The sequence below is a fragment of the Carassius carassius genome, chromosome 46, assembly GCF_963082965.1.
Source record: "Carassius carassius chromosome 46, fCarCar2.1, whole genome shotgun sequence".
Lineage (NCBI taxonomy): Eukaryota > Metazoa > Chordata > Actinopteri > Cypriniformes > Cyprinidae > Carassius > Carassius carassius.
The window spans coordinates 25,422,951-25,474,107 of record NC_081800.1 but is presented as its reverse complement, the minus strand read 5'-3'; the positions used below and the strand labels follow the sequence as shown (position 1 = coordinate 25,474,107).

The following is a 51,157-nucleotide window of genomic DNA, read 5'->3' as shown; positions in this document are numbered from 1 at the left end:
TGCCGCACACATTTTTTTATTGCTAGAGGATATTTTCAACACTGAGGCAGCTGGTGAGTGGTGTTTCAGTCTCAACCAGGGGGGCCGGACTGGGGGTAAAACCAGTACTGATTACCAGGGCCCCAAAGGAAGAGAGGGCCATAGGCGGAGTTTGACATTCGAGCCAGGGGGGGCAAAAAAAAAAAATCATTGTAGCAGCTGGGACTTGCATGGCCTATCAATTGGGGAACTCAGCACTAGCACATATGGACAAAACAAACATGCTAAATAAACACATTTATTTTTAACCCAAGAAAAAACACTACAACAATACAATCATATTTGTAAACAGGTAGGCTACTTCGCATAAGCAGCCACTTGACTTCGCATCGCATCTTCGTTTGAACACAATTAATCAATGAAATGTGGACCACTTTTGCACTGTTAAAATATTATCTTCAACCAAAACGAAACGATTTTTAACATTTTTCTTTCCTTTTTTCAAAACACACTGTGGCAATGAGAGTGATTAAAAACAAGTTATTTCGGATTTTGTTGTAGCCTACTTCATGAAACATATAAAACATTTTAAGAGGGAAAAATGAACAGTCACACAATTCTCTACACATGACCACTTCTCTCCCTCTTCACTAATTTCTCTCAAACACTCCATAATCGCAGAGTAGTGACTTTTCACTGATTTCACGCATCTCCACTTGCATGCCCATCTCGTGTCACTGGGCTGAACTACTTCAGTTACTTTCCCGTTTCAGCCACCATAGTTTCAAGGGATGGGGGGACCCATTAGGACTGCCTATGCATAGGGCCCAGGATCTTGTGCAGCACTTGTGATGTTTATTTACTTTTTATTATTTTACAAGAAGATGTGATGTGAGAACATGCAGATATGTGTTTATATTGCGGTGTGTAGTCTGTTGAATTAACCTAGCGTGTTTGAGGGAGAAAAGTTTCACAGGCATCGAGGGGTCTGGTCTTTTTTATGTTGTTTGACTAAACTATTATTATATTACAGTATTTAGTTACAAGTGACAGAAAGAGAGCAGGGAACTGCAAGCCAGGAGACAGAGAGAAGTGTAGAGGCACGAGCGTTTTCTATAGTTTTTACTATAACCGCTGTTCTTAATTATTCTGTAGAACAGAGAAGAAAAAGATTTCAGGTTGGGTCAATTTAAGACATTTCAGTTTATAATCCCAGAGCTATTATTAGGGGGAAAGAAAATATATATTTTTTTAACTTTTAAACTTAAAATTGTCTTTTATTTTCTGTTTCTTTTTCAAAACTGCATCACAGCATTTGCTGCCGTATTAATACATAATCATCCAGATCGATACGCGAATCCGAAGAAATGCATCACAATATATTGCTGTATTGAACAGCGCTATTTAAAGCCTTGTGCCCCTTTTATACTTTAAGCACCTGCCCCTCCAAATGGTCTCTGTACGGCCCTGGACTATACCTATAACACCTATATTTAACCTCGTATTATGTATTGATTTATTAATGTAATTCTCTTGTGGCTCCCACATGTCAAGTCAAGTACTGTCTTTATTCTTTCGGAGCAGATACAGCACTCAAATCTCATAAAAGAAAGCTCTTATTAAAAAACAGTTGTGCATATCTGCTTTATACATTGTCATCTAATCAACAGTATTATGTCTTAGTCTTGGCTTTGATGGTGACTGACGATGCTTTTAGAAAAACCACAGCATCTAACACAGAGTCAGAACGAAGCAAGAGTAGATTCATTTCAACACTTTCATAATATTAAACTGAACTTAGACCACAACTACTGACACAGGCGTTAGTTGAATCTGTGTTAAAACAATCAGCTGAAATATAAACTACTCTTCTGTTTCATCATGTCCAGATCAACGGTCACAGACAATTAGAGAAATAGTTATTTAGCTTTGTGTTAGTTTTACAAACAATACAAACTCTCATCAGAAAATCATTCAATCTTGGAAGGACTGAGAATATCTTAATCTTATTGTGAAAACTGGTAACAAATATAACCTCCCTTTCAAGAACGGGCAATGAAAAGATAGTTGCAAATCATCTATTCTAACCCACTGAGATAGAGAAAGAGAGGTAAGACACTAGGAGAGAGAGAGAGAGAGAGAGAGAGACAATAGAAGGGACGAGGGAAAAGCTCAAGGCGAGAAAAGGGAAAGGAAGAAAAGAAATAACACAGAGGACAGAGAGCGAGCGATATTCCAACACACACGGTTCCACCAAAAACAGTCTCTTAATGACAAACATGCAATAATCAAGTGTAAAGAAATCTAATTAAAAAAAGTTTCAGTCAATTTGACCAATTACAAGCCCAAATACGCAAATGTATTCTTGAAAAAAAAGTCCAAAAACATACCCATCCTTCTATTAACCTCAGCTCTACCCACCTGAGAATATCAAGATGAAGAGGAAAAAGACTCTCATCTTCAATTCAGCACTCCGAAATCTCCAAGATTAATTTAAAACACTTAACATCCACTAACGTCGAGTCTTCAGGAACAGACGATCACTCGAAGAAGACGCAGAAAAGTGAAGATTCTTCTCCTCCGTCTCGATAAAGCAACTCGAGCTCCCTACGAGCTCCTCAACATGAGCACAGACTGCACGCGCAGGGTATTTATCCGCGTGCTTGCCTCCGCTGCTTTAACTCGACGATCGTGGATGGAAGAGAGGGAGAGGGGAGGAGTTTACCCGTGAACCTGCCCATCATTCATTCATGAGCCATTCATGAGTCATTCATGACATGGTCCAAAACGTTCTTCGGTTCCCGAGGGGGAATTTACGTGAATATTCATCAGTTCCCTTATCTTATACGTGCCTTTGAAACATAAGCGCATGCTGTCCACTCAAGTGGACATCTGAAGATCTCTTTGAAAAATTCGTAAAAAAATAAATAAAATAAAAATCAATTCTTGTTTTTCATGCCCTAAGAGCAATAAAAACACATAGGACCAGAGCCGCCTTAACCTAATGTTAGGCCCCGGGGCTGAGAGGTTTTGTAGGCCCCCCATCCCATCGATTTATAGACTCTCATTTTAAAAAAGTGTAATATCTAGGTAATCTACATCACAGAATGCATTAGTTTCTTTCAAGACCTACCACAGTGAGTTTTTTTATGTTTTTTTCAATTTTAACATTGTTATTAACATATCACTGAGCACATAAACACAAGACACTTTATTTAACAACCACACACAGCAACTAAATTTCAACTTTATGCAAATGAGAAGTGATTTTCGCGAGCGACAAACAATAGGAAATTAGCCTTTCAGTGGAGCTCAGTCAGCTCCCATCACCGTCTCGAGTGCAGTGCAGGCAAGACAGAAGAGTTTGAGGGCGATTTCACTGTTTTATATTATTTGACTGTAACTAACCACAAACATGGATATAAAAAATGATGCATGGAAAAGAAACTATCGACAGTCTCAGTGAGTTTATGCTGGATTTAGTGCGTAAATCATTTTGATTACAAATTAGACGCTTTGCAGTTGTTATATACAAGATTTTATTTTGGATGTGTTTACTGTGATTATATTGGCTGGGTTTATAAACGTTTATAAAATTGAAAGGATCATTGCTTGGTGTATTTGGAAACAAAGCTTGTCTAATGTAATCGCGTGCATCGCCGATGATTATACTGTCCGTGTGTTGAAAAAAAAACTTAGATTAAACACACTCGCAACAGACACACCCCAAAGCGGAGACGTTACAGCGATGCCGTGCGCACTGAGCGGACTTTTGCCGCTGTAGTGGACAGGGCACGCACTGAAAGGTGCGTTCAGACCGGACGCGAATAGCGCGTCAGGCGCGAGTGATTTCAATGTTAAGTCAATGCAAAGACGCGTCAAATTCACGCGGCGCGAATGAGGCGTAGAGCGGGGCGCGGGACCTCTAGACGCGCGTAAACGCGTCTTTGCATTGACTTTACATTGAAATCACTCGCGCCAGACGCTCTATTCGCGTTTCGTGTGAACGCACCATAACAATAACATTAGAGCGACAGCACTAGCAACGTCCACAAGCGACTAGCGACATACAGCGACAAAATCTGACAAGTTAAAACAATATGACCTTTTCAGCTTATCATGAACCTGAACATGGGAGGCCCCTGAACTTGGGAGGCCCCTGGGCTTCAGCCCAGGTAAGCCCGTGCATTAATGCGGCCTTGCATAGGACTGAGGTTATCATAATTCATGCATGAAAGGGTTAAATGACCTGTCTTTTTCAAATGAACACATTTTTCTTTATTGCATTTGGTTAACAGTCAAATTCAGAGCTTAACGGTTTAGAGAATCTGAGAAAGAACTACTAATAATAAACACTATAATAATGAATATATCTAAGCAAAAATCATTTAAAATCGTTTTCACATTTTACAAATATTACATACAATGAAACCCAAATGTTTTGTGTCAGCCAAACTCTGTTCTCCTTTCGCCTACTGAGATTAATATCCTCTGTGAGTATAATATTTCAATAATTTAACAACACTCTTTAATGTTGACAGTTTTCTGATGTGTATTAATAGTAACATTACATGCAGGTTAACAAATAACATGTTATCTTTGAAAGTAAGTGTTTTATTTTTACTATTTAAAATTATACTCAGAAAATGATATTGTGGATCACATAGATATTGCATGACATGTTACTATGACAAGTACAGAAGTAATTGCTTTATGAACTTGTATGAATGTATGCATGAAGAATGAAGCAATGCAAAATTAAGTGGGTGTCAGATATTTATTGTATCTCGATGAGAACAGCATCCATGTACAGTATATCCAGTTCATACAATGATCAGCTACTGTACAGTGACTTCAGCTCTCTCATCCAGTCTGAAACAGATAGTGACTTTACATGATGATCAATATATGTGGAAACATCACAAAAGCAAATCAAAGCCATATTATAACATTGTTGAGTAGAGACATATTCTTATCCAAATGTAAAATAATATTCTTGGAGTAGCTGCTGACTTATGTAGCTTAGGACTTTATTTATTAAACAGATAGACTACTGTATATTTGTTTCAAGCATTCCTGTGAACACACATAGTCACCAGTAGCCTAACTTAGCTAATCAAACTATTCAAACAGCAATTAATGCCCCACAAATTAAATGTATAAAAAGCTAAACACATAAAAAAAAATAAATAAACTATATTACCCAAGGTTAGCATAGGTCATTCGTTTATTGTTTTCCAGTGAGCCTGTAATCAAGCAAAACCAAGCAAAACAGCCTACAGACGATTTATCATATATTACACAAACTGAATTGTTTTGACACTGCTGAAATTCTTCAATGCTAAACCCTCTACTGCACGCATTATTATGCAATCATGGAAGAAAATGTTACAGTGTTTTTTTATATATAAAATAGACTCAAATTAACATATTTATATATTTTTATTTATTTATTTTTTTTCGTGGGGTACTTTTGAGTGCGTTGCCATACGGAAACATTGTGCGACAATGGAACAGCCTGATGTGTTTTCTCCCGAAATTACATGAAATTCATAGATGATTACAGACCTGTCTTTTAGAAATGAAATAGTTTTTATTATTTAAAATGTTTTCAAGAACTTTGTGTACAAAATATGAAACTCATTTTCAAAGTATTATTTCAACAATATTTACAAAACATCTGACGCAAACTCATAAGAACTGTTCAAGTGAAACTACTCTATGTGAAACGATTATTTCAACAATATTTACAAAACATCTGACGCAAACTCAAAAGAACTGTTCAAGTGAAACTACTCTATGTGAAACACCTTAAAGCAGTTGTTCTCTCCGTTAAGGCAGAGGTGCACCTTGCACTTAGAGCAAACCACTCTGACGATTCCCTTGCAGCCAGGACTCTTGCACCTTCCTTTTGGTGCACCCATCTCTGGCCAGTGATCAAAGCGGTCAAGACGGATGCTGCTTGGTGGAAAGGGGGCAGTGGGTCCTTTGTGCCGCTTCTCTTCTATACGGACCTCCAAACTCTGTGAGGGTCTACCTTTTCATTTGGTGGTGCCCTTGTTGACCTTTGTAAGGCAGAGTGCCACATTGACCTTGAAGTCCAGTAAGCTCAATTGTGTCTTCTGTGAAATTCCCATGGCATCAGAGTCCCTGCGGTAAAGCAACCATGCCTGCACCACTGTAAGATCAAAGAAGTGAAACACAATGCGGTGGTACCACTTCTTGGATCTGATCTTAGTACGGTACAGGGCAATGAGGGAATCCAATAAGTCAACACCACCCATGCACTTGTTGTACACGGTGACAATGTTGGGTCGCACAACTGTTACCATCTGCTTTGCTTTCTTGTCCCACCTCTGCACTGTGGTGGTGGGGTTTGCTGCAGCGAAGGTACTGAGGAGGATAACTGGACGATTGTCGAACCATTTCACGGCTTTCAACGTGACGCTTTTGTGTTTTGCCTCCATTTCCTCAAATGTTCCCCCACCTTTAGCCTTCATTTCTTTGTCTTCTGTGAAGACACAACCGGCAAGTCTGTTCTTTCTCACAGTTCCCACACTGTGGATTTTAAATTTCTCCAGGATGACTTGTAGGTCTACCCCACAAAACCAATTATCATAAAACAGTTTGTAAGACATGTTGGGAGGGATGAATATATGAGTAGAATACAACCATCCAACTATATCAGTGCATCCATACATTGTCATTCATACAAAGCTACTCTGCATTAGCATGGGCAAAATATTGTTCCATTACCGCACAATGTTGCCATATGGCAACATACCTATTTTATTGAATAAAAAGGTAATAGTAGTATCAAAACAATGTGACAATGATTGAAAAAAGATTAGAACTTACCCCAGATGCTTGATGTAATTTTTAAATTCTGAAGAAGTATGACAAATTGAGGAAAATCTTCACATATTCACGAGCACTTTTCAGCAACTGGAGTCATCAAAAGTGTGTGAAAAGAATGACAGTGCAAGGGTGTGTAGTGTCATGTGATGTCATCAAAGCATATCATTGGTTACCACCAGGTTCTACCATGAATTTAAGACCAATCAGAGCTCATGTTTATTTTCAAATTTCAAGAAATGTCCAAAAAAAGGGTATGTTGCCATATGGCAACACCGTGCAGTAGAGGGTTAAAGGGTTAGTTCACCCAAAAATTAAAATTATGTCATTAATGACTTACCCTCATGTCATTCCAAACAAGTGTTCATTCCTGCCTTAAATCCTATTTTTAAGCACATTTAAGAGCGTGTATTTGGTTTTATTTGTATGTCTTGTTTTTAGTTCTTTAAATGTTTGAGGTCTAAAGAATAACATTAAGCGTAAGGCCATTTTTTTATTTTGTAAGGAAGTCAAAGCCAACCTTATTTTGATACAAGAGACACTTTCTAACAAGGTCGATGAAAATTTCTGGAAGCAACAATGGGGAGACAATATTTTGTATTCACATGGAACTTCTCATTCTGCAGGTGTGATGATTTTATTTTTTAGGTTTGTAGGGAAAATTATTGATTATAAAAGTGATGAAGCAGGTCACTGGCGAATGGTTGTGATGGAAGTATTTGAATTTAAAATGATTTTGATTAATGAATATGGGTACAACAACAGGTCTCAATAGAAATATGATGTTAAAGTTAACTCAAGCTATCAGGGAATGGAGTGCAACTTATAGTACGGACAGCATAATAATAGGAGGTGACTTTAATATAGCACCTAATTCCTGGCTTGACAGAAAACCTCCCAAGGGGTTACAACCAGAATATAATGACACGTTTTAAAAATTTGTTTATCCAATAACCTGGTAGATTATTGGAGAGTGACACACCTTAAGACAGTGGTTTTCAAACCGGTCCTGCGAGCACCTAGCCTGGTTCTACCAGACTCTCGTACATTTCATTTGTACTGAAGGGAAATGAAATTGAGCGGAAGTACGTAGGAGGGCGGAGCCAGGCTAGCGAGCACCCCCAGCACTGCACGTTTTGTGAAAACTGGTTTGAAAACCACTGTGTTAAGGTGTGTCACTCTCCAAAATGTGATATTCAATCATCTCCTCTAACGGACCATTGTCTTATTGGGTTGTCACTCTCAATAGTCAAACAAAAACAAAAATCAAACAAATCAAATTTAACGATACCTTGTTGCTGAACAAAGATTTCTGTAGCCAGATTAGATTATGTCTTAAAAACTAATGACATGGATTTGTCAGATATAAGTAAATGGGAGTGGTTTAAACTTTGAGTAAAGTAACAAGCTTTTGAACCTGGAAAGAAAATTCCAGACAACCGTAAACGTAAACAAAAGGAAATAGTTGAAAAGATAAGTTTATTATGTGGAAAACCTAACACAACTTTAGAAGAGACACAAGGGTTACACATGCTTCAGAAACAATGAGATGTTATATACTTGGAGAAGGCAAAAAGCGCTTTTGTAAGATCAAAAGCCAAATGGATGGAGCAGGGGGAAAAAACTCATATTTTTATAGCCTTGAAAAACGGAGACAGACTAAAAAATGTATATATAACAAAATTAAACCAAAATGGAAATATTATTCAAGACACACATAAAATAACAGAGGAAGTGTCAACTCTATAGCAACTTATATTAAAAAAAAAAATCTGATTGACGATTGTGATGCCTTTCTGAAAAGTGTAAACGAAAATGTAATAAAACTAACAGATGAAGACAAATTTTTACTAGAAAGAGATGTAACCTTAACAGAAATTGAAACAGCTTTAAAACAAATGAAAAACGGTAAATCACCGGGCACTGATGGTTTATCTATCGAATTTTTAAAGACTTTTTGGACAGATAATAAAAAACAATTATTTAACGCATATCTTGATTGCATAAAAAATGGTCAGTTATCCCCTACAATGAAAACTGGTCTGATAACCTTGTTGCCCAAACCCAATAAAGACTTATTACTATTAGATAATTGGAGACCTATAACTCTACTTTGCAATGATTATAAATTACTAGCTTTGGTATATGCTAATTCATAACAATGTGAGACTAATTATGGACATGTTAAATTACCAGAGCCTTATTAACACAGAAAGCCTAATATTGTTTATTGATTTTTTCAAGGCATTTGATTCTATTAAACATGACTTTTTACTGAAATCGCTCCAAATTTTTGGGTTTGGCAACAACTTTTATAAGGTAATCAGAATGTTTTATGACCAAATATAGTTATATTTCACTTCAATCTCTCGTGTATTAACATTTACATTTTACATTTATTCATTTAGCTGATGCTTTTATCCAAAGCGACTTACAATTGCTATATATGTCAGAGGTCGCACGCCTCTGGAGCAACTAGGGGTTAAGTGTCTTGCTCAGGGACACATTGGTGTCACACAGTGGATTCAAACCCGGGTCTCTCACACCAAAGGCATGTGTCTTATCCACTGCGCCAACACCACCCCTTATTAAGACATGGGTGCCCAATTTCACAAAAATATTCATTCTCTGTATGCAGCTTTTGGCCTATTTTGTAGTAAATAATAAAGACCTTGAAGGGATAAAAGTTTGTGACACCGAATTGAAAATAAGCCAATTTGCTTACGATAGAGTGATATTTCTAAAGGACAAATCAATTCTTCAGAAGGTTTTAAATGCGATTTCTGTTTTTTTCAAGGGCATCAGGCCTTTGCCTTAATCTAAAAAAAATTAAATATTAAATTAAATAAATAAAATGTTAATATTACCCTTGTATAATTGCACTGAAACAGACTTGGAGATGACTCCAGTTAAGAATGATGTTAAATATTTGGGCATTCATCCATCTAAAAACTTGGCAATAAGAGAATCCAAAAATATCACAGAGAAATTTGAAGAAATAAAAAGAAACCTAAATCATTGGTTTACAAGAGACTTAACTATTTTAGGATGTAACCAATCGTCAAAATCAAAAATTAATTAAAAAAATAAAATTAATTTACCCAAGTTATTCTCTCTATATTAGTTCACAAAACATGAGAAAAGCAAATACTATAATTTACCAATTCATCTGGCGTAATAAAACGCACTACATAAAAAAAATCCCAACTTGCAAAGGACTATAGTAAAGGGGGGTTAAAAACAATTGATTTTGAATCTGTGGTTGGAGTTTTTAGAGTTAACTGGGTAAAAGCCTTTTTAGATAAACCTGACTCTCTATGGTATCATATTACCAAAAATATTTTTGATAAAGTGGGAGGCTTAGAGTTTCTTTTAAAGTGCGATTTCGAGGTATCAAAATTGCTAGTAAAACTGTCTGAATAGCATAAACAAGTTCTTCATTACTGGAAGATGGTATTTACTCATAATTTTAGACCACATGGCTCCACCTTGTGGAGTAACAGAGTGATAACAATAAGTACAAGTACGATCTATTTTCACCACTGACGGACAAACTTTAAGTAAATATACTATAATTGTCAGATAGAAACAAAATACTAACCACTTTAAATATATTATATAGTTTACGTTCCTTCACACACAAACACAATTCACAGCGCTGTAAGTGAAAGCAAAGGCAGAACAGAGGGCGGAGCCCAGACCGGAGACCTTCGCTGCGTCCGAAATCGCATACTGCGTACTACATTTGAATTTGAACGTACTACTCGACCGTTAGAAAAGTACGTTCTATATAGTATGAATGTGGGTAGTATGAATGGAATTCGGACGTACTACATCCGCCATGTTGACATTGTCACGTGACATATGTCGTCACAACAGCGCGTAAATTTAAAGAGCCCAATCTACTGAGCGAACATGATATAAAATCGGTGATGTTTTTCGTTATTCTTACCGCTTTCGTCTGCGTTTTTACGTCGTTTGAATTAACAATTCAGATCATGCCTTCGTTGACAGCTTGTAAATCCTTTACTAAATATAAATTTAGCTTTTAATTTTCTACCTCAGAATAACAGCAGCTACATCTGTGAACAGAATGACAGCCTGATTTTATGTAAGGATATAAAGTAATTTATTGTAATAAATAAATACAAATAAAATTACACAAAAGAAACAAAAATTAATTAATAAACTTGAAAGAATGCTTAGACAAATACACACACACACATATATATACACATAAATACATTATAGAAATATACACAGAAACACACACACACATATATACACACATGACAATATATACATAAATACATACATAATATATACATTATAGACAATATACACACACATATATATATATATATATATATATATATATATATATATATATATATATATATATATATATAGATAGATAGATAGATATATCAGCAAAAATGTGTAACCTATTGAAATTTTATTCTAAAAAACAAAAACTACATATTTACAGACTGTGAACAGCATCATACAGGCTGCTGTCAATGGCCTTTGACATCCAAGAGCTGCATAACATTGTGCACAGAATGAGCAGGTCAGTCATGGGGATTTTGAAGAGGCTGATTGCCTTCTCCACCACAGATGGCAGGCAGTGGAAGCAGCTTTTCTTCTGGTAGCTGGCACAATAGATGGCTGTCACATACAAACTGAACCTCCAGCAAGTGAAGCCCAATGTTATTTCAACAGGAAGCGGTTTCATTCTGTTCAGCTGCAGGTCACCACCAGGGGAAGTACCTTGATATGTTTGTTGAGTGTCCCGGGTCTGTGTATGATGCCAGGGTGCTGCAGAACAGCTCTATTTACACTGGAGGCCTGTATCCACCTGCAGGAAAACACATCCTGGGAGATGGTGTGTGTCCTTGTGTGAGTGTTCATCTGCCTCATCACTCCATACAGAGAGCCGGAACAGAATCCTGCACAGCTTTGATTCAACACCAATGATGCTCGTGCACAGAACATTGTTGAGAGAGCCTTCAGGATGATGAAGACAAGCTGTGCTCCATCTTCTTCTTCTTCAAGGCCCTGGAAGTGAGTCCTGTCTTTGAGCAGATGTTGTTGCATGCTGTGTAGTGCTCCACAACCTCCGTCTTCTGAATGAGGACATTGCGGATCCACAAATTGTAGAGGATCATGACGATGATACACTGGAACCCCAAAACACAGAAGCCAGCACAGGAGAGCATGTGTGGGACAATCTGAGCAGAGCTGTGTCACACCAGACGACCGTGTGCAGCTCTTCAAGAGCAGAATTACCTGTAGGACAATTGAACAGGTTAAGACTCTGCAAATCACTTGCTATTGTATCAGCTTCTGTAAGTTATGAAGGTAATTTTAAGACTGTCAAATCGAGATATACATATATTAGTTATTTAAGAAATATACATACATATATATATATATATATATATATATATATATACGATAAAATCACATAAATATGTATAAATACACATGTAAATAGTTAAATTTAAACGTGTGTGTATTTATATATACACATAAATATATTACACTCATAACTGGGAATTAATATAACAGTTATTTGAAAATCTAGCAACATATCACATAACATATCATACCAACATATTTACAAGTTTAATTTAACAATTGTATTACTGTATCCCTGGGGTAAATTTTAGATTTCCACTGTTTTTCACTCATTTTTGATACCCAAATGTAAAGTCCTCATCTTGTGCACATACAGTTACTGAACTGAAGCTGCTGAAGTTTATTTTCCTGACATTATTATAGAAACGTCTTAAGAAATTCCCTTTTGGTGTTGCTTTAAGCTCTATTATACTACTTTATGAAAATGTTAATGTGGTTTTGTCTGAAGCTTTGTGCTCTTATCCATGTAGAAATGAAAAATAAATAAATAAATAAATAAATAGAGAGAATAATTTTAAATGTGACCTGGTGTATGGGTATTTCTCTAAAGTGTGGCACCCATTCTCAAGACAACATTCTTCAGATGTTAAGATGTTGCTTGTTTAAAAACAACTGGAAACTGTAGCAAAATCAGTGTGCATGCACACAACTGCTACAAAAGATATTTGCTATTAAGCACTTTGCAACTGACAAAATAGCAACTGGAAATACCTGGAAATTCATATTATAATAAAAAAACAGCATAAATCATTGATGATCCTAACATAAATACATGTAAAGAGTGTGTGTAGTTAAGATTAATTCTATGCTTTCCAGTGAGTAGGGTTTCATCAGTCTCTGTAACATCAGAACAGGATTTACACATTACTGATGATTTATGATCAAACTGAGGCACCTATTAAGTTAAGTTAAGGTATCCAACAATTTTTATCAACACTAGTAAAATGTAAATTAACTCGTTAAATTTTTTTAACTTTATCTCATTAAATTACTTAACGAGCCGTCTGTAGAAAGCAGCATTAACAAGCTGAGGCACAGCCTCTGATCGATAATGATTATTAAACATGTTTTTAAACTCAATTTACAAAATAGTCTCATCAGTTTACAATGTGTAAAACTTTAACAAGTCAGTCGTTTACTTGGATTATGTTAAACAAGTAACGTTACACTTTAACCACAATGAACAGCGTTTATCCATAAGGTACTTACACTTCAAAACAGCGGCGTCACGATTTTCCGTTATTTTCGAATATGAGTATGACGAGTCCTCTCCCGTGGCCTCATGGGATAGAGTAGTGCCCATCCTATGCATACTACGGAATTCGGGCGGAAGTAGTAGGCCATCCGGGTACATTTCGCCTACTGTTTTTCGAATACTAAGAATTCGGACATACTACTGGCTTCGCATACTGTTTTTCGCCTACTATATAGTATGGAAGTATGCGATTTCGGACGCGACCCTTGACTTTCAGTCGTCGAATTTTTTAAAATCTACGTCATATTTGTATTATTAACCTACCTCATGTTCATATTGGTGTAAATATTTATTCCGTATGTTGAAGTGAAGCGAACAGATTAAATATTCTCGGATGGTAAACTGCAGCCGTTACGAAACGTCGAGGATAGTGGTGACGTCGATTCGTGGGCGGGACTCATGGCATCAGCAAGGCTGTTCCTGATTGGTTCCCAAGCGCATTTTGGGACTCATGGCAACAGCACGAGCAAGGCTGTTCCTGATTGGTTCCCAAGCGCATTTTTTAATCAGTCACGTCATTTGTCTGAAAACGATACGTGGTTAGTGTTGCCAAGTCCCAAATTAGACTGCTTTAACACGGTTGCTGCGGTTTGAAGCGACCACAATAACGTGATATTTAGTCCACGGAATGCGAAATGTATCCGGGGAAAACCTGCCAGAAAAAACGTGTATTTTACAGCTTTTTAAAGGAAACCCCTCCTCAAAACCCGATCTTTCTAGTACTGAGTTGCAACTGTGCGAGTTTTGTTGTGAAAATCTGGCAACAGTGCAATGTCCGCGGCAGCAGTGGACAGCGCATGCGTGCATTTTGTTGTTTTTCCTGTTAAAAGTTACACAGGCTTTTTTATTTATTTATTTATTCAATGGATTAACGGCCTTAATATTCGATTTCAACATGCTGTCATTGTTTTTCTTAAATCAAAAATGTCACATGAATACCATGATGAGATTAAAACAATCAACCAAGTACACAATTAAAGAAAATCACATTAAAACCATCTGCAGTAGCGTCCTCAAATCTACGGAAGCCTTAAAGGGATACTCCACCTCAAAATGAAAATTTTGTCATTAATCACTTATCCCCATGTCGTTCCACAACAGTAAACGCTTTGTTCGTCTTCAGAACACAATTTAAGATATTTTGGATGAAGACCAGGAGGCCTGTGACTGTCCCGTTGACTGACAAGGTCCAGGAAAGTATATAGAACAGTCTGGATGGAGTATAGTCCATCTTCCTTCAGTGGTTCAACCTTAATGTTATGAAGCGACGAGAATACCTTCTGTACGTGAAGAAATCAAATTGAACGAAAACAGAGTCCATATATAATTAGGGTGTAGGGGGCGAGTTCAGATACACAGCCAGTTTGACCAACTAGCAGTTTCCAAGGTATAATCAGTCTTACTTTTCCAATAGAATAAACAAAAGTTACAAGCAGTCTTGAAGAAAAAAAATTATATGACTAACTTTTTAAGACTAGTCTGATGTTTATGAAACCGGCCCCTGAGATTCTTTCGACAACAAAATGCAATCATATTCAATGAGCTTCTCTACTTATGAAGGTTGTTTCATTATAATTGTTAGTATCCACCCTGCAAAATCCCTGGCATTTCTAAGATACGGGATAAATTGAATTGATTTGATACATTACCCATAAAGTTATCTTTAAATACTGGACAATTCTTTATTTTAAGTGACGGGCCTATACAAGATATTCAATGTTTGACAGAAGACCAGAGAAATGTGTATCAGTTTTTTTTCACATTAGAAAATTAAGTCTACAAAGTTTATTGAGAGCACAATAAAACAACAACAAAAATTATCATTAAAACTTACATTTGCCTACGTTAGGCCTAATCTGGAACTTGCAACATAATGTATTTAAATTACTTTTTTCTTTTTCACAATGCCTTTGACCCATTGTTCACTACTTCACTTTTTCAGAAGTCAGTTTTTCAAAACTCTTCACACAGTGAGCTCAGCATCAGTCTATGTGAGATAAACTGATTATTTTAGACTGTCATTGAATGCATTCAGTGACTTCATGTGTCAAAGTTTACAGACAGGGCCCAGGTCTCTCAACACACTACAGACAGTCATTGGTCTCCATCTAGTGGTGAAATATAGAATCTACAGCAAGAGTGAATTAATCTTTCTCTATAGTTCTAAAATATTAGCTCGAAAATATTAGTTCTTAACAATAAACAATAATATTTGGGAATGTGCAAATCAATTTCTCAAATGTGTGCAAACTGTGTTTTAGCTTTCAATGTGACTTTAGTAAATTAAAAGCATACAGTCATGAATTCAAACATGGTATAAAGAGAATGTGAACAAGTTAATAAACTGAAAAATTCTTTAGCTGCAAGCAAGCTTAACTGATTTCATGATGTGAACCTGTCACATGTTCTCTGTCTCTATGAACTGTTGTTTAGTCCTGTTACCTGTTTCTTCTGTAGTCTCTGTTGTAGCTGGACCTGCCTTGACCGAAGCAGAATAACCCTGCGCTGGATCCATTCTTTGGTCGAGTTTTCTGTAATGTTGGATGAACTTAGCGACGAGGGAGGAGAGTAAGATCAAAATCTAACTTTTATCAAATATGCAATAATTTAAAAAACAAGAAAGAGGAACCAAACAATCTCAAGAGCAGAACTGAGGACACTGACAACATCCACAAAATACAAGACTTGACTAAAATCACAGGAAACATATGAACAGAGTAATAACGAGACACACCTACACAATCTGAGTAATGAGAGGAGGCAGAATAACTACAGAAAGAGCACAGAAGAGACAGGAAGCAGGAAACTAGGTTAAACAAAGATGCAAAGAGACAGGGGACATGAAACACAGACAGTATATCTTCACTGAGAACACACAACCTCAAGATACCTGTAAATATTCATCAGCATGTGGGTTTTCATTGTGATTTTCATCAATGTTAAAGGTAAGATATAATCTCATAATCTTTTTTTTTTTTTGCCATTTGATGTTAATTAATTTTTCTCTGGTCGGATAACCTAATGAAACTGGTTCAGTAGATACTAGTCAGTGTACTGTGCTAGTACTCTTCTATTCTTAAAATATGCAACTAGTAATGTTAAAGTAAACGTGTTTAATAAAACTTTAATAATGAACCATCACCGTTCGACAGTCTCGTAGAGTCAATCTAGAAATGCTCTCGCTCTTAACCTTGAGTTTTAGTGTGAAAAGGCAGGTTTATATACTTTGTTCAGTATCTTTGATGCAGTAAATATCATAATAGTAAACGGATGTTGTGAGTACGTTACTATGTTTCTAATCTTTTTATATCCAAATGTAGTTTGAAGTAATTAGTAAGTAATTGAAAGTAATTGGTCAAGTCTTTGTCTCTGGAAAAACTCTGTAAGATCATCTCTGGTTGATGCATTATACACACATCATAAAACAAACAAAAATCTATGCATGCGTCACTTTAACAGAAAGGTTATGATCTGATAACTGGTAAGAGTTATGGACATTTTCTTTGTGGTTCAGAGCTGGGAGGAAGTCACACATATGCAAGTCCTTTAGGTTTCAAACCTGACAACAATCAAACTAAGACAAGTCGACACAATTAAATGTTAAATTCTGTGGAAAACTCATGCACACAAAGGACTAAACAGCTATTAATGAAAGTGACGTGACATTCGGCCAAGTATGGTGACCCATACTCAGAATTTGTGCTCTGCATTTAACCCATCCGAAGTGCACACACACAGAGCAGTGAACACACACACACACTGTGAACACACACCCGGAGCAGTGGGCAGCCATTTATGCTGCGGCGCCCGGGGAGCAGTTGGGGGTTCGGTGCCTTGCTCAAGGGCACCTAAGTCGTGGTATTGAGGGTGGTGAGAGAACTGTACATGCACTCCCCCCACCCACAATTCCTGCCGGCCCGAGACTCGAACCCACAACCCTTCGATTGTGAGTCCGATTCTCTAACCACCAGGCCACGACTTCCTTAAATGATGCACACTTTACTATTTTAACCACAAATCAGTGATCAGGAAATGAGCCTTTCACTTTGCTCTCTTTAAGTGTTTAAGGTGGGTGAGTGCCAGAAAAGGAAATACGTACAAGTGAAATGAAGGCATTAAATAAACAGAAGTGTGAGAGGTTTCACTTAACCTTCAGTTCAAACAATTACTGTATGCTTCATTCTCGAGCTCAGAAGAAAAGAAGGCAAGCATTACAAACACAGACACAAACATATTTAATGCATTTAATATTGTTTCAGCTCTAGTGAGCGCTGGATGGGATGAGGTGAAGACCGTGATGGAAGGAGATGTTCTCACTCTACACACAGGAGCTACTCAACTACATAAAAACACTGAGACTTTATGGTTTTATAAAAGTGACAGTCTTGCTACACGTATAGCACAGATGAATAAGAAGAATGGTTTTACAGATTATGAAAATAAACTTGCTGGAAGATTGCATCTGGATCAAGAGAGCGGATCATTGACCATCTGGAATATCAGATGCAGTGATTCTGGAGTTTATGAAGTATCGCTCACCAACGGGTTAAACATCTCTGAGAGGAAGATCAGAGTTGATGTGTATGGTACGTTACAGCTGCTGCCATACAAACAATAAATAATGCATTAATATTGTCCGCTGAATGACAAAAGATCATGGTATAAGAGAGATCATCCACAGTGTGCATTAGACCTCAAAATCATGCTTTAAACTTGTTTAATCCACATCTATACTCTCAGAAAAAAAGGTACAAAAGCTGTCTCTGGGGCAGTAGTACCTTTACAAAAGGTACACCTTTGTACCTAAAGAGTGCTTGTTAGAACCTTAAAGATACATATTAGTATTTAAATGTACATATTAGTATCTAAAAGGTACAAAAGTATGCCTTTTGAAAAGGTACTGCCCCAGTGACAGATTTTGTACCTTTTTTCTGAGAATGTGGTTGTGGATTATCTCTTACATTATATTCATAATTAATATTCAAATATCATAATGATGTAGATGAGATGTTATTTAATTAATAAAGATCTGTTTGATTGAATGGTTTCTGCAAAATGTGGCTATTAAACAAACTTTTTGTCTTGTCCTGAAGCACCTGTGTCTGTACCTGTGATTGTGCAGCGGTCCACAGGTGAGTCTTTGGAGTCACTTCACTTGTTGCTGTCTTGTCCTGTAGGGTTCTTCTAAACTTGAAGCTTGTTTTTGAGTCAGTAAAGCAACAAAATAAAGTCTGTCTGAACTTTAACACTGAAATGTAACATATACAAACCAAATCTCTATCAGGTTCTTTAAAACAGCCAGAAGAAACGGAGGATTTCTGCTCTGTGTTCTGCTCGGTGAAGAATGATCGAGACGTGTCTATCTCGTGGTATAAAGGGAGTGAAATAGTGAATCAGAACAGCAATCCTGATCTCAGCATCAATCTCAGTTTATCATTAGATCTTCATTATAATGATTCAGAGACCTACAGATGCACGGCTGTGAATCCAGTGAGCAATAAGAGCGTCCGTCTTCACAAGAAAGAGATCTGCTCACCACAGGAAGGTATGACACACAAACTATTTACCACAGAACTCTCTGCCTGTCGTAATTACCTCTGTACAGCGTTTTCACAAAGACATTAAATGGCACAGAAGATGTTTATGAACACGTCTCATCTCTTTCAGATTGTCTGGATAACTGTGGCGTCTCTGAGGCTCTGGTTCGTCTGGTTCTGTCTGGTCTGGTGGGAATCGCCGCTGTTTTATTTCTGGTTGAACATCTGAGGTTCTGCTCATCTCAGAGAAGAGCTGCTTCTTCTGTGTGATTGTGACTTGCACAAGAGTTTGCAGGGTGTTATCTATGACATCGGTTTGCAAAGTGCGTTCACACGTGTGACTGAAGCACCGGTTGGTTGCAGAATTCTTTATTTATTGCTGTGGAGATAAAAGTATCTGCTAAAATAATGTAAATTTACTAGAGTAAATGTGACCTGTATGCTTTGAAAGTAAATAAAATGCACTCAAACATTTATGCACATAGTAAAACGTAAGTATATTCGTTTGCAAGTGCATGCGACAATATCTATGAATGTATTGATTTTTCGTTTGTTTGACTGTTATTATTATTGTTAATAATGTATTAAAGTTTTCGTTTTGGCTGAACTTTAATATACTGTAAATGCATCAGCTGGTAGCGTTAACGTTATCACCAGCTTATAGCGTACGCACTGTGTAGGCTATACTCAACAATTTAGTGTATGAATTATATATATGTATATTTTGTCATTTATAATAGCCTCAACCCCCCTTCGATACATAATAAAAGTTGCAACAGTTCAGTGCATATGACTGCATAAAAATAAAAAAAACTTTCACACTCACATTTTTTTATCTCGGTTATTTAAGTGCATCATCCGGGTATGAAAGTGCTCTTCTCTTTTTGCAATTTTCAGTGTGAACGCACAACTCTTGCATTCTTTACATTACAAAACGTTATAGAAAAGTGCATAAGTACGTGATTTGTGACGCACCCTATCGTGTTAGACGTTAAAATTCTTCACTGTGTGCTTTAAATGCAATGGCTATTCAGATGGCATAAAACAAAAACTTGTCACTAAACAACATTTTCTCACACCGTATAACAACAATTACTATTTTTGCATTATTGTAAGGTGTAGGTTTAGAATTGGGATCGGTGTAGACGTCAATAAAACAAAATCTAATAGGTAGAAAATTAATTTATTGTCATTTCCGTTTATTTTTTATTTTTTTTTGCAGTATCCCTTCTAGCAGAGCTACAACCTTGGTCACGTGGTTTTTCCTCAGGTCAGGATGGACCAATCACAGTCGATTATTATTAGTTAATGAGCCCTTTAAAAATATTATTCATAGAGGACACTTCAATCAAATGAGTTTCATATTTATACAAAAAAAATCAATATGTTTTCCTGAGATTTAAATCTCTGGGCCACACAGCGCCCGCTGCTGGAGTAACAACTGAACGCGACGCGCGTCAAACGCTCTTCGGCTCGAGTGCACGCGCCGGTTTCAGACCGGCGTCTTTGATGACGTGTTGCCGTTGAAGATGGCGGAAGTTCACTCCTGATCTGAGCCGGAGTCGCTCGGTGAGGATTGTCTAATAAACTATCTGAAGACGGATTCGGTTTGGCTTCACGTCTCACATCTGACCCACCGATAGATTCGGGTAAGAGATGAACGGCTGATCGAGACCGCGCGCTGTAGTTGAACGCTTATCTCTGTGCATTGCGTTATAGCGACACTGAGGCGTGTTGACAGCTCGACCAATCTCTTTGATATTTCAAACTCATATAAATATAACAGTTTTGTCAGTGGGAATCGATCAACATGTGTTTAAAGATGTTTCTGAGCGTTTTCGTCTACTTTTTGACTATGAACACATGTGGCGTGTTAAAACGGTCATATTCGGCTTGAGTTTGTTGTTGGTTTTGTTTTCAGCTGATTTGATGATTTAAATATTTCCTAGCTAAACAGGTTTGTCCTGAAACTGCTTGAATGATCTCCATCAACATTTAGTCTGGTAAACTATCATTGAAAACAGAATATTAATACTATGATATATTGCTATTATACCATGGTATTAAAATAGACATGGTATTTCCAAGAATACTATGGTATTGAACACCTATGGTACATATTAAATAGCACAATCAAACGATTAATCGCGATTAATCGCATCTAGATTAAGTACTGTAAATACGTTTTTGTTTACATAATGTGTTTGTACTTTGTATATTTATTATGTATATATATATAAATACACACACATGCATGTATATAATCAAGAACATTTTTTGTATATAGATAAAATATGTGTATTCATATATAATATAAATTCTATATGGATATAAATGCACTTGTAAAATATATACATGTATGCTGCAAAGTACACATGCTTATATTATATAAACACAAACTTAGTATTTTTCATGTGATTAGCACTGATATAAAATTCACTTTTATAAGTTTAGGGAGACAAAAGTACCATAGTAATGGCCTATCGTGGTTACCTTGTGGTATTATTTAAATTATATTGGAATATCATGCAAATACGGCGGTGTTGAAAAAAATACAGAGTCATTACCAAACACCTTTTCAACTTCTGCTTCACTATACAATGGTTTCACTATGATGATATTTAATAAAGGCCTGAAAGCAGCTTACAGTGTTTTAAGGAGGTACATTGCATGAGTTTACAATACTAGCAATGACTTTAGTAACTGGTATTTTGGAGGAAACTATTACTATGCTAATAATTCAATACCACGACTTAGGTGCCCTTGAGCAAGGCATCGAACCCCCAACTGCTCCCCGGGCGCCGCAGCATAAATGGCTGCCCACTGCTCCGGGTGTGTGCTCACAGTGTGTGTGTGTGTGTTCACTGCTCTGTGTGTGTGCATTTCGGATGGGTTAAATGCAGAGCACAAATTCTGAGTATGGGTCACCATACTTGGCTGAATGTCACTTCACTTTTTCTAAATCTGTTTTGTGTTGATCCACTCTGGAACCGTTTTGCGTTGAAGATATAAGTCATATTATGTGTTAAAAAGTAACGTAATGCATTACTTTCCACAACTAAGTAACCCAGTTAGTTATTTTTTATGGCGCAATGCAATATTATAATAGTGAATAATAAATTTCTATGGACAACACACAAGTTAGCTGTATTCGAAGACAGAGACTTTATATATAGAAGTAATATTTGGCAATCTTACCTGATTAGTCAAGTAAATAGCCAACAGATTAATCGATTCGAACATAATCGTTAATAGTTTTGGTTATAAAATGCCATCACAATCAAATATTCCAGACAGCGACGTGATATTACCAATCACTGTACTTCAGCAGTACACTTTTGTAATGAGTTTTTAAAAGAAGTTATTGGATTATAAGCGTTGCTAGGGTGTTCTAAGTGGTTGCTAGGTGGTTAATATCTCTGATATACAGTGGCATGCGAAAGTTTGGGAACCCCTGTTAACAGTTAAACTGAGAATGTTCTTCAGAAAAATCATTAAGCTCCTGCAGATTCTTCAGTTTTCCAGCATCTTTAGCATATTCGAACCCTTTCCAGCAGTGACTATGATTTTGAGATACATCTTTTCACACTGAGGACAATCGAGGTACTCAAACACAACTATTAAAAAAAGGTTCCAACGTTCACTGATGTTCCAGAAGGAAACAAGATGCATTAAGAGCTGGGGGTGAAAACTTCTGAACACGATGAAGATGGCCAAATATTTCTTATCTTGTTGAAATCATTTTTTTTTTCCATTTTAGTTCTGCCCTTCGTAAGCAACAGGCGTTACTTGTATGTTTCCCGGAACACAAATTAAGTACAATTGACCTTGATCTTCAAATTCCAAAAGTATTCACCCCCCCCCCCCCCAGCTCTTAATGCATCTTGTTTCCTTCTGGAGCATCAGTGAACGTTGGACCCTTTTTTATTAGTTTTTTAAAATTAATTTTGTCTTGTGGACTATATGCAAACATCTTTTATGTACAATATCTTACTCCGGACAGTACTAAATAAAAAATAACATGCATTTGTTATGATCTCTCTTATTTTTTAAAAATTATTCACATTTTCACAGATACTGCAAGGGTTTCCCAAACTTTCGCATGCCACTCTACCAGTAACAAAATGTTTTGTTATGGTTTTTATGCAGGATCTTTTGTTTATTTTATCACCACGGACACGCCCTCCCTCTGACATATAGCCCCGCCCCCAAACTCACGCCATTGGTCGAGTGAGTTGTTGTTATGTTACACATCTCAAACAAACAAACAGACTGACGTTTGGAAAGGGTGTTTGACTCTTCAGTGATTAAATGGAAGTCACTGCTCATTAAACTGAAAGCAGAAAGAGCTGATCGGGAGGAAATAGCAGAAGTCTTTGGTTTTCCTGTGCCAATTCTCTCGCTGGATGAGTGATATTTAGATTACGAGAGAACACATCTGTCATCATCTCTAACCTGGAAGCATAACAGTGGCATTTAAATAGCGTTAGCTGGTGTTTTTTCCCGTTCTTCTGGGCTGTTATTGTGGACCGACACACGATCAGCGATGATGAATAATTAACCCAAAGATCAGCTCGAGTGAAAGTTTATTCAGATCTCGGTTTGATTGTGATGTAACTGGAGGAGAAGTTACCGAGCCCAGGATCTCAGAGAAAGACAATCTCATTTTGTTCTCCTCTTTAAAAGATATCGAACTCTGTGTGGATTGTCTAGTTTCATCATTAACTGTGGTTTTCAGCTTTGGAGTATGGTGAGCTTGATTTGTTTCTTTGAGTTTCGGTTCCTCTGTCATGCCGAATAAGTCAGGCATTTCTTGGAAAAATTGCGTAATATTTTAATGTCTTGTCATAGTCATCCAATCTGACCTAGTTTAACTGGAAACTTTTCAACTAGATTTTTACTGTTGTTTTTAACTTTGTGCATTAAATATTTTGAATGCTTGGCGACATTATTTGTAATTGTTTTTATAAATCTAAAAATAAAAATATATTAAATATTATATATTAAAAAAATGGCGGCTGGCCAATATTTAATACTTTTAAATATTATAAAAAATAAATAATAATTCCAGCAAAAACAATTTAAAATTGATCAGTAAAGACATTTATAATGTTACAAAAGATTTCTATTTCAAATAAACGGTGTTCTTCTGAACATTTTATATTCATCAAAATACCCTAAAACACCATGCATCACAGTTTCCACAAAAATATTGTGGAGCACAACTGTTTTTAACATGGATAATAATCAGAAATGTTTCTTGAGCAGTAAATCATCATATTATTCTGATTTCTGAAGATCATGTGACACTGAAGACTGGAGGAATGATGCTGAAAATACAGCTTTGATCGCAGAAATAAATTTTTATTTAACAGAGATTCACATAGAAAACAGTTATTTTGAAATTGTAAAACTATTTCACAATATTACAATTTTTTTTTGTAATTTTAATCAAATAAATGGTGAGCACAAGAGACTTCTTTCAAACACATTAAAAGTCTTACAGACATCAAACCGTTGTCTGGCAGTGTATATTTTGTGAGATATTAACATGTCTTTGAAGTTACTTTTTAGGGCTGTTAATCTATGCAAATTGCTTAGAAAAATCCCTGTGATTTAAAAAAAATCGGTCTACTGTATAAAAAGTAGATTTACAAGTTCCCACGCTGGTATAAACTTAGTCGAAGTCTAATGAGCTCTTTTGAGGAAGTAGGAAGTCTACTGAAGTGGTTGCTATTTTTATTATTATTATCTTTGTTGTGAGATTCGTGTCATCATCAGATCTATATCTTTAGATTTATTTTGGATGTCAGTAAGCAGAACTGCATGTTGCTTGTGCCATGCAGCTGTAATGTTGTGAGAATGACAAGCTTCAGTGTGCATCATTAATAGCAGCTGGATGTTAATGTGTTGTGTGTTTTTTGTGCTGCAGGTCTGAGTGTAGTCCTGTCATGGCCTGCAGTGTTGCTAAAGCAGGCTCTGCTAATGGCTTCCCTATGAAAGCGCAGCTGCAGATCGTGGGTATGTTTGCATATGTTTCCACCTGGGATCTTATCTGATGGGACTTTCTTCCTCATCCACGAGCATCTGATCGCTGGACTTTGATGTTCTGTCACATTCATAAACACTAATATTTCAATTCTGATTGTGTCACGGAGCCGAGGTGCACAGGTCCCAGTTTTCCATCTCTGTCTCTATTATTGCAAATAAAATAGAATTAAAGGTAAAAAAAATCTAAAAGAATATCACAGACATAGGAAACACTAATCTACTGAACAACAACATTGTGCAATTTGGACCAGAAGTAATGTAAAGTAAATATAAATATTAAATTTTTAAGATTCCATCTTAATTGTTTCAGTTAGCATTAACAGAATTTGTCTTGAAGTTATATTTTGCTCATATGGTGAACGTAATATTTCATGTTTCTCAATAGCTAAAGACTGGTGTTATTTTATTTAATTATTTATATAATATTACCATTTTTATTAATATCTTATTTTAGCTTTAGTTTAATATTTTCCATTTTAAAAAGCAAGTTATGTGCTTTTTAATTTTTTTTATTCATTTTTGTTTTAGGATTAATTTTTTTCACTGGTTTAATTTTTTACATTTATTTCTAAATTTAGTTCTTAAACTTATTTCAGTCATTTGCAAAGTTTTTCATCTAATATTTTATTTTATTTCAGCCCTATTTCAATAAAAAAAATTTTTTAGATACTTTTACTAATTTTAAAGGAATTTGGAATTTAAAAAAAACTTTTGATAAAAAGCTTGATAATTAGTAACACATGAAAGCAACAAAAAAAAAACAGAGCAAATTAAAAACAAGAAAGCACATAAATGCATACATCACATTTGTTTTAATATGTAAATTTGTGCATATTTAATGCACATCATTTTTAAATGAACCTGTACTTCTCAACACAGCTCTTTTCTGTGGTAATGTTTCGTGAAAGATCAGAAGTCAGCATGGATGCACCGTATTGTTTTGACCATTTCTTCCTGTTTCCAGTGATCTCGGCCAAACTCAAGGACAACAAGAAGAACTGGTTTGGCCCGAGTCCGTACGTGGAGGTGTGTGTGGACGGCCAGTCCAAAAAGACAGAGAAATGCAGCAACACACACTCGCCCAAATGGAAGCAGCCGCTCACTGTGTGAGTTTGTCTTGATTTCAGGCTTGTATTTGTGATTTTGCACAGGCTCGACCAGTTCCTGTTGCTCATTGTCATACAGCTCGATTCTCTATTAAACTGCGTTCATCTTCCTGACGTGAAGTGATTGTTAAACAATCAGCGGCGATGACATTAGAACTGATTATAGACTGTGTGTAGGGTGTGTTTGCTGAGTGGAGTGTGTGTGTGTGTTTGTCCATCAGGATCGTGACTCCGTTCAGCAAACTGATCTTCCGTGTTTGGAGTCACCAGACGCTGAAGTCTGATATTCTTCTGGGTGTGGGCAGCCTCGACATCAGCCAGACGCTCAAAACACACGACATGAAGAGTGAGTGTTTCTGTGTTTCTGCTCTGCTGCTTTAACCACAGCAACCACATTAAAGGGTTAGTTCATCAAAAAATGAAAATTATGTAATAACTCACCCTTCATGTCGTTCCAAACCCGTAAGACCTCCGTTTATCTTCGGGACACAGTTTAAGATATTTTAGATTTAGTCCGAGAGCTCTCAGTCCCTCCATTGAAGCTGTGTGTACGGTCTACTGTCCATGTCCAGAAAGGTAAGAAAAACATCATCAAAGTAGTCCATGTGACATCAGAGGCTCAGTTAGAATTTTCTGAAGCATCGAAAATACATTTTGGTCCAAAAATAACAAAAACGACGACTTTATTCAGCATTGTCTTCTCTTCCGTGTCTGTTGTGAGAGAGAGTTAAAATCAAAGCAGCTGGATATACGGTTCACGAACTAATAATTCGATGTAACTGGATCTTTTTGAAACAGTTCACCAAATCGAACTGAATCGTTTTAACCCTCTGAAGTCGATTAACGCGGATACACGTTTTGAGTCATTTTCTCCTGATAACCCCGAAAAGAACTTAAATTACACTTTCAGTTTTAATCGTACAGATAAGAGCAATACATCAATCGAATCTGTATAGGGTCTACTTTTTTTTTGGATACAGACATAATAACAACAAAACTTTGTGCACTTATAAAATAAAGATAACAAACAAGGTGTGCTGTCTGCAGCCTTTGTATGCGCTGATCTTTATTTACAAACACGTCATTTAAATGAACTGTAACTCCGTGAATACTCAACGAAGAGACATGAGAGATATATCTATAGAAAGCTTGACATGTCTACTTTTACACTAAACAAGTGCCGCCGAAAACAGATATTCTGTGATAAAGTAATCCATATTTAAACAACGCGATGTCTGTTTTTCATGTCTCCCTTCATTATATCTAATGTGACCACGCCCCCGCGCTGAACGCGCTATTCAGATTCAAACTGAAGCGCGCGGCTTGAATACGCCCATAACAGAAGAAAAAACAGACAGACTGTTCTTCAAGTTTTTATTTTACTGTTTGCTTCGCGATGAGAGGAATAAGACATAATTCACCCCAAAAAGATGTGATGTGGTTGAGGATTTGAGAAATGGATTTCCTCAGAAAAAAAAGAATGAAGCACTTTATTCAGCAGAGATCATTAACATGAGTAAGTCTCTTTTTATTTATTTATATACCTGTACTAGTTTTTACATAACGTGTAAACATTTTACTTGTTAGACTTTTTCCAAAGACTTTTTCCAAACTATAATTCCTGACTAAATGTACAATCAAGTGAAACATTGTGAAGTTTCAATAACAATATACAATACTATACCATTCAAAAGCTTGATGTAAATAATATAAATGTAACAAATAAATAACTATAGGCTAAGAAATGTAAAAACAATGCTGTTCTTTCAATTTATTCCCCCTAAAAAACCTAAAAAATATTCTCAGCTCTTTTCAACATTAATAATAATAATAATAAAATACAAAAATAAATGTTTTTTTGTAGAAAATAAGATCGTTAAAAGGATTTCTGAAGGATTGTGTGACCCGAGTATTGATGCCAAAAAATCAGTTTGAAAGTCAGCTTTGATTGTTTCTAATAAACTGTTTAACTCCTCCCCCAAGTGGATATTAAATTATGTTGTGGGATAATTAAATATATTCTAAATAAACTACAAACATAAAATTATATAGATTTATTTTGTTCTCACATTCTCTCTTGTAACTCCTCCCTCACAGTGGCACAGATGACTGAGAGGCTCATTATGCAGCTCATTATGCAGCTCATTATGCAGCTCATTATGCAGCTCATTATGCGGGCCTTTGTCTTCTCAGGTGTAAATCACAATGATATTCATGATAGTTGACGCCTACTCGCATATGACTTTTACCAACAAAAAGTGTCTTAGAAAATGTAAATCAATATATTGTTTTCTGTGAGTGAGTAAACAAGATGATTTTCACATAATTTAGAAAAAAAAATTCTAGGCTACAAGCTCCAGTTCTCAAAAGTCCCGGGAACCAATGTTCTCTATGTGTTTTTTTTTGCCTTTTTCAAGTGTTTTAACATTTTTAGTTTTTCACTAACCACACATATTTTTTTTCTCAAAAACACAATCATGTACATACATGCATTTTACATATTATTATAGCCCAGTTTGTGCTGATTACAGTGAGATTAGACTTTACACATTCAGATATTTATAAGAAACTGAAAAAAGCACAAATGTCAGGGCATGACAAAACTTCTCCAGGCCCCAAAAATACTCTTAGACTCCAGAGGGTTAATCGGTTCGCGTCTCCAATACGCATTAATCCACAAATGACTTAAGCTGTTAACTTTTTTAATGTGGCTGACACTCCCTCTGAGTTCAAACAAACCAATATCCCGGAGTAATTCATTTACTCAAACAGTACACTGACTGAACTGCTGAGAAGAGAGAACTGAAGATGAACACTGAGCCGAGCCAGATAATGACTTGTTCACAGGTGAAGAACCGTTTCTGTCAGACGCGTCCGATTCGAGAACCGAGGAGCTGATGATACTGCGCACGTGTGATTCAGTGTGAAACAGACCGACACACAGAGCATCTGAACCGAACTGATTCTTTTGGTGATTGATTCTGAACTGATTCTGGGCTAATGTTATGAGCGCGGGTAAACCGAAGGCTTGAATCAAGGGCAATCATCGCCAATGACACCATTATACGTCAAGCGCAAAAGAACCGTTGAACTGTTTTCTTCAACCGATTTATTGAATCGAACTGTCCGAAAGAACTACTGGTGATCCGAAAACCGATGCTACCGGTTCTTGACTCGTGAATGAGTGTCTTTTGTTCGTTATTTGGCTCGGCTCGGTGTTCATCTTCAGTTCTCTCTTCACAGCAGTTCGGTCAGTGTACTGTTTGAGTAAATGAATTACTCCGGGATATTGGTTTGTTTGAACTCAGAGGGAGTGTCAGCCACATTAAAAAAGTTAACAGCTTAAGTCATTTGTGGATTAATGCGTATTGGAGATGCGAACCGTTTAAAACGATTCAGTTCGATTTGGTGAACTGGTTCAAAAAGATCTGGTTACATCGAATGATTCGTTCGTGAACCGGATATCACAAACTTTGTTTTGAACTCTCTCACAACAGACACGGAAGAGAAGACAATGCTGAATAAAGTCGTAGTTTTTGCTATTTTTGGACCAAAATGTATTTTCGATGCTTCAGAAAATTCTAACTGAGCCTCTGATGTCACATGGACTACTTTGAAGATGTTTTTCTTACCTTTCTGGACATGGACAGTAGACCGTACACACAGCTTCAATGGAGGGACTGAGAGCTCTCGGACTAAATCTAAAATATCTTAAACTGTGTTTCGAAGATAAATGGAGGTCTTACGGGTTTGGAACGACATGAGGGTAAGTTATTAATTACATAATTTTGATTTTTGGGTGAACTAACCCTTTAAAGAAGCAGGGTTTCCTCCTTCGTGTTTGTTTTTAAAAAGCAGAAATTACTTCTTTCTCTCTTTTTCTTTTTTGAGTTTTAAAAAGTATACATATTTTTGTTATCGGAATTCTCCTCACACATATCATACAACAAATACCAGTAAACAACTAGCTCTGACAGGAGTTATAATATTAGACAGACTAGATTAGTAAGTGATTGTATCTTTAAATCTCATGTAATGTTAAATTATATTATTAAATCTAATATAGTAAAATCAATTTATTATATATCATTTGTTATGTAGATGTAAAACGTAAAATAAATAATAAAAAATTTAATTTGAATTAAAAATGTTTTTGTTTTTCTGCATTTATTGTTTTATGTAACATGCAAAAGTTACAGTTTAAATATTCCTAAAAAAAAGTTAATTACATTTTTTTAATTAGAATTTGTATTTTATCATTTAAATTAAATTATTATATTAAATTTTCATAATTTTTATATAAAATCTCACTATACTTTTATCATTCAAAAATGAATTTTAGAAATATACATATAATTATGTAAGGTTTTATCTATTTTTCTGAATTTACTTTGTCACATATTATGACAAAAGCTATGTTTACCAGCTGTGACACACAATATCCCAAATAAAATGTATTAATAATTACAGGATTTATAATTTCTATTATATAATAAAAAATGTTATAGTTGTGGAATTTTTATAATGTAATTATAACACGCATATATAATTCACAAATCATTCAATAATAAAAAATTATAGATGTATATTTATTTTATATAATATAATAATAATTGATTTAATTATATTAGTTGAATTTTGTTAAATAATTTCTATAATATAGACATATTTTAAATAAATAAATAATAAATAATATATATATATAAAAACAATCTTTTTTTCCCTGTTTTCAGCAGCTGATTGTGTTTGTTCTGAGCGTATCAGACGGTTTTCTTCATCCATCTCTCTCTTCGGTTGTGTCTCTTTCAGTCTGTGAGGTGGTGCAGATGCTGAAGCTGTACACAGACAGAGATCATTCGGACCACATCGGGGATCTGTCCGTGTGTTTGGACGGTCTGACGGTGGATCCCGAAGCGTTCCAGTCGGCCGAGGCCAACAACAAGAGTCAGTCGCTCTGTTTGTTAGAACAACACTTAATATTTGACGCCAAAAAGATCACAATTAACTGATGTTATTGTTTTCCAGATACTTTAAATGGGGAATCTGAGATTCATGAAGACTTAAGCAGAAGGTATCTCCAGATTAGTCAAAATGCAAGAGTAAATGAAGAGATTTTAGCACACACAGTTTCTTAAAGGGGTCATATGAGGCTTTTTTTAAAAGATCTTTGACAAGCAAAACTCTGCATTTGAACATTCAATAGCTAATAACAAAACATACTTAAAGTAGCTGATTCAGAAGTGCCAGATTGCCAAACGGTTGTCCATAAAATGCGTTGCTGTTCTGTTTTAATTAATCTTTAAGATTTCTAAATGCATCTACTTTCAGAAGACCAAATAAAATGCTTTTGGTTTCTCCTATATACACACACATCTCCCTGACATGACAACTTCAGCACTGTGTTACTGAAACCACGCCTTCTTTCTTTCCACACAGTGATGTAGACGTGTGGGGGCGTGTTCAAATGAGGTGTTTTAGGGGGCGTGGCAGAGTCTTAACTTTGATAAAGAATATCTCTTTGGATTTGAGACTTAAGTCTTTGAAACTTCACAGATCTTATTTATGCACCAAGAATTTGTAACACTTCAAAGAGAAAGGAAAAATTTAAATTGCATCATATGACCCCTTTAAGTTGTAATTTGGCTTGTGACATGTCACATGTCTCTAATCATTTTACATATGAGATTTCCAACTAAGCATCTGAATCTGATGTCTTGTGTTTTTCTGGAGAAGCAGAGATCCATCTCCATCGGTCTCAGACGCTCAGGATCAGTCGTTGGCTCCGAAAGGCCGTGTGAACGGAATGGACTCTCCTACGGTGTCATCCAGAGGGTCGCGACCCCTGAGACCCCCTCGACCCTCGCGACCTCCCCCGCCGACCCCACACAGACACACGTCTTCCCCAGGTGAGACCGGATACACGGACATATTCGCTCATAGCATTTAGATGTTTCATGCTCTGCTATTTTATGACGAAATATGATGAAGTCAAAAATAAGTTTTTTTTTGGTAGATTTTTGGCCAGCGTCAGCTGATAGTGAATCTCTTATGACCTATTAACAGAAACTATTTTTTAAATAATACATTCTTTTAATAAATATGATCACATATTAGTACATTTTATGTAAAATAAGTGTTAATTTAATGTGATGAATTGTTAACATTAAGTTGTATTACAGTGTATCATGTAAACACACTTCTGTTTCTGAAAGAATTCTCACCAGGGATGCATTTATTTGATCAAAAATACAGTAAAGACTTTTTTTTTCAAATCAAAAGAACTGTTTTCTATGTGAATATAGTTTTTAATATAATATATGTTAAAATGTCATTTATTTCTGTGTTACCAAGCTGAATTTTCTGCAGCATTACTCACATGATCTTTCAGAAATCATTCTAATATACTGATTTGTTGATCAAGAAACATTTCTGATTATTATCAATATTGAAAACAGTTGTGCTGCTTCATAGTTTTGTCAAAACTGTGATACATTTTATTTTTCAGGATTCACAGATGAATAAACAGTTTTTATTTGAAATATAATTTTTAGTAACATTATAAGTGTCAGTTTCGATCAGTTTAATGCAGCCTAAACTAATTTCTGAAACAAAAAAGGTATGCATTTTTATTAGTTGTTGAAAAAAATCGTACTGCAATGAAGAAATGGTGTTTTTTCCTCTCTTTGCAGCTTCCTCTACCAGCTCATTTCCTGACAGCAGCGATTCGTCTCGTTCAGACACTCCGGTTCGGAATCCCAATGGGGGCGGAGCCTCGGAGTCAAGCCCCGCCCCCACAGTGGAGCAGCCTGGAAGGACGTCCCTCAGTATAGTCCCCGCCCCCAGCAGGATTCCCAGCGTAGCCAACACTGGACCTCTGCCTCCCCAGTACGTCACTTCCCGAGTTTACAAATCATCTTTCTGTTTTTGAAAATGTGTTGGTTAATTTTGAGTAAATATTAGGCTAATGTTATCAGCCATCTGTTGATATCAGTGCCCATATCGTTGTTGTGTGTGTGTGTGTGTAGCTGGGAGCAGCGTGTCGATCAGAACGGCCGTTTATATTATGTTGACCATGTAGCAAAGAAGACGACGTGGGAGAGACCAGAGCCTCTGCCGGTGGGGTAAGAATAGGGCTGTGTATCGCTAAGAATATGGCGATACGATACTGGGGTTGCAATATGATATATTGCGATACATTGCGATACTGACAGCAATCCGATATATTGAGATTTTTCTTATTTTAGAAATAGCTGTCATTAAGAACACACCACCAAAGGCAAATATGCAAACCCTTAGCAATAAAAAAATAGATAAAAATTGTTTAACCAGAACACAGTCGGATATGCATTTGCAATAATCAGTCCCTGTATCATTCAACATTATTGAAAAAAATTTTGTGCAGTATATAATATATATAAAATGTGTTTTATAAAAAGATACAATTGTAACATACAATATTTTGATCTGAATTAAGTAATTGCATCGGCTTAATATTGACGAAAAATAAAGTGCTTAGAGGATTCCTAATGAAAACAAAACTATTATAAAACAATAAAATAAATACAGATGTTGAACCTTTTCACTTGGATTTCACAGGTTTTTTGGTTTGTATTTTTGTTGTGTGTGGAATCGCTGAAACCGCGATGCGAGCACGTTACCACAAAAGCCCAAATGACAGAATCACTTCAGCTTTGTACACCGAGACATGAACTGGGACAATTACCTTTTAACCCTCCATTACTAGCAGCGAACTACATTAACGCTAACATTAGTGGCGCGCTCTAATGCTAGTATTTCCTGTCACTCAGGATTTGTTCAGAGATTGCCATGTAGCGGTCGGGAAATAAACCCAAAATGAAACATGTGCCATGAATCCTGTATGATTTTCAGTTTTTGAGAATCGATACAGTATCGCCAAACAAAATATCACGATACTCACGTGTATGGATATTTTCTTACACCCCTAGGAAAGAAACCGCCCTCGTTCACTGAATTACGCCCTACACAAAGTGGACACATACTTTAACCAGATTACAACTGTAACTCTGAGTCAGTGCAGTGCATGTATGGTTGAGTTTGGATATTTTAGCTTAATAGTTCATGGTCTGGACCGTTAATGAAGGTTTGATGTTTAAACACATCTCATTTATCAAAGAGACGCTGTTTCATATTCACTTTTCTGGTCATTATTGTATATAAAATAACTGCCAAGTGGCCTTTTACAAAACCAAGAACAAGTCCAGGTCATGTTTCAGCACAAGAGAAACCATATTTAGTTATGGAAATGCAGGTTATTTTTTAAGGATCTTCTTTTCTGCACTGTGATTAGTGATGTGTACTAATACTGAAATACTTTAGATTTGTAATTAATCTAGTTTCTGTTGAAGCATATTTCTGCTATGGAATAAAAGATAAAACCGGTAGTTGCAACATTTTATCTCGCAGTTCTGATTTTTTTATTTTTTTATTTTTCTTGTAATCGCAAGTTTCGATTTCTTAATTCTGAGTTCATGTCTTGTACCTTGTATTTAAATTTTGTGCAAATGCAAGTTTGTATATCACAATTGTGACGTTTTTCTTGCAATCGTGAGTTTATATCTAGCAATTCAAAAGATTTTCAGAAAAAGTTGCAATTACCTTTGTTGTATTTTTCTTATTCTGACATTTCTTAAATACAACACAACATTGTTAGAAACGTAGATGAAAATGTTAATGCATGAATATTTTTGCCTCACATTCACTTCTCTCTCGCAGCTGGGAGCGGCGCGTGGACCCGATGGGCCGGGTGTATTTTGTGGACCACATTAGCAGAACCACCACATGGCAGCGGCCCACGATGGAGACGGTGAGAAACTACGAGCAGTGGCAGCACCAGCGCAGTCAGCTGCAGGGAGCCATGCAGCAGTTCAACCAAAGATTCATCATCGGGGTGAGGAAACTAAATGCATGCATTCCCGCTCAGACTTTAACATATACACACATTTAGCCATAATGTTCTTCTTTGTGCTGTTCTGTAACTTCAGGATCAGGTTTCAGCCACCCAGAATAAAGAGTTTGACCCATTGGGACCTCTTCCACACGGATGGGGTGAGAGAGAGCGACATACTGAAACTGCTGTAAAAACTGCACGCTCTTCTGTAATACGCTGGACTTGTGTGCACTTTTTACTGTTATTATCTGCACCTTTGAAGAAGCACTAAAATTAGCCAGTATATGCTTCAGTGTCCCAATTTATCTAATGAGAACCAGCTAGTTGAAATAGCTCTGAGTAAAAGTTTTGAAAGTCTTAAACACATCCCGACTCCATTCTTTCTTACCTTCCTCCTGGTGTCTCCATCTGTCTCTCTCTCAGAGAAGAGAACGGACTCTAATGGCAGAGTTTACTTCGTTCATCACTCCACCAGAAAGACGCAGTGGGAGGATCCACGCACACAAGGGTCAGATCCGCTGTCTTATTCCTCTTAAATGTCTACATGGAGAAACAATAACGCACTTTGGACTTTTATGTTTCAAATTACAAAATATTTTAAATTCAAAACATTATGGTTTGAATTCATATTTTCCCTTGTTTAATAGTGAGGAACAATGAAGTTTTGATTTAAATAAGTAATTACTGCCCCGATCATTGAGTCGCTAGGTCTTATGTGATGCTTATTAAAGTGTGCTCATGGCTCTGTTTCTGTGTTTTGCAGTTTGCTAAACGATAAGCCACTGCCTGAAGGTTGGGAGATGAGGTTTACGGTCGATGGGATCCCTTACTTCGTAGATCACACCCGGAGAACCACCACTTACATCGACCCTCGGACTGGGAAATCCTCTCTGTGAGTGCAAACAGTGCAGAACTGTTCACGGTCGCCTGATGATGTCAGCAGTAGTGCAGCGTTCACTGTTGCATTACGATCTGCACCAGTGCAACTCTCTCTTCTTTTTACTGAGCACATGCTTTTGGAATCATTAAGTACAAATCATATTTTAAATGTAATTTATGTCCTTGAGACTGGCCTCCAAGCTCTTTCGGGTGACAGTGTGTGTTTATCAGACATTACATGCATAACAGGAAAAACGGGTTTGTGTGCCCCAGCAGTGAAACTGCATTCGATGATAATCTTCTGTTATGACTCAGCTCAGAGAACGCAAACACACCTCTCTCTGAATGTGTGTATTGATCCACATGAAGGCACAAAGCGATCCTCTACGTCAGAGGAATGTGGGACGAGCTGCTGATGTCAAAATATTCCTATCAAACAAACACCCATCACAAGCGTCAGAATAAAAGTTTACGGCATCTAGATAAGTCTTTAATAAAGATGTTTCACATCACATGAATGAGTGTTCAGTTTGAGCATGTTTCTGAAGTAACCAGGCAGGATTAGCATGCATATCAGTTTTACTTGAGTGATTTTCATGTTTAGACATTCAATTATTAAGATTTTGATCAGTTTGTATAATGACTTTTCGCTCTTCTCCTCCCTTCAGTGAGAACGGCCCTCAGATCACATACGTACGAGACTTCAAAGCCAAAGTTCAGTACTTCAGATTCTGGTGTCAGGTGAGGATTTCCTTCAGTTGTGCATTCATGGTGCAGTTGTGTTTTTATGGATCGCTAAATACTGAAATATTAATGAGCAAATATCTGAAGTTGGGGAGATGAGTTATGAAGGAATAGTTCACCCAAAAAAATGAACATTTGCTGAAAATGTCCTCACACTCGTGTCATCGGAGATGTAGATGAGTTTGTTTCTTCTTCATCAGGTTTGGAGAAATGTAGCATTGCATCAGTGTTTCATCATTGGATGCTCTGCAGTGAATGGGTGCCGTCAGAATGAGAGTCCAAACAGCTGATAAATACATCACAATAGCACTTCAGTCCATCAGTTGATGTCTTGTGAAGAGAGAAGCTGCATGTTTGTAAGAAACAAATCAATAATTTTTAACTTCAAAACATCACTTCTGGCTAAAATACAAGCCCTTTATCCATAATATTGTTTTTCCAGTGAAATCTGCACGGATTAAACACGTTTTACAGTCCAAAACACCTCTAAACAAATATGTGGCTGGATTTAGAGAGATAACAGGAGATCGACTTTATCACTAGAGGAAGCGTGTTATTACAGTTAAATACATCTTTGATGGATTTGTTTCTTACCGCATTTGGCTTCTCCAGACGTTAACTGATGGATTGGAGTGTTGTGGATTATTGTGATGTTTTTATCAGCTGTTTGGACTCTCATTCTGACGGCACCCATTCACTGCAGAGCATCCGTTTATGAGACACTGATGCAATGCTACATTTCTCCAAATCTGATGAAGAAACAAACTCTTCCTAATCTCGGATGACCTGAGGGTAAAGTCAATTCTCAATATGGATCCAAAATGGATGTTGTAACTTCTTCAGTTGTATTAAAATGATTTCCTTAACAATTAATGGGAAGTCGTGGCCTAATGGTTAGCGAGTCGGACTCCCAATCGAAAGGTTGTGAGTTCGAGTCCCGGGCCGGCAGGAATTGTGGGTGGGGGGAGTGCATGTACAGTTCTCTCTCCACCTTCAATACCACGACTTAGGTGCCCTTGAGCAAGGCATCGAACCCCCAACTGCTCCCCGGGCGCCGCAGCATAAATGGCTGCCCACTGCTCTGGGTGTGTGCTCACAGTGTGTGTGTGTATTCACTGCTCTGTGTGTGTGCATTTCGGATGGGTTAAATGCAGAGCACAAATTCTGAGTATGGGTCACCATACTTGGCTGAATGTCGCGTCACTTTCATTAATATTTGGTTTTGATTTTTCATTATAGCAATTATCGATGCCACAGCACATAAAGATCACCGTCACCCGCAAAACGCTGTTTGAAGACTCCTTCCAGCAGGTACTGCGGTCTAACAGCAAAATAACCCATGATTATTGTTTCACCATGGTGTTTTTCTGCTAGCAGCTCCAGCGTTTAAAAAACAGATCAGAGACTTCGCATGGAGCCTGTCAATGTCTTTTAACCCGTCACACATCCTCACGGTTTGGAGTCTCTGAGATGTGAAATGATGTTGTTCTGGTGTCTCCCTGCAGATCATGAGTTTCAGCGCTCAGGATCTCCGGCGCAGACTGTGGATCATCTTCCCCGGGGAGGAGGGGCTTGACTATGGAGGCGTGGCCAGGCAAGCTTCAGATTTCACTCTTTCTGGAGAATAAAGATCTGATCAAAGCATTCTATAGGACGGCTGCATGATATATCAAAATGTAACATACAGGAATTTAATGAATTAAATATGTGTGTTGCGATACCATGAACACATACAAGCTCATTTGTTTAATGGTCAAAAAAATTAAGAAAATTAAGACATAGCATTAATAATTAGTCATTTTACATTGTACTATAAAATATTTATTTATTTATTTTTTACAATATTACAATATATTTCTTGTTTTCTTTAATATGTTATTTAATAATATCACAATAATATTTATATTATTTTATAGTCAGATTTTTAGAGATTTAGTCAGAAACAGCAGGAATGGGCCCTATTATTATTATTATTATTATTATTATAGATAACTGAAACTAAAATTAAAACCATAAATTAAAACATTTTCATTACTTGAAATGCATGTTAACTAAAATAAAATAAAATAAAAACATAAGCATGAAAAATAAAACATCAAAACTGTTTTTTCAGCTAGTTGCCAAGTCATCATTATATATATATATATATATATATATATATATATATATATATATATATATATATATATATATATAACAAAATAATATAAATGACAAAAATGCAACAAAATAATTTAAAATTTTAATTGAAAGCTCTGATGCAGTAGTTTTAAGTTATTTAGGAGTGATTCAGTTTTGATGCGTCACATTGCATGGCTTGCATCCAGTGTACAGTAAACCTCATGTGATGCTGTGAAATGAAGTGTGTGTGTGTTTTGTGCAGGGAGTGGTTCTTCCTGTTGTCTCACGAGGTGTTGAACCCCATGTACTGTCTGTTTGAATACGCTGGCAAAGACAACTACTGCCTCCAGATAAACCCCGCCTCCTACATCAACCCCGACCACCTCAAATACTTCCGGTTCATTGGACGCTTCATCGCCATGGTAATGCTGTCTTGCCATATTTGGTCAATGTCAGATTGCATTCCAGATGTTGTGATATTAAACAACTGTCCCTGTTTCTTAACTGGATTTGGACATTCATGAACATTAAAGAGGCAAAAATCTAGCATTTATTCTTTGTGCTTCTTGCAGGCCTTGTTTCATTCGAAATTCATCGATACGGGCTTCTCGCTGCCGTTCTACAAGCGCATCCTGAACAAGCCCTTGACTCTGAAAGACCTGGAGTCCATTGACCCAGAGTTTTACAACTCCCTCATCTGGATCAAGTCAGTTTACCTGCATTACTGAGCTCATGAATATTCATTACGATTAAGTGTTAAGCAGTACATGCCATGGTACCACAATATATACCATATGGTACTTTTTGGGTACTTTTTTAACAATAAAAAACAAACAGCAAAACAGAACCAAAAAATACTTTTAAAACGAATAATATTTATAACATACATAAAACTAAATATGTACATAATTTTAATAAAACACATACAAAAAAAAAAAAAAAAATATTAATATATTATATAATAAAATATATAATATATTAGTTAAAAAAAATTGTATTTACTATTTAATATGTTTGTCTTTACAAAAATAAAGAAATACAAATGTATTATTATTATTAATAATAAATATGTAAATAATGCAATTATTTTTTACTGTAAAGACGGCTGGTCTTTACAGTACATCAGACATCTAAACGATTTCATTCATCGACCTCAAATATGACCTATCATCTGAAACAGCAACATTAGATGGCCGCTTGAAGCTGAATATAGCTCACTGCATGAGTTATCTTGGAGGCGCCAGTGCGATCACTTGCATTTAACTTAAAATGCTCCCTCATTTTTGCTCATACAGAGTAATACATCTTTAGCATCTGTTATAGGTTTCCTTGTATTTCTGTGCACTCACAACAATAAAATTGTGCTTTTGTAAAATAATGAAAGCAAACAGGGTGTGCTTTCTGTCTTGTAGGTCATTGTGAACTTGAGCATCTTAAAAAAAGAACTGAAACTGAAACTCACAGAATATATATATATTTTTTTTCATTTTAGTCATTTAAAAAAAATAATATATACATCATGTATATAATATATACAAATATATTCATCAATAGATGTCGAAAAATGTAGACATGTGTTGTGTTATTTTAAATGAACCAATTCAAATGGAAAACTAATATTTTCAGATTATGTAATCTGTATGAAACGTGCACGTCCTCTGTGAAGATGATGAGCCAGTGTTGTTGACTTCATCACTGCAGCTGGAAATACAGTAAACATTTGTTTATTAATTAATTATTACAATGTTAAGATAGTCGTCTTGCTGTTTTTATTCCCTGACACATTCATAATCATTACTTCTGACGCTGCGCTGTGGCAAGCTTTATGTGTGCGCTTGAGCATTGATAGGCTGTAGCCAATTAAAGGCTTATTATTATGAATTGCATGGTTGATTAAAATAAACATGTCATCTAATTGCTATAAATGAACGACTACTAGTCAACTAGAAAAATCTTTAGTCAAGGGCAGGCCTAGCGTGATTCTAAACCCTCGTTCCTGAAATACAGCTCCGAGCGATTGATTTCAGTCGTGAATGACTCTCTAACTGTCTGTGTGTGTTGTTTCAGGGATAATAACATCGAGGAGTGCGGGCTGGAGATGTTTTTCTCGGTGGATAAGGAGATCCTGGGTGAGGTGTCAACTCACGAGCTGAAGCCGGACGGCGGGAACATCCAGGTCACAGAGGAGAACAAGGAGGAGTACATCAGGTGCCGCTCTGTCCACCTCACAGTCTCATAATGAAATACCCTTGATGCTAAATAAAGCCAGACCCCACGCTGACACACATAAAGCCCTCCAGATCCTTTAGCTCTGGTGATGGTGTTCTTATCACATAGGATTATATTCATTTTACATCTCAAAGTCCACTGATGTATTATAAAGATGGGGCTCAGTCAGGTTTTCCATTTCCCTCATTTCAGTGCCGTTACACTTGGTCTGTTTCAAAACTTAGTGAGCTGCCTATCTAGGGAACAATTTTAGGCCGTACCAAACAGTAGACAACAAAATTATGCTGCCCCTAAGATATATATATATATATATATATATATATATATATATATATATATATATATATATATATATATATATATATATATATATATATATATATATATATATATATATATATATATATATATATACTAAAATGTTATCTGCCCATAAAATGCATTTCAAACCAAGTTCTCTATTGGTAAGGTGACGTCTCAGACAGTGAGGCATGCCTCAAAATGCATCCTCAGGTGTTGTTCAGGGAGTTTTGGTTGTAAATATCCTGTTGTGTGTGTGTGTTCAGGATGGTGGCTGAGTGGCGTCTGTCTCGTGGTGTCGAGGAACAGACTCAAGCCTTTTTTGAAGGATTTAATGAGGTTCTTCCACAGCAGTACCTGCAGTATTTCGATGCCAAAGAGCTGGAGGTGAGAGACGCTGATATAAAATCCCTTAAATCCCACGTACAGAGCTGCCTTAAAAAATATGTGTGCACTTGATTCGCACTTAAGCATATCTGAATGGCATTGCATTGCATAAAAAATGCACTGATATCTGGATATATTTGCAAATGCTTTAACAAATGCTCTCTGTAAATTACTAAGCTTCCAGAATTAAACTTGATCTTATTTAAATACTGTTGCATCTATTCTGTAATTAACCATGTTTTTGTGTGTTCTAGGTGATGTTGTGTGGAATGCAAGAAATAGATCTGAATGACTGGCAGAGAAACACCATTTACAGACATTACACCTCCACCAGTAAACAGATCTTGTGGTTCTGGCAGGTAACAACGCAATAATCTCATCACTAAATCATTTTAAATTAATAATGGTTCCAATTGCCTGAAGCTATAAGACAGTTTCACTGTTCTCTGTAGTTTATTAAAGAGATGGACAATGAGAAGCGCATGAGACTGTTGCAGTTCGTCAGTGGTACCTGTCGTCTACCTGTGGGAGGATTTGCAGACCTGATGGGTGAGTTACTGTGAAAGTCACGTGGAATTTATTTTGGGTTCAGATTGGTTTTTATTTGCATAACAACATGAAACAGCATGCACTATGCATTTAACTTCCATAGTGTGACATATTATAGCATTAAGTCAAGACACTACAAATGAATAGGGTAAAAAAACTAATAAATATCACCATACTTTCCCAGTTGATTACTCACAGTTAGAGCTGAAACAACGAATCGATTTAATCGATTAAAATCGATTATTAAAATAGTTGTCAACTAATTTAGTCATCGATTCGTTGCTAAATAACTTTTATTTGCCGTAAGCGGCTCATTTCGTGCATATTTCAAATCCGCGGTGACCAAAGTGTGGCAGTAATGAGCCACCGGAGGTTTTACTCAGCCAGTACAACAGGAGAAGTAGCGAATAGCCAATAGCTGGCCTTGTTTTGTCACGTGCTTCCCGAACAGCGTCTCTGCAGCCATAGACATCATATGATGTCTATGTCTGCAGCATTCAGCGTGATGTGGGAGTACTTTACATTGAGCCTTTAAAAAAGAAGAGTAACCTGTAAACTCTGCACTACTGCACTGTTTAAGGGGACGTTCACATATCGCGTCTTTTGCGCGCTCAAGTTCGTTATTTCCAACACCGCACCGCATCGAGTTAAAAACATTTAAACTTTTCAGAATGCCGCAACCGCACCGCGGGTCATGTGACAAGAACTTACCAATCAGCTTCATCCTTTCCCGTAACAACGTTAAAAGCTCAGTCAAGATGAAAGGAACAGCTGATCATAGTTGTATATGGATTTCCATTTTGAAATAAATTTAGTAGCAGAGCTACTGCAAGCGATTTATTTGAGCTGCAAATCCATTTATCCTTTGCTGAAATTTCCGCGTCTTCAAGGACAGAGCACGTCATGGGGTGCTTCTCAATATCCCTACTCGTCTCCTCGCTCCTCCGTCCTCCATCCTATGACCCGGAAACCGATCGAACACAGCCATCTTGAAGGACATCTCAATTCTCTAATTGCACCACGAGGAGACGAGGATCGAGGAGGGAGGAGGCTTCATGAGGAGAGATGAGCGAGGACACACAGGTGTATCCTATGCGGAAGTATTTTATCGACTTAACGTGACGCACGTATAAATTCTCCTCCCCCTTCACATCTGTTGTAACAATTTTTATTTATATTTTACCTTTTCACTTCAAATAAACCATGCATGTCATATATTTCAAACAGGGCATCTTGCTTTATTAATATTTATTATGAATGTCTTAATTAACAAACTTTAACAACATAAGGGCAGATCCCTTTAATTACAGCTGATGACACTTTGAAGTAACGCTGAAGGGAGCGAGGATAAATCATTTCACTTGATTCAAGTCCTCCATCCTCACGTCTTTTCCTTGCGTCCTTCCCTCGCATCCTGAAAGGGTGGAGCTAAGACACGAGGAAAGGAAGCGAGGAAAGGAAACGAGGATGCACAAATATGAATTGAGAAGCACCCATGGTTGCTTAGCAAAGGCAGACGCCTCAGGGGCGCTTCTGCGCGAGCGCTTTGGAAAGAAGGAGAAAGCGGTGCGCCTAGCGTTTTCCACGCGTTTTAGGCGCGATTTGTGAACGGCCCCTAAGACTTTCATTTGTGCAGATTCTCCAGTACAATGTTGTTTGCAAATGTTTAGTCGTAAAAGCTGATAACATTGCTTTTTAACAGTTAACATTTAAAGCTTTACAAACATGTTCTGTGATCAGTTTGTCGTTTACCAGTTCATAATTCAGTCTTGCAGCTTAATTATGACTGAATGAGAGAAGTAAATGTAGATATTTGAAATGCACTTATTTTCTAAGTATTCACTGCTCTTCTTCACACAGCAGGTTTTTTGTGTGTGTCCTATTTTTTTTCTGGACAACCTTCTGATGGATTTTACTTTAAATGAGTTCCATTCAGGTTTCATGCCATTGGCACTTTTTTTCGAAGGATTGTTTACAATTTCACAGCAAAAGCTATAAAGCTGTTTTCCAGTAAATAATAAAATACTATGCACTACAATTTTATTCTGTTTTATCCTTATTCTTCGTGAAAATATGTTCTGAAAGATTCCTTAATAAGCTTTGTTCAGGATGTTAAACTACTTTAGGAGCTCTAAGGACTGCCATGGTGAAAACATTATTTGAAATCTACTTGTGAAATTTGCTAGAGTATGGGTCAGTGTTCTGATTGCAGAAGAGTTCGACAAAGGATTACTAACACAATAAAACAACTCCAGGTACATTTTTGATGAGGATATGACAATGCAAAATGGTTACAATCTCTTAAATCTATGCTGAATGATAAAGACCATTTATTAATAATTTACTTGGGGAAAAAATGGAAAAAACTAAAATATAAGCACATAAACCGATCAATCGGTTAATCGTAAAAATAATCGACAGATTAATCGATTATCAAAATAATCGTTAGTTGCAGCCCTACTCACAGTACATTAAGACAGTTGTTGTGTATAACAAGTTTTCTGAGGTGTTTTGTTTAAATGTGCAAACGAGGCGTTATCTAATTAAACATTTCCAGAAGATAAATCTGAACACTGGATAAAGTCGGATAAAATGCTTGTCTGATTTTGTTGGCATATTAGAGTTAAAGGTTTTTATAGAGGGGATTTTGGATTTCCCTTTATATGAGTCCACAAATCAGAAAATACTGTCAACAGGCAGAAAAAAAACAATTTTCATAATTTTTTTAGGAATAAAATGTTATATAAATCAGTATGAATGATATATCAACAAACTGAACAGTAAAAACCTTCAGAATATAGAGAGGAATAAAACTTGTAAGTTTGGTGTTTGTAAGTGCTGCTGAAGTGGAGATAAAACTCTTAAAGAAATGAATTGTAATTGAAATGTACAGACAAAAATAGATAAAATGTTATAAAATATATTTGTAAAAAGTCTGTAAAAAGATTTTTCCCCCCCAAAATACCTATGAATTTTGCAGACAGTAGGAAAGTAAAAGATAAAAGAGAAACAAGTTACCATGTTTTTTTTTTTGTTTTTTTTTTAAATATATAAATCAGTGTGAATGATATATCAACAAAACTGAACAGTAAAAACCTGCAGAATATAGAGAGGAATAAAACTGCTAAGTTTGGTGTTTGTAAGTGTTGCTGAAGTGGAAATAAAACTCTTAAAGAAATGAATTGTAATTGAAATGTACAGACCACAATAGATAAAGGCCCGGTTTCACAGACAGGGCTTAGACTAAGCCAGGATTAGACCATAGATCAATTAGGACATTTAAGTAATTTTTACAAAGATGCTTAGAAAAAAACATTACCGATGTGCATCTTAAAACTAAAAAGGCACTGATATATTTTTAAGATCAGTCAGTGCAAGTTTATTTCAGTGGAAACAGCTCAGACTTACATTCTAGTCTAGGACTAGTCTTAAACCCTGTCTGTGAAACCAGGGGATAGTGTTATAAAATAAATATATTTTAGATGTTTTCTTTTCACTAGTCTGTAAAAAGATTCTTTTTTTTTCTAAAATACCTGTGAAATTTTGCAGAGAGTAGGAAAGTAACCGTAAAAGATAATAGAGAAACAAGTTACCATGTACCAGCAGCCAGAAAAAAATACATTTTCATCATGTTTTAGGAATAAAATGTTGTAGAAATCAGTGTGAATGATATATCAACAAACTGAACAGTAAAAAACTTTAGAATATAGAGAGGAATAAAACCACTAAGTTTGGTGTCTGTAAGTGTTACTGAAGTGGAGAAAAAAGTCTTAAAGATATGAATTGTAATTGAAATTTACAGACGCAAATAGTGTTATATAAATAGTATTAATAAAGTGTTATATAAACAGTGTTAATAAACACCTAAAAGTGTATTTTAGATGTTTTCTTTTAATGAGTCTGTAAAAAGATTCTGTTTTCACCAAATACCTGTGAAATTTGGCAGAACGTATGAAAATAACAGTAAAAGATAATAGAGAAACAAGTTACCATGTTTTTTTTTTGGAAATATAGAAATCAGTGTGAATGATATATCAACAAACTGAACAGTAAAAACCTTCAGAATATAGAGAGGAATAAAGCTGCTAAGTTTGGTGTTTGTAAGTGCCGTTGAAGTGAAAATAAAACTCTTAAAGAAATGAATTGTAACTGAAATGTACAGACCACAATAGATAAAGTGTTATAAAATAAATATATTTTAGATGTTTTCTTTTCACTAGTCTGTAAAAAGATTCTTTTTTTTCTAAAATACCTGTGAAATTTTGCAGAGAGTAGGAAAGTAACCGTAAAGGATAATAGAGAAACAAGTTACCATGTACCAGCAGCCAGAAAAAAATACATTTTCATCATGTTTTAGGAATAAAATGTTGTAGAAATCAGTGTGAATGATATATCAACAAACTGAACAGTAAAAATATTCAGAATATAGAGAGGAATAAAACGGCTAAGTTTGGTGTCTGTAAGCGTTACTGAAGTGGAGAAAAAAAGTTTTAAAGATATGTATTGTAATTGAAATTTACAGACGCAAATAGTGTTGTATAAATAGTATTAATAAAGTGTTATATAAACAGTGTTAATAAACACTTAAAAGTGTATTTTAGATGTTTTCTTTTAATGAGTCTGTAAAAAGATTCTGTTTTCCCCAAATACCTGTGAAATTTGGCAGAACGTATGAAAGTAACAGTAAAAGATAATACAGAAATAAGTTACTATGCTTTTTTTTTTTTTTAAATGTGTTATATAAATAAGTGCGAATGATATATCAACAAACCCTTCAGTAAAAACCTTCACAATATATATGGGAATAAAACTGCTAAGTTTGATGTATGTAAGTGCTGCTGAAGTGAAGAAAAAACATTTAAAGTAATGAATTGTAATTGAAATTTACAGATCCAAATAGATAAAGTGTTATAAAATAAACACTTAAAAGTGTATTTTAGATGTTTTCTTTTAACTAGTCTATAAAAAGATTCTGTTTTCCCCAAATAACTATGAAATTTGGCAGAACGTATGAAAGTAACAGTAAAAGATGATATAGAAACAAGATACCATGCGTTTTTTAAAATGATGTGTTATATAAATCTGTTTTGATATTAGTGGTTAATATTATTTTGTTCTAGCCATAGTTATGTCAGCAGAGGAAAAAAAAGTTGTTTCAACGGCTTGATTATGATGAAAAACATTTATGGAGAATGTAAATCGTATCAGTTTCATGTTGTCTGTAGGTACAGTTCTGTGTCTTTACGACATTTTGCCGTATACCACAGAATGCTCCTCTTGGTCCTGTTCGTTTACTCTTAATAAGATCTCTTTACAGATATATTTCAGTGCAGAGATCATGTTGGAAGAGGGTGACATTTGTCATGTGTTCGTTTCAGGGAGTAATGGACCGCAGAAGTTTTGCATCGAGAAGGTTGGGAAGGAGAACTGGCTTCCTCGCAGCCACACATGGTACATAATCTCACTTCATACAGACATTATATTCATCTCTAAAGATCTGGTCACATTTCTCTTGATATTATCTGTTATGAAACTTTTTTTGGTATTTATTTCTGTTTATTTAAGCTTGAACTGACTTGTGTCCTTTGAGGCATATCTTAAAATAGTAAAACAATTGTTGTCAACTCTCTAAAAAAATATATTTTAATGATTTGGCAAATGAGTTAATTATTTAAAAAATAATAATAATATTTTTTCTTGATGATAATAATATAAATAATAATTAGTATGTATATTTATTTAATACCAACAATAATTAACAATATATAATAATAATTGTTGTTATTATTATTAATTACTACTTTATTTAAAATATAACTTTTTTTTAAATAAATTGAATCATTTGATGATTTTTTTAAATCTAGAATTCTTATATGTATATATATATATATATATATATATATATATATATATATATATATATATATATATATATATATACATATATATATATATATATATATATATATATATATATATATATATATATACATATAATATTAAAAGCTATTTATTTACATTGTTTTTAAGTGACACTCCTAGTACTTCCTACTATTGTAATTTGTTTTTCACATTTGCACTATGTATTTATACTTTGTACAGTATATAATAACCATCTATAATATATATTTTTTGTTTTATAGTATGTTTTATATTTTCAATATTAATAAATAATTAAATATTTAATAATTTAACTCATTTATTTAAATATTTAACAATGACAAATAATTCCTTCATTGTTTTTATGTGACACTCTTAGAGCTTTATATATCTTTCAATTTTTTTTTTTTAATTCATTCTTTTACACGGCCTATAATAATCATCTTAAAATCAATAATATTCTTCTCTAATGCAGCAGTCAGTGCATATATAGTAGTCATTGAGTGCAAATGTGGATATTAGACCTGTAACTGCTCTTGTTTTTCTTCCTGTTCCAGTTTTAATCGTCTGGATCTGCCGCCGTACCGCAGTTACGAGCAGATGAAGGAGAAGCTGATGTTTGCGATTGAGGAGACGGAAGGTTTCGGACAGGAGTGAGACGCTCTCTCTCTCACACACACCACACACACACACACACATACAAACAAACAGAGGACATCCAGATCTTGTGCACACTAGTTTTACTGAGAAGACAGACGATGATCTGACACACGAGGGTTTCTGCGCTCACCTGTCACTTGGTATTCAGTTCTGTATCCCTCTGAGTTGAGGAGGCTTTATGCAAGCGTGTCAGATACGTGACCCTGACGTTTCTACATGTGATTAATGTTCTCTATGACTCCAGAGGAAAGAGCACACTCTCTGAAGAGTCCCAGAGCGCTGTGAATGTGTGTTTTTATGTTCACAAACCCTACGATGGGTCTCCTTGTGCCTTTTTTCCTCACTGTCATCCAAACAAACGGAGTTATTAAAGTGTAGCACTCGACAACAGCAGGATCTTCAGGTGACAACCTGATGGCTTATTGCACAACTTGCCTAAAAAATTAAATCAAACTGTCAAGAACTGGCCAGTTTCATCCCAAAATCATTGAGAAATTATATTTTGCTAAAATATAAAGACAATTAAGCAATTAGCATTGTGACTTTAAAATTCAATCATGTTCATGACGATTAAACACATTTTTTCAAATTGTTTTCTACTTGGTCTTGTAACTGTTCAGTGAGAAATACAGTGTGTGTACGTGTGTGTATATATATATATACTTGTCTTGTAGTGAATTTGTGCTGTTCTAAAAAAAAAAAAAAAACTTAAATCAAACTAATACATTTATTAAATAATTCAATTACATCCGTTTTTTTAACAGTTTTTTAAATTTGTAAAATGATTGATTTTCATGAAAATACTGTTGCAATGCAAAATATTGTAATGTAATGGTCTTTATGCACAGTACATTTTATTTTCATACATTCATATCTATGCATATATACTGTAGATATGAGTTACATATAAAACAACTATTGAATATATATATATATATATATATATAGATATAGATATAGATATATATACACACACACACACACACACATAACTTAAAAAGTAATATATTCCTAAATATTACACACCTATATATATATATATATATATATATATATATATATACACACACACACACACACACACACAAATAAAAAAAAATGTGTAAAACTGAATATAATAAAATAGATGTTTTTATACATGATATATTTAAAGTTTTTTTATATACAACTATATGTATAGATGTATGTATTAAAATAGGATATATATATAAAAAAATTACATGTGTATAGTGTGTGTGTGTGTGTATGTATGTATAGTGTGTGTGTGTATGTGTGTGTGTGTATGTATGTATGTATAGTGTGTGTGTGTGTGAATTTTGAGGTGAAACATGGCTTTGACATTTCTAAAATGATAAAAAATTTCGGGAGATTCTTGCTCTTGTTCTCCAGTGTGTCTGATTTCACGCTCTGGTTCTCGAGCACAGATTCACATTACTAAGTGATTTCTCTGAGATGAACTGAAATTGTGTGTCACTTTCAGACACGGCGCGTGTGAGTTTAGTTGGGAGAGTACAGTATTTATCACAGTTACCGCTCTAGTTCTATAGAGCGCCTGCTTTAAATGCACCTTTTTAAGTGTTCCTTGAAGCTGTTTTTCTGATCAGATCGTAGGTGATTTCATGTTTCATGAATTATCTGAAGTGATTCTAGTCTAAACCACTGGAGGAGCCCAAAAGCCCTGCTATAAAGCATATAGCTGTGGTTCAGCGCATTGCATTATGGGTAATAATATGAAGACTCATATGGATGACTGTTTTAGGGTTTCAGGGAGGATCGTTTTGATTTTCAGAAAATAAATCTACATCAAATATTTATTTAACCAGCTATTTTTATTCAATTTACTCTGTTTGAATGAGATTTTAACCTTTGAAATCCCCTGAACGATGATTTTGACTTAATTTTTAGTTTTATTCTGACTGATCCATGTAAACCAAACTATTCTGACTCTGTATATGAACTGAATCCTGTACATGGTGTGAATACTCTCCTCTCTTCAGATTAATCTGATGATTTTAGCATAAACTAGCATTAAGTAGAAGCGGCCTCTTTCAGGGTCGTTTCAGAGTTATTTACTAGCATTGATTTGTATGTAAAGTCAAATGTGAAAGTTGTTCAGCAGCTGAATAAATAACTCTATGGGAAAATGTCTTGCGTTTTGTTTTGTTTTTGAGACCTGGATGCTGTTTGTAATGCAAAATATTTAGCATTAACATTAAATCCATATGGGATAAAGCAACTGAACAAACTAATGTTTCCATACATTTTATTGCAAAAG

General features: G+C 35.6%; 2 protein-coding genes across 6 annotated transcripts; both read left to right on the top strand.

The window, feature by feature from the left end:
• The first annotated feature begins 16,150 nt into the window (after positions 1 to 16,150).
• On the top strand, positions 16,151 to 19,681 carry LOC132129253 (SLAM family member 5-like). 2 transcript variants are annotated; one of them, XM_059540770.1, is made up of 5 exons: positions 16,151 to 16,455; positions 17,770 to 18,096; positions 18,604 to 18,642; positions 18,795 to 19,055; positions 19,178 to 19,681. In XM_059540770.1, the coding sequence occupies exons 1-5, from the start codon at positions 16,419 to 16,421 to the stop codon at positions 19,315 to 19,317; spliced, it is 804 nt and encodes a 267-aa protein (XP_059396753.1). In that variant the 5' UTR covers positions 16,151 to 16,418; the 3' UTR covers positions 19,318 to 19,681. The 2 variants fall into 2 exon arrangements, with proteins under 2 accessions (XP_059396753.1, XP_059396754.1); XM_059540771.1 differs by lacking the exon at positions 18,604 to 18,642.
• An 870-nt stretch (positions 19,682 to 20,551) lies between these two features.
• LOC132128928 (E3 ubiquitin-protein ligase Itchy-like) lies at positions 20,552 to 49,167 on the top strand. Of its 4 annotated transcripts, none has more exons than XM_059540335.1 (24): positions 20,552 to 20,696; positions 24,980 to 25,068; positions 26,063 to 26,204; positions 26,426 to 26,550; positions 31,014 to 31,148; positions 31,230 to 31,275; positions 31,941 to 32,110; positions 32,894 to 33,089; positions 33,230 to 33,325; positions 34,959 to 35,133; positions 35,228 to 35,291; positions 35,557 to 35,641; positions 35,897 to 36,025; positions 36,681 to 36,753; positions 37,996 to 38,067; positions 38,262 to 38,350; positions 39,140 to 39,299; positions 39,450 to 39,583; positions 40,945 to 41,085; positions 41,673 to 41,793; positions 42,048 to 42,152; positions 42,246 to 42,342; positions 47,721 to 47,793; positions 48,780 to 49,167. In XM_059540335.1, the coding sequence occupies exons 2-24, from the start codon at positions 24,999 to 25,001 to the stop codon at positions 48,877 to 48,879; spliced, it is 2,598 nt and encodes an 865-aa protein (XP_059396318.1). In that variant the 5' UTR covers positions 20,552 to 20,696; positions 24,980 to 24,998; the 3' UTR covers positions 48,880 to 49,167. The 4 variants fall into 4 exon arrangements, with proteins under 4 accessions (XP_059396318.1, XP_059396317.1, XP_059396315.1 ...); XM_059540334.1 differs by having other exon boundaries at positions 31,938 to 32,110; XM_059540332.1 differs by having other exon boundaries at positions 31,935 to 32,110.
• Positions 49,168 to 51,157: the final 1,990 nt, after the last annotated feature.

Coding starts and splice junctions, on each gene's coding strand:
- LOC132129253 (XM_059540770.1), top strand. CDS start 16,419: ATGTGGGTTTTCATTGTGATTTTCATCAATGTTAAAG. Junction 16,456..17,769: donor GATTTTCATCAATGTTAAAG/GTAAGATATAAT, acceptor ATATTGTTTCAG/CTCTAGTGAGCGCTGGATGG. Junction 18,643..18,794: donor GATTGTGCAGCGGTCCACAG/GTGAGTCTTTGG, acceptor AATCTCTATCAG/GTTCTTTAAAACAGCCAGAA.
- LOC132128928 (XM_059540332.1), top strand. CDS start 24,999: ATGGCCTGCAGTGTTGCTAAAGCAGGCTCTGCTAATGGCTTCCCTATG. Junction 31,276..31,934: donor CATGAAGACTTAAGCAGAAG/GTATCTCCAGAT, acceptor GTTTTTCTGGAG/AAGCAGAGATCCATCTCCAT. Junction 35,134..35,227: donor ACCAAAGATTCATCATCGGG/GTGAGGAAACTA, acceptor CTGTAACTTCAG/GATCAGGTTTCAGCCACCCA.